The sequence below is a fragment of the Urtica dioica genome, chromosome 7 (assembly GCF_054948205.1).
Source record: "Urtica dioica subsp. dioica isolate 48M chromosome 7, U.dioica_male_clone48M_v1_H2, whole genome shotgun sequence".
NCBI classification, from domain to species: Eukaryota; Viridiplantae; Streptophyta; class Magnoliopsida; order Rosales; family Urticaceae; genus Urtica; species Urtica dioica.
Genome location: NC_142762.1, coordinates 19,377,913 through 19,450,001, shown reverse-complemented (window position 1 = coordinate 19,450,001; position 72,089 = coordinate 19,377,913). Strand labels below are relative to the sequence as shown.

Genomic DNA, 72,089 nt, shown 5'->3' with positions numbered 1-72,089 from the left:
GTCGAGTCGTCCTCCTCGAGTAGAGCTTCGCTTCTCGAGTCGAGTCAGTCTCCTCGAGTTGAGCTTCGCTCCTCGAGTCAGGTCATTCTCCTCGAGTCGAGCTTCGCTCCTCGAGTCGAGTCAGTCTCATCGAGTTGAGCTTCGCTCCACGAGTCAAGTCATCCTCCTCGAGTCGAGCTTCGCTCCTCGAGTCGAGCTTCGCTCCTCGAGTCGAGTCATCCTCCTCGAGTCGAGCTTCGCTTCTCGAGTCGAGTCAGTCTCCTCGAGTTGAGCTTCGCTCCTCGAGTCAAGTCATTCTCCTCGAGTCGAGCCTTGCTCCTCGAGTCGAGTCGTCCTCCTCGAGTCGAGTCAGTCTTCTCGAGTCGAGTCAGTCTCCTCGAGTTGAGCTTCGCTCCTCGAGTCAAGTCATTCTCCTTGAGTCTAGCCTCGCTCCTCGAGTCGAGTCGTCCTCCTCGAGTAGAGCTTCGCTTCTCGAGTCGAGTCAGTCTCCTCGAGTTGAGCTTCGCTCCTCGAGTCAGGTCATTCTCCTCGAGTCGAGCTTCGCTCCTCGAGTCGAGTCAGTCTCATCGAGTTGAGCTTCGCTCCTCGAGTCAAGTCATCCTCCTCGAGTCGAGCTTCGCTCCTCGAGTCGAGTCATCCTCCTCGAGTCGAGCTTCGCTTCTCGAGTCGAGTCAGTCTCCTCGAGTTGAGCTTCGCTCCTCGAGTCAAGTCATTCTCCTCGAGTCGAGCCTTGCTCCTCGAGTCGAGTCGTCCTCCTCGAGTCGAGCTTCGCTTCTCGAGTCGAGTCAGTCTCCTCGAGTTGAGCTTCGCTCCTCGAGTCAAGTCATCCTCCTCGAGTCGAGCTTCGCTCCTCGAGTCGAGTCATCCTCCTCGAGTCGAGCTTCGCTTCTCGAGTCGAGTCAGTCTCCTCGAGTTGAGCTTCGCCCCTCGAGTCCAGTCATTCTCCTCGAGTCGAGCTTCGCTCCTCGAGTCGAGTCATCCTCCTTGAGCCGAGCTTCGCTCCTCGAGTCGAGTCATCCTCCTCGAGTCGAGCTTCACTCCTCGAGTCGAGTCATCCTCCTCGAGTCGAGCTTCGCTTCTCGAGTCGAGTCAGTCTCCTCGAGTTGAGCTTCGCTCCTCGAGTCAAGTCATTCTCCTCGAGTCGAGCCTCGCTCCTCGAGTCGAGTCATCCTCCTCGAGTCGAGCTTCGCTTCTCGAGTCGAGTCAGTCTCCTCGAGTTGAGCTTCGCTCCTCGAGTCAAGTCATTCTCCTCGAGTCGAGCCTCGCTCCTCGAGTCGAGTCGTCCTCCTCGAGTAGAGCTTCGCTTCACGAGTCGAGTCAGTCTCCTCGAGTTGAGCTTCGCTCCTCGAGTCAAGTCATTCTCCTCAAGTCGAGCTTCGCTCCTCGAGTCGAGTCAGTCTCATCGAGTTGAGCTTCGCTCCTCGAGTCAAGTCATCCTCCTCGAGTTGAGCTTCGCTCTTCAAGTCGAGTCATCCTCCTCGAGTCGAGCTTCGCTCCTCGAGTCTAGTCATCCTCCTCGAGTCGAGCTTCGCTTCTCGAGTCGAGTCAGTCTCCTCGAGTTGAGCTTCGTTCCTCGAGTCAAGTCATTCTCCTCGAGTCGAGCCTCGCTCCTCGAGTCGAGTCATCCTCCTCGAGTCGAGCTTCGCTTCTCGAGTCGAGTCAGTCTCCTCGAGTTGAGCTTCGCTCCTCGAGTCAAGTCATTCTCCTCGAGTCGAGCCTCGCTCCTCGAGTCGAGTCGTCCAACTCGAGTAGAGCTTCGCTTCTCGAGTCGAGTCAGTCTCCTCGAGTTGAGCCTCGCTCCTCGAGTCGAGTCATCCTCCTCGAGCCGAGCTTCGCTCCTCGAGTCGAGTCATCCTCCTCGAGTCGAGCTTCGCTCCTCGAGTCGAGTCATCCTCCTCGAGTCGAGCTTCGCTTCTCGAGTCGAGTCAGTCTCCTCGAGTTGAGCTTCGCTCCTCGAGTCAAGTCATGCTCCTCGAGTCGAGCTTCGGTCCTCGAGTCGAGTCATCCTCCTCGAGCCGAGCTTCGCTCCTCGAGTCGAGTCATCCTCCTCGAGTCGAGCTTCACTCCTCGAGTCGAGTCATCCTCCTCGAGTCGAGCTTCGCTTCTCGAGTCGAGTCAGTCTCCTCGAGTTGAGCTTCGCTCCTCGAGTCAAGTCATTCTCCTCGAGTCGAGCCTCGCTCCTCGAGTCGAGTCGTCCTCCTCGAGTCGAGCTTCGCTTCTCGAGTCGAGTCAGTCTCCTCGAGTTGAGCTTCGCTCCTCGAGTCAAGTCATTCTCCTCGAGTCGAGCCTCGCTCCTCGAGTCGAGTCGTCCTCCTCGAGTAGAGCTTCGCTTCTCGAGTCGAGTCAGTCTCCTCGAGTTGAGCTTCGCTCCTCGAGTCAAGTCATTCTCCTCGAGTCGAGCTTCGCTCCTCGAGTCGAGTCAGTCTCATCGAGTTGAGCTTCGCTCCTCGAGTCAAGTCATCCTCCTCGAGTCGAGCTTCGCTCCTCGAGTCGAGCTTCGCTCCTCGAGTCGAGCTTCGCTCCTCGAGTCGAGCTTCGCTTCTCGAGTCGAGTAAGTCTCCTCGAGTTGAGCTTCGCTCCTCGAGTCAAGTCATTCTCCTCGAGTCGAGCCTCGCTCCTCGAGTCGAGTCGTCCTCCTCGAGTCGAGCTTCGCTTCTCGAGTCGAGTCAGTCTCCTCGAGTTGAGCTTCGCTCCTCGAGTCAAGTCATTTTCCTCGAGTCGAGCCTCGCTCCTCAAGTCGAGTCGTCCTCCTCGAGTAGAGCTTTGCTTCTCGAGTCGAGTCAGTCTCCTCGAGTTGAGCTTCGCTCCTCGAGTCAAGTCATTCTACTCGAGTCGAGCTTCGCTCCTCGAGTCGAGTCAGTCTCATCGTGTTGAGCTTCGCTCCTCGAGTCAAGTCATCCTCCTCGAGTCGAGCTTCGCTCCTCGAGTCGAGTCATCCTCCTCGAGTCGGGCTTCGCTTCTCGAGTCAAGTCAGTCTCCTCGAGTTGAGCTTCGCTCCTCGAGTCAAGTCATTCTCCTCGAGTCGAGTCTTGCTCCTGAAATCGAACCATTCTCCTCAAGTCGAGCATCGCTCCTCGAAGTCGAGTCACGCTCCTTGAGTCGAGTCTCGCTCCTTGAGTCAAATCATTCTCGTTGAGTCGAGCACTGCTCCTCGAGTCAAGACGTCCTCCTCAAGTCGAGTCACACCCTCCTCGAGTCGAGCCATGCTCCTCGAGTCGAGTCACTCTCCTCATGTCATCCCTCTCTAGTCGAGCATCACTCATCAAGCCATTCTCCCCGAGTGGAGTCTTGCTCCTCGAATCGAGTCATACTCCTCGAGTCGAGCATCGCTCCTCGAGTAGAGTCATATTCCTTAAAGTCCAGCCAATCTCCTTGAGTCGAGCCTAGCCCCTCGAGTCGAGACTTGAGTCGGCTCCCCGAGTCGAGCCTAGCCTCTCGAGTTGAGACTTGAGTCGGCTCCCCGAGTTGAGCTTCGCTCCTCGAGTTGAGACTTGATTCGGTCTCCTCGAGTCGAGCTTCGCTCCTCGAGTCGAGCCTTGAGTCAGTCTCCTCGAGTCGAGTTTCGCTCCTCGAGTCGAGCCTTGAGTTGTTCTCCTCGAGTCGAGTCCCACTCCTCGAACAAACAGCTGGAGCGACCTGAAGAACAGGTTAGCCAAAGCAGAGACCCGCGCTCGCGCCTGGGGAACAAGGGCCGATCTTCCAAATGCAGACGAAGAAGCGTCACCAAGGCGGGAATGGCGGATGCCCCGTGAGACCGACTTATGCTTGATGCGTGGTCAAACTTTTAGCGTTTATCCCCGAGCAGTCGAAGCCCTCCGGTGCGGCAGAGCCTTCTGCCAGGTGCCACTCCGTCTTGTCGAAGCATCAGCCCGCAGCATCAACCTCCGTCTTCGAGACCTCGGAATGAGCAAGCCTTTGCAAAATGAAAAAGTGCAGTCGCCTTCCAAGCTGGCCGAGACGGAAGCCATGATCTTCCCCTAATAAGTCACGATTACACAATCGTCGCCCTTCTAGTCACCGTCGAGTCCCATGGACTCCGGATTGATGATATTATCAAGCAAAATGCCATCGAAGAAAGACTTGGGCATGACTTCGCCAAAAGATCAACGAGCCGCGACACGCCGGGCCGCCTCTACACAAATGCGTGTCCCGCTTGCCCACGCATGTCCCCTTTGCTCCGGGACTATAGCGATGGACGCAAACGCGTCTGCCTCGCCCACGTCGAGCTACGTCTCCTATCCGCTTGGATCCTCCTCCACGTGTCGATCACACACTCGTGTCGAGAGAAACGGAAAAGCGAGAGAGAGCACTAGCATTCGCAAGAATATTCTCTATGTTCACAAAAGCTTCGCGACAGCGAACCCCTGGGAGATAAATTTTCCTCAAACACCCGGCGAAAACAACTAAAAGTTCATCGCCCGGGGCCTCCCGAGCGATAAACTTGGGGGGCTAATGTTGTCGGTCGTTTTCGGAAAACCTGAGACGCCAAGAAGACACGCCGTTCAAAGGGCCGATGGTCAGGCCGGAGGTCCTGAAGAGCGGCAAGCCGTCTGTCACGAGTCGACTGACAAGTCCTCGTGCCAAATCCTCACGTTCCTCGAGTCGAGCCTCGGGTCGCTCCTCGAGTCGAGCCTTGAGTTGTTCCTCGTGTCGAGCCACTCTCGTCGAGTAGAAACCATCATATTTCGCATGGCAAGAATGGTATTCGAAGACCCCTAAAGGCCCGCGAGAGTCCGGCAAGACGAGCCATTCGCCGCGCGCACAGCAAGCAGCGCCGGCCAGCCGCGCAGCAAGCAGCGCGCCGCGCCATCAAGACAGCGCGCCGCGCCAGGCAGGCGCACGCCGCGCCAAGACGCGCCCGCGCCGCGCGCTCCATGCGCCGCGCACCCGCGCGCCGTGCCAGATGACCCGCGCGCCGCGTGCGCCGTGCGCCTCCGCTTGATGCCACATGCGTTCCTAGTCCCACATGGACGAAAAAGAAGCCTTCTAAGGCCCCCAAACACCTATAAATACCCCCTCTCATTGAGGGGAAATCCATCCCATTCTTTCTCAAGGAACTTGAGACTTCTCTCCGCTTCTCTAGATGCCATCCTTGGCCTGAAGCGGATTCTCCACGATTTCTCGCTCTCGGAGATTCTGAAGCGCTTTCCGGGGACTCCCGAGTGCCGCATCTCTTGATCGAGCGATTAATCTTGAGCCACCGAGTGCTCTAACAGTTTTCTACTGAAAATCGCCTACGCGTCTAGCCCCCTAGACGCGTCCGCCATTTCTGACAAGAAATCGCCTACGCGTCCGGCATTTCCGACTAGGAATCACCTACGCGTCCGAATCTCCGCCACAACAAGGAACTCTTGACTTAGAGTCTCCCACGTCTCCAAAAGAGAGAAAACACACATTCTCTCTCGCATACGCGATCTCCGAAGTCCTGAGACGCCGCCGAGGTTTTAAATAGTTGTTCATTTTCGTGCGACAACACCATGTAGGCGGCTTAAGGTGTTCTAGGTATGGCCAGTTTAGTCTTTGTTCCCGTTTGTGTTCGGGTTGAGATTTTGTTTTGGTGGAGCGTACTTTCTTGAGGATTTCCTTGCCGTTGCCTACATCATTAGCCCCCCAAGTTTTTGCGTTTACAAGATTATTTGATGACCGAATAACTTTAATAAAGTGGATTTTGAAAGAAAAAACCTCGAACTTTATTGATATTGCAAAAATTTGGAATCCTAAAACATTGGCTCGCAGGCCTTATTGAATTTGGGAAAGCAAAGCAAATAAAAAGGGGAAAGCGTGGCTATCAGTAGTATCGTCTCAAGTGTTCCGCGTTCCACGGGTGAGGGATCGGGGTCCCGACCGTGTATCCGGTTGTATGTGTTGTCACGTATGACTTGGCGGACTCTGTAGGGTCCTTCCTAGTTTGGAACGAGGACGTCGGGACCTTGCACTTAGGTGTCATACAGATGTCTTTGGGGATTTCACGGATTGTGTTAACCACATTTCCGATAGGTTTTCCATCATAGCATATTCTGGCTTGGTATTGATCTCCAGCCATGATGTCGATTCTCTCTTCGACAGGGAACCTCACCAATATGTGGTATGTAGATGTAATAGCCCTTAGTCGGTTCAGCGTGGGTCGCCCAATTATGACATTGTAGGGCGATTCCTGATCAACTAATAGGAATGGGACCATGTGAACGACTTCAATGCCTCCGAGAGTTTTGAAGGTGACCTGCAGATCGATGATGCTTTCGGTCATGACTTTCTCCCAAGTGAACCTGAATAGGGGCGTCTGGGTCGGAGTTGGGTGTAGCCCCACGAGCTTCATGCGCTCTAGGGTGGTCTTGAAGATGATGTCGACAGCACTATCATTGTCGATGAAGACTCTTTTCACCAGGTTGTTGGCCACCTGGGCCTTGAGAACTATAGCGTCATTGTGCGGATGCACAACTCACTTGGCCTCTTCGTTGGTGAAGTACATCATCTCGTGAGGCACGGACGGAGGCTCCTCATAGGTGAGGTTGATAAAGGATTCTTCTTGAGACGCGGCCCTCGGGAATTTCTTCCGTTGTCGGGCTGAATCTCTACCTTGTGGGCCACCTAGTATGGTGGTCCCAACGTGGAGTTGTGGATCGGTGGCAACAATAACGACTATTCCTCCTCCCTTACTAGACTCTGGTCTGCTTGAGATGGGGCCCGCAGCGCTAATCATGCGTAACACGAACTCTTTCAGCTCACCCCGTTGGATCAGAGCCTCGATTTACTTTTGAAGTTGTAGCATTCAAAGGTCAGGTGACCATATTCCTGATGGAACTTGCAATATCTAGACCGGTCGCGAGTTGTGGGATCTTTTTTCATTGGAGTCGGGGCGGTGAACTTGTCACGCGCCAAAGCCAGGATTCGATCTGGCGTAGTGTTCAACGGTGTGAACGACGAGTAGCCCCTAAAGTCTTCCGTAAGTCGCGGCTTCTGGGGCTGCGAAGGTTGACTGTTAGAAGCTTGACTCCCCTTGTTTCACCTTTTACGAGAGTCACCTGGCTCTTCGCTAGGTTCGTCTCGACAGCGGGAGCTTTGATTGTTGCTCTTACGGCCGTCCAGATATTCTTTGACTTCCATGAAGGTCTTGGCTGGAGTCATTAGCTCGGCCGTGGTAGAAGGGACACGACTAACGATGGACTTAAGGAAGTCATTCGTGCGCAAGCCCTCGATGATGGCAGCAATTGCATCATTGTCGTCAAAGCGGTCGACCTTGTTTGATTCTTCAGTGAATCGAGCGAGGTATCGTCTAAGATATTCGCCACTCTCTTGCCTGATTGACCATAGGTACATCTTAGTTTTCTTTTGGACCATAGATGTAGCGAACCGTGCCAGGAACATTTTCTTCAGGTCTTTGAACGATGGGATGCTTTCCGGCCTTAAGTTCTTGAACCATTTGAAGCCGGGTCCGACGAGGGTAAGACTAAAAGCTTGGCACATGACACCGAGAGCGACACCTTGCATCGTCATCCTCTTTCCCATCGTACGGGGTGAGGTTCGTGAGTTTGAAATTTCCCGTGCATACCTCGGCCAATATCTGAGCCGTGAAAGGCAAAGAATTCTCCTCGACGACCCCATAGGCGCTTCTGCCAACTCCGTATTTACAGAGATCTCGTACTTCGTTACGAAGATTGTGGATCATAGTGACCACATCGAGGCTAGTAGTCGGAGTAACTCCCTATTCGGGAGGAGTTATCTGTCATCTTTCATTGGACCCTTGACTCGTGCGGCGGTTCCTGTTAGTTGGGGCTTCCGGGAGGATGTTTAGCCGAGAGCTTAGTCGCTCTCTAAGATCATCGCCACGCTCGTTGCGTTAGGCGGTTCCACCCAAGGCCGGACAAAGTGGCCGCACCCCTGCCAAAGTGTGAACTCGAAGGTGTCGAGTTGGGTTTTCTCTAGTCAGAGGGTTTCTTAGAGGAGAGAAGGGGTGAATATGGGGAGTGACCGTGCCTTTTGTGTAGGCTGCCTACGTACCCTTGTGAATAGGGATCAGGTCAGAACGTAGTTCAAGGCGTTTGTAACGTTGATTGAGGCGCGGAGCCTGAGGAGTGTGCTCATCAGAGGAGACGCAGCGACGAGTTTTCCCCGAGCGATGTCTCAACTCTAGGATCGAGTTACCCGAGAGAAAATTTGTGTTTTCCTCTCTTTTGGAAATGTGGGAGACTCTCAGTCGAGAGTTTCTTGTTGTGGCGAGCGTGCAGGAAGCGTAGGCGATTTTCTTTCAAAAATAGTGGACGCGTCTAGTGTGCTAGACGCGTAGGGAATTTTCAGTGGAAAATCCTGGGACCACGCTTGGAATCTAGATTTAGCGCTTGATTAGAAGAAGCGACGCTCGGGTGTCCCCGGGAGCGTTTTAGAATCTCTGATAGCGAGAAATCTTACAGAGGGTGCTTCAGGCCAAAGATAGCATCCAGAGAAGCAAAGAGGAGTCTGAGAGTGACTTGGAATGAATTGGATTCAATACCCCTCATTGGGGGATGGGGTATTTATAGTAGTTGGAGAGGTCTAAGAGGCCCTTAGTTCGTCCATGAAGGAGAGTGCGCTCTCCTCGAGGAGGAGCGTGCTCCACCAAGAAGAGGAGCACAGCGCGTGCGCGCGGCACAAGCGCATCTTGGTTCCAGCGTGTGCACGCAGTCCTTGCTTCCAGGACCGTGAGCGCACTCGCGCGGCTTGCTTGCGAGGCGCGCGCCTGCCTGGCGCGCATCCTTTTTGAAGAGCGTGCGTGTGCTTTCCTTGAGGGGCGCATGGTGCGCGGCCTGTCAAGTCGGCCGTTTGTCAGCCTTAGTGACCTTCGATGACCCGGCCCGTTGGGCCTTCGGGGCTTGGGATTTCATGCAAGTCGCGTGAAATATAAAAGTCTCTACTCAAGAAATTAAGGTCGACATGAGAACTCGTCAATCGACTAGTGGATACGTAATTCTACTCGAGGAGTTATCTCGACTCGAGGAGGACGGCTCGACTCGAGGAGAAAGGCTTGACTCGAGGTGGAAGACTTGACTCGAGGAGCAAGTATTTACTCGAGGTGGACGTCTCGACTCGAGGAGCAAGGCTCGACTTGAGTAGGACAATTCGACTCGAGGAGCTGAAAGTTTGACACGAGGACTTATTTGTCAACTCGTGGCGGAAGGCTTGCCGCTCTTCAGGACCTCTGGCCTGTCCATCGACCCCTTGAACGGCGTGCCCTCTCGACGTTTTGGGTTTTTCGAAAATGATCGACAACATTTAACAAATCCGATGAAAAGACGAAATAATTAATACTACTATAAATAATTATTTAATTATGCAAATACCTATATTTCAGAATTGAAGGTGTCAATCACAATTACAGCTAGTAAGATTATAATAATGAAAACATTATTATTCGAAAGTTCTTATCCGCCTTTATTAGAACCGAATCGGGGACTATAGACCTAGTATTAGAAGCTTAACAAATCCGTTGAAAAGATGAAAAAGTCCTTTCTATTTTCTACATCGATTTGTCTAATCTTGTTCAGACTCTACCTTGCAAGCCAAGACTGAATCCTCCTTGGTACTAGAATTATATTTACTCATCGTGACGAATGTCTACTGGTATAGTCAGTTCGTGATCAAGATCATCGGGTTCAACCTGTGTCGAGAAAAGTCAATTATTCCGTTATAATCTTCTTGACACCTATAAGCCCTAAGCATTGTTGCTTCTCCAACATTGCAGTCTATTGACTTTCAGGAATTCCAAACAGAGCAAATGAGGGTAGGTCGAGTCCGCCATCTCTAGACAACAGCAATGTCGGGATCTTGGTCTATGTTGTTCAATTAATAGCTCTTATCATGCCATCTCGATTGAAAGAGCCGAACCGAATACGAATACAAACGTCAGAAGTAAGTGCAATCTATCGGTTATGAAATCAACTCTTAGGTGAGAGAACTTTTACCTTCTTTCAGGAAGGCTGGATTCCATATCTGTAAATCACTTACCACTCGAACCATGTTCCGCATCTCCTAAGACATAAGCTATTATTAGCATGATAGTGGCCTTTTAGCGAATGAGTCAAAGAGTGGGGTAACATGATCCAATGTCCATGATCACTTCAAGATGTAGATCAAGTCTCACTGTGGCCATCATTTGTGACCTCGGTTAATGTGTCGTAACGATCTTTAAACGGCACATCTACAACCAAGACCTGTCCGGGTCATACACTTACCACAAGTGTAGAATGCTCCCACTAAGTGATCAAACTTCACTTGTGTTCCACATATATGATTTCAGATTTAGCTACCCATGCATGAACCAATCATCGACCAGATTTAGTTCACCGCCCAAGCTCAGATGCCGTGCATGTGACTTAGTTCGATACAGAGACTATGGGTTGATGAATGTTTGATAAATCTTAATATATAAGAAATAACGCTTTCAATTGGAATAATTTATAAATGTCAAAACTTTATTTTATTAATATTTCAGTGAGAATTTACAAAAGCATGTTCTCGTGGGAAAGAACGACTAACAATCTCCCACTTTGACCTAGAGAAGATGCGGCATATATCTAAGACCCATCCCTTCTATGTGTTTCAAGAACAAACGTTCAGGCAGCCCCTTAGTCATCGGATGCACGATGTTATCCAGCGTCGATATCTTCATGACAACCACGTCATCCCTCCGAACTATCTCCCTTATGGCTGTGAGGTTCCTTCGAGTTTGCAATTGCTCCAGTGTTATCATAGTGGAGTTGCATAGGCTCGTTCATATCAGGAACTACCTCTAGTTCGGCTAAAAGTTCTTAAGCCAAACAACCTCTTTGGCTACCTCGGATGCTGCAATATATTCAGCTTCCATCGTAGAGTCCGCGATACTAGATTGCTTAATGCTTCTCAAAACAATCGCCCCTCCATTGAGAGTGAACACTGATCCAAACGTTGACTTCAACATGTCACGGTCTGCTTGAAAATCAGAGTTAGTGTATCCTTGTACCACTAAGTCATTACTTGTGTACACAAGCATCATGTCCCTAGTTCTCATAAGATATTTGAGGATATGCTTAACAGCTATCCAATGATCAAGACCAGGATTTGACTGGTATCTACTAAAAACTCCCATTGCATAGCATATGTCAGGCTAGTACATAACATGGCATACATTAGACTCCCAACTGCTGAGGCATATGGAACTCGACTCATATCCTCCAATTCTTGAGGTGTATTAGGACACTGCTCTTTAGACAGGGCTAACCCTGAGCGCATCGATAACAATGCGCCATGACCATTTTTCATCTAGAAGCGGGCAAGTACCTTATCTACCTTGAGCGGAAATAGCCAGAAGAACTCTGATGGATTTAAACATGGCCACATGAGAGAAGGTTTCGTCGTAGTCGATTCCTTCTCTTTGGGTGAAACCCTTAGCCAAAAGTCTAGCCTCATAGGTTTCGACTTGTCCATCAACACCTTTCTTTCTCTTATAGATCTACTTGCACCCAATCGATCTAATTTATTCGGGTGCATCTACAAGAGTCCAAACTGAGTTGGAGTGCATAGACTTTATCTCTTCATTCATGACTAGCCATTTATCTTTGTCCAAGTCGACCATTGCATCATTAAATGATGGGGGTCGTCGTCGCTCGCATCTAATGCAACGAAATTTGCTTCAAAGCCAAGATAGGCTCTCTAGAGACACTCCTACTGCGACGAGGCAATGTAGCACTTGGATAAAATTTGTGTTTTCTTCTTCATCTTCGACTCTCACATTAGTTGTAGGTGGAGATGGTTCCCCTTGGACGTTAGTCTTTGAGGTTGGTCTAATCGTTTCCTCGAGTACTATTGTACTACGAGGCTTATGTGTTTTTAACATAATCATCTTCAAGAAAAGTAGCATGAGTAGAAACGAAGGTTTTCTTATCTATAGGATCATAGAATATACCTCATCTAGTCCCTTATGGATATCCAACAAAGAAATCATAAGTTCGTTTTTTGTTCCAGTTTACTCGCCTTCTTTTTCAAAACGTGAGCGGGACAACCCCATATACGGAAGTGACGCAAGCTAGGATTAGCTCTGTTCCATAATTCCAATGGGGTTTTGGATATCGATTTAGAAGGAACATGGTTCAACACGAATGCAGTAGTTTGCAAAGCATAACCCCATAAAGATGTTGAGAGGGAAGAATAGCTAATCATGGATCTTACCATGTCTAATAGAGTTCGGTTTCTCCTTTCAACAACTCCATTTTGTTGTGGGTTACCAGGAGCCGATAATTACGACACAATTCCGTGTTCAAGCAAATAATCGGTGAACTAAATATACAAGAACTCCCCTTCCCGATCATATCGAAAGGTCTTAATAGTTTTACCTCATTGGTTTTCAACACAAGCACGAAATTCTTTGAACTTGCCAAAAGTTTCAGATTTTCGGTCCATTAGGTAAATGAAACGATATCTAGAATACTTGTAAGTGAAAGTGAGGAAGTATTCATAACCGCCTCTCGCAGCTTCACTCATCGATCCGCAGACGTCAGAGTGAACTAGTTGCAGAGGTTCAGTGGCTCTTAGTCTTTTGCCAAAGAAACATCTCTTGGTCATCTTTCCTTTAATACACGATTCACAAACAGATAGAGTTCCCACTTTAAGGTGTTTCAATGGCCCAAGCCTTGAAAGCCTCTCTAGTTTGTTTATATTAATGTGACCAAGTTTTAAGCGCCATATATATCACTACTACAAATTTGGTTTTATGATGCGCATGACTATCAGATGCGACTAGTCGCACCTAAAAGTCACATCTAAATGACTTTCAGGTGCGACTAGTCGCACCAGAATGTCAACCAGAAGTCCAAAAAATTTCGCTTAAATTGTTTTTTCTTTGAGTAACAGGTGCGACTTTTCGCACCAGATAGTTTAAACAACTTTTAGGTGCGACTTTGATTGTTTAAAATTTTAAGCGGGCCAATTCTCCCCCTTCTTTTTTCATTCAGTTATGACGTGGCTTTCTGATTTAATTTTTTTTTAATATCATCTGATGTGACTAGTCGAACCTGATAAGTTATCGGCTGCAACTAATCGCACCGGAAAGAGCCATCGGATGCGCCAAAGTCGCACATGTAATTTAGGTTTTTATATAAAATCAAATCTTCTGCACTTCGTCTTCTCCAGTGTATTCGGCCGTATTTAAAAAAAAGCTCTCTCTCGCGATTCTACTGTTCTCCGGCCTCTCCACCACTACAACGACCTCCACAACCACCAACGCCTCTCCACAACCATTAAAGCCACCCCAAAACCTCTCCTACAGCTCTCTCTCTCTCTCTCTCTCTCTCTCTCTCTCTCTCTCTCTCTCTCTCTCTCTCTCTCTGCCTCACTGAGTCCACGACCTCCGCCACGCGACCTCTCCACCGATATTTCTCCGTCGTCGGCCCTTCTGCGACCTCTCCACCGGTATTTCTCTCTCTCTCTCACTCACTAAAATTGCTGTTGCTTAAACTCAGGATGTCTCTCTCTCTCTCTCTCTACCTCACAGCCTCATCCCGAGGCCCTCCGAACCTCGCCGTGTGCTCAGCCCCTGCTCCCTCTCTGTCGTGCGCTCGCCTCGTCCCGAGTCTCTGCAGCGCCGCAGTCCCTGTATCCGACGTGGCTGTTAATATTAGAATTTATATTAAATGATCTATATAATTATTATATGAATCAACATATATATAATTATTATTATTAAAATTATTTAATTAATTTTATAAAAAAAAATTATAAGCTGATTCTATTAGAATCATCATTTAATAAATAAAAAAAGCTATAGAGTTTCAGATGCGACTAGTCGCATCTAAAACTTTAGCGCCAAATGTATCAGATGTGACTAGTCGCATCTGATACTCTTGTATCCCGCCAAAATATTAGGCAGGAAGGAGTATCAGATGCGATTAGCGTTGGAGATGATTCTCCCATATAACCATATTAATGCGGAAAAGTAATTAATTATGCTAATCATGAGCTAATTAATTCATTGATTATATGACAAGATCTAGATTTACGTTTATTAATTTTATACGAGAGCATATATGTCAAGCAACCGATTTAAGAGTAAACGAATACTTACATTGATTTTCGGTTCAGCTGCAGAACGCTCCTAAACCAATCGCGTACTCCTTGCGTCGTCTTGATGAAGGACTCGAGGATGACACCTTAGTCTTTCAAAACGTAATCTCCGAGACGAATAAGAAAGATGAGTGGGCACAGTCTTTATCTCACTAGATCACGAAACTAGGTGATTCGAGATCTCTCTCTTATTTTACTAAGAATGGAAACGAATTTCCGAGGGAAATGAGAGGCAGAAGTGCACGGCCAAGGGAGGCTAGAATGCACGAATTTTTTCACAAATTAATTGCTTAATTTTGTCTTCCCATGAACCCCTATTTATAGTAGTAAAAGGAGATATTCACGGAACCTTCCAGAATATATTATTTCCTTTTATTGTGTTCACACTAAAGGATTTAATCTAGGCTCTTGGATCTCAACAAGTGAATCCTACTTTTTCTCTCATCCATCAGATCAATATTATGGGATATATTCTCTATTTAAATAGAGAATATTTTATTTAGTGAGATAATAAATGAGAATATATTATTTCCCTTTAAATATATTCTCATATATTCTCCTAAATACTTTCATTTAAATAAGGAGAGAATAAAAGACAATATCTTATATTATTCTCTCTCCTTTATTTAAACAACTAAAGAGAAAATATTGGTAAATACCAATTTGAAATTTTCGAACTTGATGGCACACGGCCAAGATGATTTGCGCAACTCCCTAGTGCCAAACCCTAATTCGACTTTTCCATGTGTGCAAGGCCCAATTGCTTAAACCCCAATTAATCATTTATTTACTTGGTCCAACAATAAACAAATAATTAATAATTGTTTATTTACTTGATCAAACAATAAATAAACAATTCTACCATAAATATTTATTTAATTCTGCGAATACCCGTTTTCCAGAATTAATGCTGTCAATCATAATTACAGCAAGTGAGATGAATAATGATAAACATTATTATACGAAAGTTCTTATCCGCCTTTATCAGAGCCGAATCGGGGACTATGGACCTAGTAATAGAAGCTTAACAAATCCGATGAAAAAGACGAAATTGTCCTTTCCCTTTTTCATCGATTCGTCTAACCTTGGTCAAATAATCCACCTTGTAAGCCAAGACTGAACTCTCCTTTATACTAGAATTATATTTAGTCATTGTGACGAGTGTCCACTGATATAGTCAGTTCGTGATCAAGATCCTGTTGGAATCGATCTAGGGTTTAAGAAAAAGTTTAACGCTTCGGTAAGCGGCGGAATTTTAAAAATTTTCTTTTTCAAGTAAAACGTTTTTACTAACCTAGACAAAGAGCAAGCACATATAAATAAAAACTAATATGAGCATTAAAGATTACTAACCTTCTTAGAAGCTTGAACGTTGAGAAGCTTTTGGAAAAGGTTGCAACGTTCGTCTCCCCTCACAGCACGTCTCTCTTCCTTTCTCGGCAACTCGAGCAACCACAAAAGTTTCTATCACTAAATCACTCGAGAGAAAAATGAATTAGTGTGTGGGCACTTTTAAACACTACGACTTAAAAACGAGTCTTGAAGTCGAAGAGCTAAACACTAGGTCAAATGAGGACCTAGGTGCCAAAACCAAAAAACGAAATTGAACAGAGAGAGAGAGCGAGAGGAGTCTGCCATGTCTAGAGAGAGAGTCTCTCAAATCTCTAAAACTTGGATGAATGAAATGTGTGGAATGCGGATCCTATTTATAGGAGAGGTCTCACCTTCAATAAGGTAGTTTCCTCTTCTATAGAATATCACATATTCATTAGCCAATTTCCCTTTTCCTTCATAGAGTCACACGGCCAAGACTTGCCAAGCAAGTCCTTGGATTTGTTTCCTCTTTTATTTGCTTCTCCCTTGAACCTTATGGCCGAATTTCCCTTATGCCATGCATAGGAAATTTGTTTCCTCTTTTCTTTTGGCAAATATCTTGATACATTTATGCACAAAATATTCTCTCTTTCCCTTGGGTAGTTGGCGCCCATATTCACTCTAGAAGGGGCTTCTAGAAGCTCTTTCATTTGTTCATGACAACATGAAAAATGCCCATTAAGAATTTTCAATAAAATTCTTATGAAATGAAATTAATCTACAAGGCCCAATAAAACTAATATTGGCCGAGTGATGTATGTCATCAAATGACCATGTCAAAAAATTTATTGACATTCATTTCATCCTATGTCTCAAAAGACAAAAATATCCTTTTGACAATTTTCGTAAAACTTGTCTCGTTTTGGTTTTGACTTAGCTTCTAGTTTAACTATTCCTACTCGATGTGATTCGTGACAGTGACCTCATGGACCCAAATGAACAAAGCTTGAGCTAAACACTTGGACTCAAAAGTTCACAAACCTTTTCCAAGTTTAGCTTAATGTCAACTGACTCCACTAAAGAGTTGACACTGAAAATCTCTCGGTTCAAATGAATTTATTTTCTACTCAAGAATTCAACCTAATTGTAATGAGCGGATCCACTGAATATTATCTATGTTTACCCTTCATGAATATCATCAGCTAGTTGGGACTTACGAAATTACCATTTTACCCTTCTAGTTGTTATTTCCTCAACTCCTTTGTCGCTTGTGAATAAATTATAGACAATGTATTGACGAGGAGCTAACAAGTCACATTGTTTCATCCAAAAGAGTCAGGACTCAATTTGGACACTGGCCAGTTCATTTATTCACATTCTAAGGAACAAAGCATGATGTGATATACATTGCATTTCAGCAATCTTGTACATGAATTCCATATCTATGAGAACTTCACAAGTTACTCATGACATTCTCACAACTTAGTACTTCACCAATAGGCCCTGTTCGGAATCACATAGTGAGTCCGAACTCTGACTTTCTCAAATGAGAATACGTAAGTTGTGAAATGGCATGTCTCATTTCAGGATTAAGGTAAGCACGATGCAATTCATACGTAGTGACTTCGAGACATAAGAGGTTAAATGGTTTGTTCTTATTTTGTCTCTAGAAGTGCACTGGTCAATTCAGTACCTTCAGAAGATACCTAGAAGAACTATAGAGTCTCCAACTCTCAATGCCCCATAACCAGACATCGTAGATTCTCCTAACAATCGTACTGAGGTCAATAGTCCTTTGACCCTTAGATTGCGAATATATCGTTTTAAGCAAACTACGAAGAGTTTGTTCATGCAAATCTACATTTGTCTCTTTGTAAGTTGTTAAGTTTGTTTATGGACTAAAGACTAATGTTTTATCATAAAGCTTCAAACAGACAAGGAGGAATGAATGAACGTTTCAACTTTTTATTATTGGATAAGCAATTACAAACAAGAGTCTTCGTGAGACTTTATTACATCAAATGTATAAAATAATGACTACAACTCTTCTTGTGGGCACCATTGACAACAGATCCTCTAGGTTCAACCCGTATCGAGAGAAGTCAATTTATTCCGTTATACTTCCCTTGATACATATCAGCGCACTTTCGAAGAAAGTAACGTTCGAAAGAATCTTTCGCTAGGGAAGCAACAATGCTTAGGGCGAGAGAACATTAACCTTCTTTCAGGAAGGCTGGATTCCGTATCTGTAAATCATTTTCCACTCAAATTATGCTCTGAGAAGACTCCCAAGACATAAGCTGTGATTAGCATGAATAGCCTTTTAGTGAGTCAAAGAGCTTAGTAACATAACCCAGTGTCCATTATCACTTCAAGATTTAGATCAAGTCTCACTGTGACCATCATACTGGTCTCGGTTAGTGTGTCGTAGCGGTCCTTAAACGGCACATCTACACCAAGACCTGTCCAAGTCGTACATTTACCACAAGTGTAGAATGCTCCCACATAGTGATCAGCCTTCACCTATGTGTTCTACATATATGACTTTAGATATAGTTTTCCAGGCGTATATCAATCATCGACCATGTTTTAGCACACCGCCCGAACTCAGGTGCCCAGCACGTGACTCAGTTAGATATGGAGGCTATGGAATAATGAATGTTTAATAAATCTCAATAAATAAGACATAACGCTTTCAATTCAAATAGATAATAAATGTCAAATTTTTATTTTATTAATAATATCAACGAGAATTTACATAAGTATCTTCTCGTGGGCGAGAATTCCTAACAATCTCCCACTTTGACCTAGAGAAGATATGGCAGGTATCTAAGGCCCATTTCTCCCACGTGTTTCATGAACACATGTTCAGGTAGTCCCTTTGTCATCGGATCCGCGATATTGTCCAACGTCGAGATCTTCATGACTGCCACGTCTCCTCTTCGAACTATTTCTCTTATAAGGTGGTATTTTCGCTCTATATGCTTTCCTCTCTTATGGCTGCGAGGTTCTTTCGAGTTTGCGATGGCTCCAGCATTATCAAAGTGGAGTTGCACATGCTCGTTCATGTTGGGAACTACCTCCAGTTCGGCTAAGAAATTCTTAAGCCAAACAGCCTCTCTGGCTGCCTCGGAAGCTGCAATATATTCAGCTTCCATAGTAGAGTCTGCGATACTAGATTGCTTAACGCTTCTCCAAACAATCACTCCTCCATTGAGAGTGAACACTGACCCAGACGTTGACTTCAACATGTCACGGTCTGCCTGAAAATCAGAGTCAGTGTATCCTTGTATCACTAAGTCATTACTTGTGTATACACGCATCATGTCTCTAGTTCTCTTAAGATATTTTAGGATATGCTTAACAGCTACCCAATGTTCTTGACCAGGGTTTGACTGGTATCTACTAACAACTCCCACTGCATAGCATATGTCGGGTCTAGTTCATAACATGGCATACATCAGACTCCCAACTACTGAGGCATATGGAACTCGACTCATATCCTCCACTTCTTGCGGTGTCTTAGGACACTTCTCTTTCGACAAGAACTTTCCTGAACGAATTGGCAACAACACCCCATGGGCATTTTGCATCGAGAAGCGAGAAAGTACCTTATCTATATAAGTACCTTGAGACAGAACTAGTAGTTTGTTCTTCCTATCACGAATGATTTGGATTCCTAGAACAAAGGCAGCATTCCCCAAATCCTTCATTTGGAATTGCTTTGCCAACCACTCCTTTATGTTAGTCATGACTTTAATATCGCTTCCTATAAGGAGGATATCGTCTACATAAAGGACTAAGAAAACAACTACTTTCTTCAAGTACTTGTAAACACAAGGCTCAGAAAGGTTTTGTTCGAAACCGTAGGTCTTGATCACCTCATCAAACCTTTAGTTCCAGGATCTAGACGCTTGCTTGAGTCCATAAATGGACTTCAATAATTTGCAAACCTTATGCTCTTGACCCTTTTCTATGAATCCGTCTGGTTGAGCCATGTAGATTTCTTCTTCCAGATAGCCATTCAAGAATGTCGTCTTTACGTCCATTTGCCAAATCTCATAATCATAATGAGCGGCAATGGCCAGAAGAAATCTGATGGATTTAAACATGGCTACATGAGAGAAGGTTTCGTCGTAGTCGATTCCTTCTCTTTGGGTAAAACCCTTAGCCACAAGTCTAGCCTTAAAGGTTTCGACTTGTCCATCAGCTCCTTTCTTCCTCTTATAGATCCACTTGCACACAATCGGTCTAATTTGTTCGGATGCATCTACAAGAGTCCAGACTAAGTTCGAGTGCATAGACTCTATTTCTAGATCCATCGCTTCTAGCCATTTTTCTTTGTCCAAGTCGACCATGGTGTCATTAAATGACACGGGGTCGTCGTCGTTCGCATCCAAGGCAACAAAGTTTGCTTCAAAACCAAGATATCGGTCGGGCTCTCTAGAGACCCTCCCACTACGACGAGGCAATGTAGCACTTGGACCAACGTGTGTGTTTTCTTCTTCATCTCCCACTCTCACAACAATTGTAGGTGGAGATGGATTCCCTTGGACGTTAGTCTTCGGGGTTGGTCTAACAGTTTCCTCGAGTATAATTGTATTTCGAGGTTTATGACTTTTAACATAATCATCTTCAAGAAAAGTAGCATGAGTTGAAACGAATGATTTCCTATCGATAGGATCATAAAAAATACCTCCTTTTGTCCCTTCTGGATAACCAACAAAGAAACAAACGTTTGTTCTTGGTTCCAGTTTGCTCGATTTCTTTTTCAAGACATGAGCGGGACAACCCCAAATATGGAAGTGACGCAAACCTTCAGGTGCTCCATTCCATAGTACTTTGGGTGTTTCGGATACAGATTTTAAAGGAACTTGATTTACGATATACATGGAAGTCTTCCATGCATAACCCCAGAAAGATGTTGAAAGTGAAGAGTAGCTAATCATGGATCTTACCATGTCTAATAGAGTTCTATTTCTCCTTTCAGCAACCCCATTTTGTTGAGGGTTACCAGGAGCCGATAATTGCGACTCTATCCCATGCTCAAGCAAGTAATCAGTGAACTCAGTGTCTAAGAACTCGCCTCCCCGATCCGATCGAAAGGTCTTAATAGTCTTACCTAATTGGTTTTCAACACAAGCATGAAATTCTTTGAACTTACTAAAAGTTTCAGATTTTCGTTGCATTAGGTAAATGAAACCATATATAGAATAGTCGTCAGTAAATTTGACGAAGTATTCATAACCGCCTCTCGTAGCTTCACTCATTGGTCCAGAGACGTCAGAGTGAACAAGTTGCAGAGGTTCGGTGGCTCTTAATCCTTTTCCAGCAAAAGATCGCTTGGTCATATTTTTCCTTCAATACAGGATACACAAACAGGCAGAGTTCCCACTTGAAGGTGTTTCAACGGCCCAAGCCTTGAAAGCCTCTCTAGCCTCTTTATATTTATATGACCAAGTCTTAAGTGCCATAAATAGGTTTGTTCATCACTAGACAGTTTAATTTTCTTATTAGATGTGGGTTTAGCTACTTTAAAGATTTCAGCATTAAATGAACATTTAATTTCAGGAGTTAATACATATAAATCATTATATAATAAGGCATCACATATTAATCTTCCATCTAAAGAAACACTCATAGTTTTCTCATTCACAGATAAAGAAAATTTTTGTTTAAGTAATTCAGAAACTGAAATTAGGTTTCTACAGAACCCAGGAATAAAATAAACTGAATCTAATATCAAATATTTATCTCCAAATCGGAGTTGAACTATTCCTAAAGCTTTAGCCGTGGCAGACTCTCCGTTCCCCACTCTAAGCTGTAGTTCGTCTCCCCTCAGTTCCTCCCACGAGTCAAACACTTGTAAGGTTGTACAAACATGATTAGTTGTCCCTGAATCAATTATCCAGGACGAGAGAGAATCTCCAGCATATAATGCTTCTAATACATGTAGGTGAGTGAACGGTACATTACCTTCACACGACTCAGGGCTGATGTCATCATCAGGAGGAATCACTATAAGTGATGGCTTTTCCATTACGAGAACATTCTCTAATGGTAAATCTTCTTGTGAAGGTGGACGAGCCTGTGGTGCCAAACTCGGTTGCACCTGATGGTAAGCATACTCTATCAAACTATCACGCCAAGAAAGAAGTTTGCTTTGTAACTTCATCATCTTATAATCCGGGCCAAAACCACGAAAGTAAATGACAAAGTCGGCATATTCCTCGGCGAGTGAACTCAGAATGATTTCAACCCGAGTTGCCTCATCAATCTTTGTGCCCCTGAAGGCGGCTTGATTCATCCAATCCGACATGTTTCTCATATAGAGAACTACGCATTCACCAGACTTCATTTTGTTATCCATAATATACTTCAAGAGATTATAATTCGAAGTCATGCTGATATTAATAAAATACAAGTACATAAATTACTATTGAAAAGGAAAAACATTCATCATATAAATTTAGGAAATAAAAAACATAATGCATATGCACGGGGAAAAATACTAAAGATTTAAAAGACCCAGTTTTTTATATTCCAAGATAATTCGACTAATAGTCACAGTCTGTTTCACTCTGGTGACGTAACGGAGTGCACCTAGTGAAAATGAGATCCATCTCAGATTAGTGAACAATCATAGTACATGTACCTTCATAACTATGCTCACTAACTACCATTTTAATAGGAATCGTTGGCCACATGAGCAACCACCGGTTGGTTCATGCATGAGTCGACCCAACATTTCAGTGAAAAAAATCTAGCCCATACACACTAGCGTAACTAGTACACGCAGAGATCAACCCTCCCACCTATCGTCAGAGACACAACCTTGGTATTGGAATCAGAAAAGCCCTTCCGAATGGAACTGACCACCATGTTTAGAAAACCGCCGGTCACGAGGGGATCTTTCATCCTCACGGTGTTGTGTCTGTTGTCAATGGTGCCCACAAGAAGAGTAGTAGTGTCTATTTGTTTACATTTGATGTAATTTAGTCTCATGAAGACTCTTGCTTGTAATTGCTTATTCATTAATAAAAGTTGAAACGTTCATTCAATCTTCCTTGTCTGAAGCTTTATGATAAAACCTTAGTCTTTTAGTCCATAAACAAACTAAACAACTTACGAAGAGACAAATGTAGATTTGCATGAACAAACTCTTCGTAGTTTGCTTAAAACGATATATTCGCAATCTAAGGGTCAAAGGACTATTGACCTCAGTACGATTGTTAGAAGAATCTATGATGTCTGGTTATGATGCATTGAGAGTTGGAGACTCTATAGTTCTTCTAGGTATCTTCCGAAGGTACTGAATTGACCAGTGCACTTCTAGAGACAAGATAAGAACAAACCATTTAACCTCTTATGTCTCGAAGTCACTATGTATGAATTGCATCATGCTTACCTTAATCCTGAAATGAGACATGCCATTTCACACCTTAGTATTCTCATTTGAGAAAGTCAGAGTTCGGACTCACTATGTGATTCCGAACAGGGCCTATTGGTGAAGTACTAAGTTGTGAGTATGTCATGAGTAACTTTGTGAAGTTCTCATAGATATGGAATTCATGTACAAGATTGCTGAAATGCAATGCATGTCACCTCATGCTTTGTTCCTTGGAGTGTGAATAAATGAACTGGCCAGTGTCCAAATTGAGTCCTGACTCTTTTGGATGAAACAATGTGACTTGTTAGCTCCTCGTCAATACATTGTTTCTAACTTATTCACAAGCGACAAAGGAGTTGAGGAAATAACAGCTAGAAGGGTAAAATGGTAATTTAGTAAATCCCGACTAGCTGATGACATTCATGAAGGGTAAACATAGATAATATTCAGTGGATCCGTTCATCTTAATTAGGTCGAATTCTTGAGTAGAAAATAAATTCATTTGAACCGAGAGATTTTCAGTGTCAGCTCTTTAGTGGAGTCAGTTGGCATTAAGCTAAACTTGGAAAAGGTTTGTGAACTTTTGAGTCCAAGTGTTTAGCTCAAGCTTTGTTCATTTGGGTCCATGAGGTCACTGTCACGAATCACATTGATAGGAATAGTTAAACTGGAAGCTAAGTCAAAACAAGAACGAAAATAGTCAAAAGGGTATTTTTGTCTTTTGAGACAAAGGATGAAATGAATGTCAATAAATTTTGACAAGTTCATTTGATGACTTAATGTCACTCGGCCATGACTTGATCATTGGGCCTCGTGAATTAATTTCAGTTCATAAGAGTTTATTGAAAATTCTTAATGGGCCTTTTTCATGTTCTCATGAATAAATAAAGAAGCTTCTAGAAGCTCTTTCTAGAGACATGTTGGGCGCCCAACATACCTAAGGAAAGAGAGTTTATTTTGTGCATAAATGTATTTAGATACTTGCCAAAAGAAAAAGAGGAAACAAATTTTGCATATGGGATGCATAAGGAATCGGCCATGTTGAGAGAAAAGGCAAGCCTTGAACAAAATAGGAAACAAATCAAGGCTTCTAGAAGACTTGTTTTGGCCGTGTGTCTCAAGTAGGAAATAGGGAAATTAGCTCATGAATATGTGATATTCTATAGAAGAGGAAACTACCTTATTGAATGTGAGACCTCTCCTATAAATAGGAGCCTCATTTCCTCACATTTCATTCATCCAAGTTTAAGAGATTTGAGAGACTCTCTCTGTAGAACTTGTTGCCGAAAATCCTCTCTCTCTCTCTAGTTTATTTTCGATTTTTTCTTGTCTTGGCACCTAGGTCCTCACTCGACCTAGTGTTTAGCTCTGCGACTTCAAGACTTGTTCTTAAGTCGTAGTGTTTAAAAGTGCCCACTCGCTAATTCCTTTATTTCGAGTGATTTAGTGATAGAAACTTTCGTGGTTGCTCGAGGTGCCGAGGAAAGAAAGAGAGACGTGCTGCGAGGGGAGACGAGCGTTGCAAACTTTCCAAAAGCTTCTTCAAAGTTCAAGCTTCAAGAAAGGTTAGTAAACTCTTAGCTCATATTGATTTTTAATTACATGTACTTGCTTCTTTGTCTAGGTTAGTAAAAACTGTTTTTACTTGAAAAGAAATTTTTTAAAATTCCGCCGCTACCCGAAGCGTTTAATCTTTTTCTTAAACCCTAGATCAATTCCAACAAATGGTATCAGAGCTATGGTCAAAGAGATGATTGTACATGTTTTTAAAATTATGAGCTTGAAAATCATTTTCGAAAGTTTACTAATTTTGTGACAAGTTAGAATTGTTATCTTAGATTTTTTTTAATTTATTGCTCTTGCCTCTAAATTAAAAACCATGTTGATTTTCTATGAGTTTGGGATGTTTTTAAAACACATTAGAATCAGTTCTAAAAGTTTTTAATTTTTTATATTAAAAAACGTGTTTTAAAGGTTTGAGAAATTTCGAGTAAAATTTTGTGACTAGTTTTGATATCTTGCTAGTTTCTTATTTTTACTTGAATCGTTTTATGCTTGTTGTTATTTCTTTTATGCCTTGTTATTACCTTGCTAATAAAACACAAATAAAAGTTTTAACAACCTTCATAAAACGTTCTGTTACACTCGATTCTTTTTCGCACCTAAAAAGGACCAAGCTTTAATTATTTCTTTTTCTTCGAGCTGGAGTAAACCCGCATTAAAAGTGGCATAACTCTCTGCTCAGAAATCGAAATTTAATGATTCTTGAATCAAATTAAATCTCTGTCTGTCCTCTGTCCAATGCCACCAGTTTCGGCTCAATAGGACATCGGAGCCGCCAGATATGGCGATTTTACTCCGAGGTGCGCGGCTGTCTGAAACTCCTGTTTTTTAGAAATCCGGATTTTCAAACCACACTACCATGAGTTATAGAACTATAATGAGAAAATTTTCTTGAGCAAAAATGTTTTTCATATGATCATAAACATGATGTGTGAGATTAAAATATTTTGATTTTTGAAAGTTTAATTGAAATTGAGTTTTTACAAAACTAGTTTGAATTTTGAAAAACCGTTTTCACTTTCAAACTTGAAAATATTTTGTCATCCAAATCAAATAAGTTTTCAAAATGTTTTCAAAACTATATCTATATCACATATGTTCAAAATCTATATGCTCTTGAAAATTTGAGTGGGAGGTCTCTTTGTAGACAAGCCGAAAAATAAAAAGATGTGTAATCTCAAACTTTCAAGTGTTCGAGTGAGTTGAAGTTCACACTTCCCTCATGCACTTTCCCGAAATAGAGAATAGGAAAAGATCGAGTATGTACCTTGTGCCTTTATGCACTAATACTACTCTAAACATGTCGATCTAGGATTCTCTTCTAGTTGTCCGCTATGTCGCTCTCTAACTAGGAAATCTGTTTCCGAACTTATAAGAGTCGATGAACCAACTCCAAAAACTAAGTGGGAGGGTTATACTTGTTGTTTGTAACCCACGATCTCCAACACTAATAAAAAGTGCAAATGTCGCCAGACTAAGAGTCACCCTCGTGGCCCTCTCTTAAATGAGAGTACTCAAGGGCGCTTTGCACTGATCATTGCTCAATGAGCTAAATCCGAAAGTGAGACAATGAGACAAGACCTCCCCTCGGCGGATTGTTTTTCAAAGTCAATCTGTTGGACTAAGTGGTTGGTTACACACTTAGACTCAATCCCTAGTAATCCTCCCTCGAGGCCCTGCGAAAGGATGTGAGTGATCAAACCAATTTACAAGGTGGCTAGTCAAAATTGATGTATTGACATCTTGGCTATGCATTAATGATGAGTCATTTACTTATGAAAGGAGACTCGTTGCGGCCTTCCCTCGAAGGAGTAAAGTGTCATTTCGTTCATAACACCTTTGGATTTTATAAAGTCTTAAACAAACTTAAATCCTTAACCAAAGACTAATCATAAACTTGTTTCAACTTTTATAGGCAATATGTCTCCCAACTCTCTCTCTTTCATTCTTTCCTCGAACAAACTCGAAAACGAAAACTACATAGACTCGAAACGTAACCTCAACATAATACCTACCGTTAATAAGCACAAATGGGTACTCACCACCCCGTGTCCTCCCCTGACGAATGATGATTCAACTCAAGAGGACAATGACGCCTTAGCGGCCTGACTTCGATCCGATGAGATTGTGAGGTGCTATATCTTGGCATCTATGAACAATATGCTGAAAGAGCAACATCGTGACATCGAGACTGCCGCCGAAATGCTCTAAAATCTCCTTGAGATGTTTGGAGGGCAAGGACGTCAAACAAGGCAACAAGCAGTCCAACAGTTTATGAACAGTCACATGAAGGCTAGGACTCCTGTTGGAGACTTTATGATACTGATCATTAGTTTTCTGAATAAAATGGAAATCCTAGGATCTGAGATTGATGGGAAGAATGTCATAGATATGATCTTAGAAACTCTCCCCGCATGTCTTGATACCTCCAAGATGAACTACTCCATAAACAAGCTAGAGTACACTGTTACCAAGCTTATAAAGGAGTTTCACACTGCTGAAGGTCTCACTAAGAGAAAGAGGAATCAAGGAGAGGCACATGCTACTGAGCAAAGAGCCTCCACCTCTGGAACTAAGAAGAGACCTCACAAGGCCGATAAAAAGAACTGTCTTGCCAATCTCAAAGCAAAGGAACATAGTATTGTACTAGTTACCGAAGCATGCTTAGTAGCTGATAATGTATCAACGTAGATTCTTGACTCCGCTGCTTCTAACCATATTTGTTGTTCCTTGAATGGCTTCAAGAAAACCAAAAGCTTAGAGGAAGGCGAGTTCTGTTTCAAATGGGGTGATGGGAGCCTGGTGTCTGCAAAGGCTGTGGGATCCGTGACGCTGTCTTTTGAAGACCGCACTTTAAACTAGAATAATGTTTATTTTGTTCCTACCTTTGGGAAGAACTTAATATCCGTTGCTCGTCTTCGTGAGCAAGATTATTGTTTAAAGTTCATTAAGAATGGAATTCGTATTTCGTTTCCTGATAATTCTTTTGTCACTGATGCATGTATGAAGAATGCTCTTTTCTACATCTATCCCACTCAACCTTCTCTTTTAGACACCGAAATAGATAATGATCTAATTAGGGAGCCAAAGAGGATCAAACTTTCTGAATCCTCCGATCTAACAAAATCAACATACCTCTGGCACTTGAGACTTGGTCATATCAGTCTAGATAGGATTAAGAGACATGTGAGGGACGGCCACTCCAAGCCTCTGCAATAGGTTCACTGTTGTCAATGGTGCCCACAAGAAGAGTTGTAATCTTTATTTTGAACATTTGATGTAATAAAGTCTCATGAAGACTCTTGCTTGTAATTGCCTATTCATTCATTAATAAAGTTGAAACGTTCATTCAATCTTCCTTGTCTGAAGCTTTATGATAAAACCATAGTCTTTTAGTCCATAAACAAACTAAATAACTTACGAAGAGACAAATGTAGATTTGCTTGAACAAACTCTTCGTAGTTTGCTTAAAACGATATATTCGCAATCTTAGGGTCAAAGGACTATTGACCTCAGTATGATTGTTAGAAGAATCTATGATGTCTGGTTATGAGGCATTGAGAGTTGGGGACTCTATAGTTCTTCTAGGTATCTTCCGAAGGTACTGAATTGACCAGTGCACTTCTAGAGACAATATAAGAACAAACCATTTAACCTCTTATGTCTCGAAGTCACTATGTATGAATTGCGTCATGCTTACCTTAATCCTGAAATGAGACATGGCATTTCACACCTTAGTATTCTCATTTGAGAAAGTCAAAGTTCGGACTCACTATGTGATTCCGAACAAGGCCTATTGGTGAAGTACTAAGTTGTGAGTCTGTCATGAGTAACTTTGTGAAGTTCTCATAGATATGGAATTCATGTACAAGATTGCTGAAATGCAATGTATGTCACCTCATGCTTTGTTCCTTGGAGTGTGAATAAATGAACTGGCCAGTGTCCAAATTGAGTCCTGACTCTTTTGGATGAAACAATGTGACTTGTTAGCTCCTCGTCAATACATTGTTTCTAACTTATTCACAAGCGACAAAGGAGTTGAGGAAATAACAGCTAGAAGGGTAAAATGGTAATTTAGCAAATCCCGACTAGCTGATGACATTCATGAAGGGTAAACATAGATAATATTCAGTGGATCCGCTCATCATAATTAGGTCGAATTCTTGAGTAGAAAATAAATTCATTTGAACCGAGAGATTTTCAGTGTCAGCTCTTTAGTGGAGTCAGTTGGCATTAAGCTAAACTTGGAAAAGGTTTGTGAACTTTTGAGTCCAAGTGTTTAGCTCAAGCTTTGTTCATTTGGGTCCATGAGGTCACTGTCACGAATCACATCGATAGGAATAGTTAAACTGGAAGCTAAGTCAAAACAAGAACGAAAATAGTTAAAAGGGTATTTTTGTCTTTTGAGACATATGATGAAATGAATGTCAATAAATTTTTTGACAAGTTCATTTGATGACTTAATGTCACTCGGCCATAACTTGATTATTGGGTCTTGTGAATTAATTTCATTTCATAAGAATTTTATTGAAAATTCTTAATGGGCCTTTTTCATGTTGTCATGAACAAATGGAAAAGCTTCTAGAAGCCTTTTCTAGAAGGCCTTGGGCGCCCAACCCTAAGAAAGAAAGGGAGTTTATTTTGTGCATAAATGTATTTAGATACTTGCCAAAATAAAAAGAGGAAACAAATTTGCATGTAGATGCACTAGGGTAATCAGCCATGTTGAGAGAAAAGGCAAGCCATGAACAAAATTGGAAACAAATCAAGGCTTCTAGAAGCCTTGTTTGGCCGAGTTTCTCAAGTGGGAAAGAGGCAATATTTGCTCATGAATATGTGATATTCTATAGAAGAGGAAACTACCTTATTGAAGGTAAAGCCTCTCCTATAAATAGGAGCCTCATTTCCTCACAATTCATTCATCCAAGTTTAGAGATTTGAGAGACTCTCTCTCTAGAACTTTGGCCGAAAATCCTCTCTCTCTCTCTCTCTCTAGTTTATTTTCGATTATTTCTTGTCTTGGCACCTAGGTCCTCACTCGACCTAGTGTTTAGCTCTGCGACTTCGAGACTTGTTCTCAAGTCGTAGTGTTTAAAAGTGCCCACTCACTGATTCCTTCTTTTCGAGTGATTTAGTGATAGAAACTTTCGTGGTTGCTCGAGGTGCCGAGGAAAGAAAGAGAGACGTGCTGCGAGGGGAGACGAGCGTTGCAAACTTTCCACAAGCTTCTTCAAAGTTCAAGCTTCGAGAAAGGTTAGTAAACTTCTAGCTCATATTGGTTTTTTAATTACATGTACTTGCACTTGTCTAGGTTAGTAAAAACTGTTTTACTTGTAAAAGAAAATTTTTAAAATTCCGCCGCTTACCGAAGCGTTAATTATTTTCTCAAACCCTAGATCGATTCCAACATTCACTACCTACTTGTGAATCCTGCATAGAAGGAAAAATGACTAAGCGACCTTTCTCCGATAAGGGTCGAAGAGCCACTGAGTTGCTGGAACTAATACATTCTGATGTATGTGGTCCGCTCAGCCAACAGGCACGTGGAGGATATGAATACTTCGTTACCTTCACCGATGATTACTCGCGATATGGTTTTGTCTATTTGCTCAAACACAAATCCGAGACCTTTAACGTATTTAAGGTCTTTAGGGCTTTAGTGGAAAAGCAAACTGGCAAAGTGATCAAAACCCTTCGATCTGATCGAGGTGGTGAGTATATGTCTGGAGAGTTCGATGACTTTCTTAAAGAAGAAGGTATCGCTTCTCAGCTTACCGCACCTGGCACACCTCAACAAAACGGAGTGTCAGAGAGAAGGAACCGAACTCTAATGGAGATGGTTAGATCAATGATGAGTTACTCATCACTCCCTCCTTCCTTTTGGGGATATGCCCTCGAAACAGCCGCCTACATTCTGAACCAAGTTCCGTCCAAAACGGTTCCTGGTACTCCTTATGAACGATGGACTGGCCGTAAAGTGAATCTTGGCCGCATCCGAATTTGGGGTTGCCCTGCACACGTGCTAAGGCAAAAGACTAGCAAGTTGGCTAGTAGATCAGAATTGTGCTTGTTTGTGGGATATCCAAAGGAAACCAAGGGTTTCATCTTCTATAGTCCCGGGGACGATAAGACTTTCGTTAGCACGAATGCTCGTTTCCTTGAGGAGGACTTTATGAAGGATACAAAACCTAGAAGCAAAATTGTGCTTGAAGAAAAGTTGGGTGAGGAAGCTTCTACCTCATCTGTAAGAACTGTTCTTACCCCAACTGAAACATAACCTAACTCATCAGAATCTCGTCAAGTAGTACTTTGACGTAGTGGGAGGGCTACTCAAAAGCCTGACAGGTACATGTCTTATGGAGACTCTCTAATAGCCGTCTCTGACATGGATGATCTTGTCTCCTATAGCCAAGCGATGGCTTGTTCTGAATCAAACCTTTGGCTTGACGCCATGAAAGTTGAAATGCACTCGATGTATGTCAACAATGTTTGGAAACTTGTAGACCTTCCTGAAGGGATTAAACCCGTAGGGTGTAAGTGGATATACAAGAAGAAAAGGAGTCCTGATGGGAACGTCGAGACGTTCAAAGCATGACTTGTGGCGAAGGGTTATACCCAACAAGAAGGGATTGACTATAAAGAAACCTTCTCGCCAGTCGCGATGCTTAAATCCATCCGCATACTCCTATCCATAGCTGCAGCTCTCGACTATGAGATCTGGCAAATGGATGTCAAGACAGCCTTTCTGAATGGCAATCTTGACGAGCGTATTTACATGGCTCAACCAGACGGTTTCGTGGAAGAAGGTCAAGATACCAAGGTTTGTGAGTTGCTTAAGTCCATTTATGGATTAAAGCAAGCATCTAGGTCATGGAATATTAGATTCGATGAAACTGTAAAGAGCTTTGGCTTTGAACAGTCAATAGATGAACCTTGTGTTTACAAGTTAATACACGAAGGTAAAGTTGTGTTTCTGGTACTATATGTCAATGATATACTACTCATTGGTAATGACGTGGGTAAGTTATCTGAGGTTAAGGTCTGGATGGCCAAGCAATTTGATATGAAGTATCTAGGAGAAGCCGCGTACATTCTAGGGATCCAAATCTTTCGAGATAGGAAAAACCGGACCCTGTCGCTCTCTCAAGCATCTTATATTGATAAGGTGATGGATCGCTTCTCGATGCAAGACTCCAAGAAGGGCCAAACACCCTTTAGGCATGGAGTTTCACTCTCTAAGGACCAGTCTCCCAAGACTGCACAAGAGATTGAAGACATGAGGAAAATTCCTTACGCCTCTGCCGTAGGAAGCCTCATGTATGCTATGCTTTGCACTAGACCTGATATATGTTTCGCCGTTGGCGTAGTTAGCCGTTTCCAATCCAACCCTGGACCCAAGCACTGGATTCCTGTTAAGCATGTTCTTAAGTATCTTCGAAGAACTAGGAACTTGATGCTTACATACTCAAGTACTGACCTGACTATGACGGGATATACCAACTCCGATTTTCAAGCGGATAAGGATTCCAGGAAATCCACTTCGGGATCTGTGTTCATCCTTAATGGTGGAGCTGTTGTGTGGAGGAGCATTAAGCAATCTAGCGTTGCTAACTCCACAATGAAAGCAAAATATGTGGTTTCTTGTGAAGCATCCAAAGAGGCTGTATGGCTTAGAAAATTCCTTAAGTATTTGGAAGTTGTTCCAAACGTCGACGAGCCCATGACCCTTTATTGTGATAATAGTGGGGCTGTCGCTAACTCAAAGGAACCTCGAAGCCATAAGCGCTCTAAGCATATTGAGAGGAAATACCATTTGATTCGAGAGATCGCGCCGCGCGGAGACGTGGAAGTGAAGTAGATCTCTGGCAGATCCATTCACCAAGGCCCTAGCGAACATGGTCTTCGACCAACTTCGAGAGGGATTAGGCATGTAGGACTACTCACATCTTCTTTGAGTCAAGTGGGAGTTTGTTGTCAATGGTGCCCACAAGAAGAGTAGTAGTGTCTATTTGTTTACATTTGATGTAATTTAGTCTCATGAAGACTCTTGCTTGTAATTGCTTATTCATTAATAAAAGTTGAAACGTTCATTCAATCTTCCTTGTCTGAAGCTTTATGATAAAACCTTAGTCTTTTAGTCCATAAACAAACTAAACAACTTACGAAAAGACAAATGTAGATTTGCATGAACAAACTCTTCGTAGTTTGCTTAAAACGATATATTCGCAATCTAAGGGTCAAAGGACTATTGACCTCAGTACGATTGTTAGAAGAATCTATGATGTCTGGTTATAAGGCATTGAGAGTTGGAGACTCTATAGTTCTTCTAGGTATCTTCTGAAGGTACTGAATTGACCAGTGCACTTCTAGAGACAAGATAAGAACAAACCATTTAACCTGTTATGTCTCGAAGTCACTATGTATGAATTGCATCATGCTTACCTTAATCCTGAAATGAGACATGCCATTTCACAGCTTAGTATTCTCATTTGAGAAAGTCAGAGTTCGGACTCACTATGTGATTCCGAACAGGGCCTATTGGTGAAGTACTAAGTTGTGAGAATGTCATGAGTAACTTTGTGAAGTTCTCATAGATATGGAATTCATGTACAAGATTGCTGAAATGCAATGCATGTCACCTCATGCTTTGTTCCTTGGAGTGTGAATAAATGAACTGGCCAGTGTCCAAATTGAGTCCTGACTCTTTTGGATGAAACAATATGACTTGTTAGCTCCTCGTCAATACATTGTTTCTAACTTATTCACAAGCGACAAAGGAGTTGAGGAAATAACAGCTAGAAGGGTAAAATGGTAATTTAGTAAATCCCGACTAGCTGATGACATTCATGAAGGGTAAACATAGATAATATTCAGTGGATCCGCTCATCTTAATTAGGTCGAATTCTTGAGTAGAAAATAAATTCATTTGAACCGAGAGATTTTCAGTGTCAGCTCTTTAGTGGAGTCAGTTGGCATTAAGCTAAACTTGGAAAAGGTTTGTGAACTTTTGAGTCCAAGTGTTTAGCTCAAGCTTTGTTCATTTGGGTCCATGAGGTCACTGTCACGAATCACATCGATAGGAATAGTTAAACTGGAAGCTAAGTCAAAACAAGAACGAAAATAATCAAAAGGGTATTTTTGTCTTTTGAGACAAAGGATGAAATGAATGTCAATAAATTTTGACAAGTTCATTTGATGACTTAATGTCACTCGGCCATGACTTGATCATTGGGCCTCGTGAATTAATTTCATTTCATAAGAGTTTTATTGAAAATTCTTAATGGGCATTTTTCATGTTATCATGAATAAATAAAGAAGCTTCTAGAAGCTCCTTCTAGAGACATGTTGGGCGCCCAACATACCTAAGGAAAGAGAGTTTATTTTGTGCATAAATGTATTTAGATACTTGCCAAAAGAAAAAGAGGAAACAAATTTTGCATATGGGATGCATAAGGAATCGGCCATGTTGAGAGAAAAGGCAAGCCTTGAACAAAATAGGAAACAAATCAAGGCTTCTAGAAGACTTGTTTGGCCGTGTGTCTCAAGTAGGAAATAGGGAAATTAGCTCATGAATATGTGATATTCTATAGAAGAGGAAACTACCTTATTGAAGGTGAGACCTCTCCTATAAATAGGAGCCTCATTTCCTCACATTTCATTCATCCAAGTTTAAGAGATTTGAGAGACTCTCTCTCTAGAACTTGTGGCCGAAAATCCTCTCTCTCTCTCTCTAGTTTATTTTCAATTTTTTCTGTCTTGGCACCTAGGTCCTCACTCGACCTAGTGTTTAGCTCTGCGACTTCAAGACTTGTTCTTAAGTCGTAGTGTTTAAAAGTGCCCACTCGCTAATTCCTTTATTTCGAGTGATTTAGTGATAGAAACTTTCGTGGTTGCTCGAGGTGCCGAGGAAAGAAAGAGAGACGTGCTGCGAGGGGAGACGGGCGTTGCAAACTTTCCAAAAGCTTCTTCAAAGTTCAAGCTTCAAGAAAGGTTAGTAAACTCTTAGCTCATATTGATTTTTAATTACATGTACTTGCTTCTTTGTCTAGGTTAGTAAAAACTGTTTTTACTTGAAAAGAAATTTTTTAAAATTCCGCCGCTTCCCGAAGCGTTTAATCTTTTTCTTAAACCCTAGATCAATTCCAACAGTGTCAATGTTGGAGGCCTAAGACTCAATATATTTTTAGTATTTAAATTTCCTAGCATTTACTTTAATCTAGGTGATACACTCGTGTTTACTAAATCACATTAAAAGCTCGAGTGATTCTAAGCTACCCTTAAAAACGATAAGTTTCGATATAGTTTAGTGATTAGGAATTTTGTGACATTCTAGTCTTGATTATCCTAATAGTATTCCTTCACGGAAAAGCTCCTTGTAGAGAAGGTGAGACACTAGGTCTTCTTAAGTACCCTCTCAGCTTAGCCTCTTATCGGCTTGGTGACAAAGCTCTCTGATTCGTTCAACTTATTTATTAATTAACTATCCTAATCCAATTAGACAATTTTAATGAATGAAAGCCCATGCCAACCATTAACATACGATACATTATCTAAGTTATAGCATACAAGCATGGCAAAGCAATTAAATAAACAAGCAAGAGCATGCAAGAATGGTTTGATTCGTATTGATCGTTTCCTATTTGATTCTAAAAACTAATCAAGATGAGCCCAATCATATTGGCCCATGGATTCAATTCGGCCCATTCTTATGTCCTTTAGAAAAATAAATCAATATCAAATTATTTAATTTTTCTATTTTTTTTAATGAGTGGGCCCGTGGGCCCACTAGGGTTTCCGGGCTGAGGCCTGGACAAATCCTCTAATCTTGACCTAGGTCAAGATTAGACTTGAGGCTGTACCGGACCGCCGCCGCCACGAGGGCGTGGCCCGGCACAAAGAGGACGGCCGAGACTTGTCACAAAATTTTGTGACAAGTTTTCTTCTGACGTAGTCGTTGAGGCTTTCTTCGTCCGTCATGCTTCTTCGTTGTGTGTCCGTCTCGTCTATCGCCGATCGTCGTGATCAAGAACCTCGCTCGTCGGATTACAACAATAATAATAATAATAAAAGATTTACAAAAAATCCTATACCCTTTGAATTTCGGGTGTACAAAAAACTAGAAAAGCGAGAATCAAAAAATTCTACGATCAACCCCAAATCACAAATCACAATTCACATAATCATATATTGAATTGCATGAACTTCATATCAAAATATAAATTCATTCAAACCATATTAAATTTAATCACATGAACGAATCAATTAATTAAGTAAATCGACTAGCTCTGATACGACTTGTTGGAGATGATTCTCCCATATAACCATATTAATGCGGAAAAGTAATTAATTACACTAATCATGAGCTAATTAATTCATTGATTATATGACAAGATCTAGATTTACGTTTATTAATTTTATATGAGAGCATATATGTCAAGCAACCGATTTAAGAGTAAACGAATACTTACATTGATTTTCGGTTCAGCTACAGAACGCTCCTAAACCAATCGCGTACTCCTTGCGTCGTCTTGATGAAGGACTCGAGGATGACACCTTAGTCTTCCAAAACGTAATCTCCGAGAAGAATAAGAAAGATGACTGGGCACAGTCTTTATCTCACTAGATCACGAAACTAGGTGATTCGAGATCTCTATCTTATTTTACTAAAAATGGAAACGAATTTCCAAGGGAAAGGAGAGGCAGAAGTGCACGGCCAAGGGAGGCTAGAATGCACGAATTTTTTCACAAATTAATTGCTTAATTTTGCCTTCCCATGAACCCCTATTTATAGTAGTAAAATGAGATATTCATGGAACCTTCCAGAATATATTATTTCCTTTTATTGTGTTCACACTAGATGATTTAATCTAGGCCCTTGGATCTCAACAATTGAATCCTAACTTTTCTCTCATCCATCAGATCACTATTATGGGATATTATTCTCTATTTAAATAGAGAATATTTTATTTAGTGATATAATAAAGAAGAATATATTATTTCCCTTTAAATATATTCTCATATATTCTCCTAAATACTTTCCTTTAAATAAGGAGAGAATAAAAGACAATATCTTATATTATTCTCTCTCCTTTATTTAAACAACTAAAGAGAAAATATTGGTAAATACCAATTTGAAATTTTTGAACTTGATGGCACACGGCCAAGATGATTTGCGCAACTCCCTAGTGCCAAAACCCTAATTCGACTTTTCTATGTGTGCAAGGCCCAATTGCTTAAACCCCAATTAATCATTTATTTACTTGGTCCAACAATAAACAAATAATTAATAATTGTTTATTTACTTGATCAAACAATAAATAAACAATTCTACCATAAATATTTATTTAATTCTGCGAATACCCGTTTTCCAGAATTAATGCTGTCAATCATAATTACAGCAAGTGAGATGAATAATGATAAACATTATTATACGAAAGTTCTTATCCGCCTTTATCAGAGCCGAATCGGGGACTATGGACCTAGTAATAGAAGATTAACAAATCCGATAAAAAAGACGAAATAGTCCTTTCTCTTTTTCATCGATTCGTCTAATCTTGGTCAAATACTCCACTTTGTAAGCCAAGACTGAACTCTCCTTTATACTGGAATTATTTTTACTCATCGTGACGAGTGTCCACTGATATAGTCAGTTCGTGATCAAGACCCTCCAAGTTCAACCCGTATCGAGAGAAGTCAATTTATTCTGTTATACTTCCCTTGATACATATAAGCCCTAAGCATTGTTGCTTCCCTAGCGAAAGATTCTTTCGAACGTTACTTACTTCGAAAGTGCGCGCAATCTATCGGTTCTGGAATCAACCCTTAGGTGAGCGAACATTAACCTTCTTTCAGGAAGGTTGGATTCCGTATCTGTAAATCATTTCCCACTCGAATTATGCTCTGAGAAGACTCCCAAGACATAAGCTATGATTAGCATGAATAGCCTTTTAGCGAATGAGTCAAAGAGCTCAGTAACATAATCCAGTGTCCATGATCACTTCAGGATTTAGATCAAGTCTCACTGTGACCATCATAGTGGCCTCGGTTAGTGTGTCGTAACGGTCCTTAAACGACACATCTACACCAAGACCTGTCCAAGTCGTACACTTACCACAAGTGTAGAATGCTCCAACATAGTGATCAGCCTTCACCTATGTGTTCCACATATATCACTTTAGATATAGTTTTCCAGGCGTATATCAGTCATCTACCATGTTTTAGTACACCGCCCGAACTCAGGTGCCCAGCACGTGACTCAGTTAGATACGGAGGCTATGGAATAATGAATGTTTAATAAATCTCAATAAATAAGAAATAACGCTTTCAATTCAAATAGATAATAAATGTCAAATTTATTATTAATAATTTCAACGAGAATTTACATAAGTATCTTCGCGTGGGCAAGAATTCCTAACAATTAGTCACATCTGATACATTTGGCGCTAAAGTTTCAGATGAGACTAGTCGCATCTGAAACTCTATATCCTGCCTAAATATATTGTTTTGGAGTAAATTTAGGTGCGACTTTTTGTGCGAAAAGTCGCACCTAAATTTGTCGCACCTGATAGTAATGACTTTCAGGTTCGGACTTTCGCACCTAAGAGCATCAGGTGCGGACTTTCGGGTGCGACTTTGTCGCACCTAAAGTCGCACCTGAAAGTGTCATCAGGTACGACTTTTGCACTTTCAGGTGCGAAAAAAGTCGCACCTGATGCTATATTTTGTAATAGTGTATGTTTCATCATCATTAGATACCTTTATTCTTTTATTAGATGTGGGTTTAGCTACCTTAAACATCTCAACATTAGACACAAATTTATTATCAGGGGATATCACATATAAACCATTGTATAAAAGAGCATCACATAGAATTCTTCCATCATAAGAAATAAAATAGCATTTTCATTCATTGACAAAGAATATTTATGTTTTAGTAACTCAGAAACGGAAATAAGGTTTCTACAAAAATCAGGAATAAAATAAACTGAATCAAGTATCAAATATTTATTTCCAAATTGGAATCGAACTACTCCTAAAGCTTTAGCTGTGAAGGACTCTCTGTTCCCCACTCTAAGCTGTAGTTCATTTCCATTCAGTCCTTCCCAGGAATCAAACACATGTAATGATGTACAAACATGATTAGTAGTCCCCGAATCAATTATCCAAGACGAGAATGAATCTCCAGCATAAAATGCCTCTAATACATGTATGTGTGTCGATGAGACAATACATCCACAAGACTCTGGGTACACGTCTACTACTTCGTCATCATCATCAGAGACGTAGATAACCGAAGGCTCTCCCACTGCGAGAACATTCTCTATGGGTTGTCTTATAGGAGAGTAATAATGAGATTGGATTGCCACACTAGCAGAGTGCAATCTATAAAGGCACTCGTCCTTTACTAAACCATCATGCCAGGTTATAAGTTCAACTTGGAACTTCTTCATGACATACTTTGGGCCGAAACCACGAAAGTATTCTTTGAACCATGCGAACTCCTCGGTGAGGGATTCAAGAACAATCTCCACTTGAGTAGCTTCATTTATCTCAGTGCCAAAGTAGCAAATCATATTCAATCTATCATTCATCGACTTCATGTGGTCGATGACACACTCTCCATTCTTCATCTTAATATCCATAATTTCTTTTAACAAGGAATAGTTTGAAGCCAAGCCGAAATTTAATAAAATACAAGTACAAAAAAAATTATTCGAAAAGAAACACATTCATCACAATAGTTTAGGAAATAGAAACATGATTCAATAAGCACAGTGAAAAATACTAATCTCTAAAAAGATCCAGTTTTTATATTCCATGGTAATTCACCAATAGCTACAGTCTGTTTCACTAAGGTGACGTAACGGAGTGCACCTAGCGAAAACGAGGACCATCTTAGATTAGTAAAGCAATCGTGGTTCATGTACATTCATAACTATGCTTACTAACTGCCAGTTTTATAGGAATTGTTGGCCATATGAGACAATCACCGGTTATCTCATACTTATGTCGACCCAACATTTCAGCAGACAAAGCTTAGCCCCTGTGTGCTAGAGAAGCCTAGGTCAGGCACGAGATCCACTTCTCCACCTATCATCAGAAACACTACCTTGGTATTGGAATGCGCTTACATCTTCTGAAGGGAATGGACCACCATGTCTAAAAGACCGTTGGTCACGAGGTGAGCAAGACCATCATCACGGTGTTGTGTTAATGTTGGAGGCCTTACAGACTCAATATACTTTTAGTAATTTAATTTTCCTAGCATTAACATTAATCTAGGTGATCCACTTGAGTTAACTAAATCGTATTAAAAACTCGAGTGTTTCTAAGCTACCCTTAAAAGCATAAGTTTCGATATAGCTTAGTTATTAGGAATTTCGTGACATCTAGTCTTGATTATCCTAATAGTATTCTTTCACGGAAAAGCTTCCAGTTGGGAGGGAAGACATCGTCTTGTATTAACCCCTCAACATAGCCTCTTATCGGCTTGGTGACATAGCTTTCCGATCTGTTCAACTCATTCATTAATTAACTATCCTAATCCAATGAAATAATTTCAAAATAACAAATGAAAGCTCATGATAACCCACGTCACATGTTCCAAGTTATATCAACCATGGAAAAAGAATTAAATAAACAAGCAAAGCAGGCATGGTTTGATTTGGTTTGATCGTATCCTATTTGACTCTTCATAAATAAAACGAGATGAACCCAATATCAAATTGGTTCATGGATAAGTTATGGGTCCATTTCAATGTCCCAATGGAAAATAAATCAATATCAAATTACTTATTTTTCCAATTTTTTTATTAAGTGGGCCCGTACGCCCACTTGGCATTCGGGCTCAAGCCCGAACTTTCCTTGAGTGCACCCGCCACGGTGGGACTCGACCCGAGTGGCCGGGCCATGTGCCAGGTGGGCCACACAGCCACAGAGGCGCGGCAGCAGAGGGGCGGCGGACATGTTGTAATCAATAAAAGAAAGGTTCCGAGATTTAGTAATACTTACATGAGTCGGATCAGCTACCGAATCTTCAAGTTTTGACTCATATATCTTTAGTCTTAAAAGACTATCTTCAAGCTTTAGCACTTCGACGCTCTGAACTAGTCAGTGATGACATCGTAATCATCCGAGACGTAATCTCCGAGACGAATAAGAAAGATGAGTAGACACAATCTTTATCTCATTACGATCTACAATGATGTGTTTAGATCGCACCGTGTTTATGGGATTAGAATCGCGGAGTTCCAAGAGGGGAAGAGGGGCGTCGGCCAAGAGAGAGAGGGAGAGCTCTTGGTCGAAATTTCTGAAGCACAAAGTGTGTATGATGCCTTCTCATGAACCCTATTTATAGTAGTGGAAATGATATATTCTTGGTAGTTTCCCAAATATATTACTTTCTTTTATTGTTTCACACTAGTGAACAAAGCTTGGCCCTTGGATCTCATCTCATGAATCCTACTTTCTCTCTTAGCCATCAGATCAATATCTATGAGATTTTATTTTCTTTTTAAATAGAGAATATTTAATTACGAGAGAATAAAAGAGATATCTTATTTCCTTTTAAATATTAGTCTCTCCTAATATTCACGAGAGAGAATAAAGGACAATATCTTATTTCTTTTTAAATATTATTCTCTCCTAATATTCATGAAAGAGAATAAATTACAATATCTTATTTCCTTTTAAATATTATTCTCTCTAAATATTCATGAGAGACAATAAATGACACTATCTTATTTTATTTTAAATATTTTTTCTCTCCTTTATTTAAACAACTAAAGATGAAATATTAGTAAGTACCGATATAGCATCGATGAATTTTGGCACACGGCCAAGGGGGGGATTGGCATAAATCCCAATGCCCGAAACCCTAAAAAAATTTCCAGCTCATTATGTGCAAGACTCAATTGCTTAAAACCCAATTAATTATTTATTTACTTAGTCCAACAATAAACAAATAAGTAATTGATTAATTATTTACTTGATCAAACAATAAAGAATTAATACTACTATAAATAATTATTTAATTATGCAAATACCTATATTTTAGAATTGATGTTGTCAATCACAATTACAGTTAGTGAGATTATAATAATGAAAGCATTATTATTTGAAAGTTCTTATCCGCCTTTATCAGAACCGAATCGGGGACTATGGACCTAGTATTAGAAGCTTAACAAATCCGATGAAAAGACGAAAAAATCCTTTCTCTTTTCTACATCAATTTATCTAATCTTAGTCAGACTCAACCTTACAAGCCAAGACTGAATCCTCCTTGGTACTAGAGTTATATTTACTCATCGTGACGAATGTCCACTGATATAGTCAGTTTGTGATCAAGATCCTCCAGGTTCAACCCGTGTCGAGAAAAGTCAATTATTCCATTATACTTTTCTTGACACCTATAAGCCTTAAGCATTGTTGCTTCCCCAGCGAAAGATTCTTCCGAACGTACAAACTTCGGAAGTGCGCGCAATCTATCGGTTATGGAATCAACCCTTAGGTGAGAGAACATTTACCTTCTTTCAGGAAGGCTGGATTCCATATATGTAAATCACTTCCCACTTGAACCATGTTCCGCAACTCCCAACACATAAGCTGTGATTAGCATGATAGTGACCTTTTAGCCAATGAGTCAAAGAGTGCGGTAACATGATCCAGTGTCCATTATGACTTTAGGATTTAGATCAAGTCTCACTGTGATAATCATTTATGATCTCGATTAGTGTGTCGTAACAGTCCTTAAGCGACACATCTACAACCAAGACCTGTCCGGGTCGTACACTTACCACAAGTGTAGAATGCTCCCATTAAGTGATCAACCTCCACTTGTGTTCCACATATATGATTTCAGATTCAGCTACCCAAGCATGAACCAATCATCAACCAGATTTAGTTCACTGTCTAAGCTCAGATGTCGTGCATGTGACTCAGTTCGTTACGAAGACTATGAGTTTATGAATGTTTGATAGATCTTAATATATAAGAAATAACGCTTACGATTTGAATAACTTATAAATGTCAAAACTTTATTTTATTAATATTTCAGCGAGAATTTACAAAAAAGATATTCTCGTGGGCAAGAATTTCTAACAGTTTTTACTTCCGATGTGGATTCCTAGGCCACAGACAAGGATATTGCAATCGAGCGGATGATATATTGGTTGAGAAGAAGGGGTTTTCTTCTATTTCCATGTTTGGTGAGTGGATGATCCCAAACTCCCATGTCCCGAATTGCTTGAATTGCTTTTAGGGGGTAGCAGATGGAGGACCCTAGAGAACAAACCGACGTGTTGTGGTCCGGGAGATGGCCCTATGAAAACCCGTACAGTTGATGGGTCTAGGAATGTGGTGGCCACAAGAGGAGATTCAAAGAGTGGCAGTGTCTCGGGTACTATTGATGCAGCAATCGAGACAACTAATCCGTCTTACAATCCTATGCCTGAGGTTTTCATTTTTTACGCTCAAAATAGTCAGAGTACTTTGGGTAAAAGAAAGGGTTCCACTGATGTTGAGGGTGAAGTATAAAAATCCTTAATGCTTAGGGTTTCAGAAAGGGTAGGAAAGCCTAATGGATCACATGTTCCAGTGCCTTTTAACGAAGTTTGGCGTTAAAATCTCCTCTTCGTATAAAATAATATTTGAGTTTACATTGAAAATTTGTAGCATTTGAATTTTAAATAATATTTTATGTTTTGTAGTGTGTGTGTTTTGAATTTATTTGTTATCATTTGGATTGGGAGACTTATATATATTTTAGAATTTTTATAAGATTTTTTTTTTCGATGTATCCGTCGATAGTTGATATATAATCGATATTTCATGGATAGTCAATATTAAAATTGTTATATGATATTCGTCGGTAACCGATATATCAAAAAATTCGGAACCTCAATATCAGTATCGATATTAGTATTTTAATACATTCAATCCGAAACGATTGTTTATTGGAGCCCGTATCGTTTTCCTAAAAAAAAATATCAAATAATAATAATAATAATAATGAAAAAACGGGGCACATTTTGTCGTTTCGTGAATAATAGAGGCATAGCGTAGTTGGTTAACATGGTAATTTTGAGTGTGATCGCGTCATATATTAGAGTAATTTGTTTTGAACAGAAGATCCAAGATAGTGATTTATCACGAGGAAGGAGAAGAACAGAGGCATTGATAGATAATAGGTGTGAAAGTGAAGGAGATTTGGGATTAGACGTTTCAGAAGAATGGATTTCAGTGAAGAGGAATTCCTGGCATGCTGTGGAAGCGCCAGATTTGCCCAAGAAATGGTAAAGGCCTCTTCTTCATTCTCGTCTCTTCTCGAAGCCATCGATGTCGCTACTCATATCTGGTTCAACATCGTCGACGTCCATGGATTCCTCCAAGCTTTCTCTGCTCATCCTTCCATAGGAAACTCCCATTCTCTCTCTTCCTCGAACCCTACCAGTGCCCAGTTGAGTCCCCCTCTCTCTAAAGATATATATATATATATATATATATATATATATATATATATATATCACTCTCATAGCTAATGGAGTAACATTAAAAAATGACAAGTTAGTTCTTATATTCTACTAATTGGTTTTCTGCAGGTGGAGCAAGGGAGAGCAATCAACTGCTCTATCAACTGCCACAAGTTCTAGCTTTCAGGTCAATCAACGACAACAACAAAATAGCTCTTTTGCTTTCCAATTTAGGTTCTGATTTTGGGGTTACTCACTCACTTGGTGTTTCAGGAGCTTTCGGAATGGAATGCTCGGTATAAGGACAAGTTCGGGTTCGTGTTTCTTATATGTGCTTCTGGGAAAAGCACTGATGAGATTCTTGCTGAACTCAAGGTCAACCCTTTCTTTTCAGTCAGATTCGTCTAATGTTTACAATTTCGTGATTTTTGTACGTGCTTTATGCCTCTTGTGCTGATTTGATATCGTGGGAAAGAAAATGATTTTATTTATTTATTTTGTTTTTGTTGGAGAATGACACAAATTGCTGTTGAGTAGGTTATCTTTAACTTTACAATATTAGATTAGTTTAGTTGAAACATGAAACCTCGACTAGCTATCTTGCAAAAATCGAGGGTTTAGAATGGCTAGTTAATTATAGAGAAAATCATTATTTTACATAATTAGACTCCATATAAGCAGTTTAACACCATTTAGTAAACCTTCCACAGGTAGTTGGTTATTACTGAAACATCCCTGTGTCGTAAACTGAATGTCTGTTATTGGTGAATTTTGGAGAAGATATCAATGAGACTTTGAAAAGGAAAAAAAATTAAAAAACTAGTGGGGCCACTAAAATCTGAATCTTGGCATTCTGGTGGCAGAGACGGTACACAAATAGGCCGTTGGTTGAGCTTGAAATCGCAGCTCACGAGCAGATGAAGATAACAGAGCTTCGTCTTGGGAAGCTCTTCTTAAGTAAAGGGTTTTCTGAACCGAGGAATCAGCATCTCGGAGCTTCTGCAAAGAAGGCAGAAGGTAAGTCACACTTTTTTTTTTTGGTAGTTTATGAAATATCAATGTTTGTTTCGTAAACTTAATCGAGTCAGACTTTCTTGCTCTTTTATTGCAATTATCTTTCCTGTGAAAACTACAAGGTTAAGCTTGAAAACCAGTTGAGTAGTTTATCCTCCACATTTTTATTTAGGCACAGAATATTTGTCCGAATTGCTGTGTATACATTTGACCCCTTTATACGTTTTCATTCAGTTGAATAAGAATCTCATTTCAACCTGAAAATTATCCCTTGTTTTTATGTGCGATTCTCAATTATAAGATGTCATAACTTTGTAGGTGAAAGTGTTTACAACTGAGCTAACTTGTCCCGTCATGTTCTTTTTTTTGGAATCATAATATCTCGTAAATCTGTTACAGAAAGCACCGTTGTTTGAATTTTTTTTTTCTTTTCAAAATGCTTTTTGACCCATAGAAGATCGTGTGAGCATCATTGGAAGGCACATTATTGGATCTCCTGGACTTCTCGTCGAGAAAAAAACCCAAAGCTTGAATCACACACGTCCGCCGATTACAACCCATGTGTTGGATGTTTCTCGGGGATCCCCAGCGACAGGTATCGAGGTGCGATTAGAGACTTGGAAGGGTCCCAATCGTCACCCGATCTTCGGGGACTCCGATCTGAGTAGTTGGGCACTGATTGGCTCTTCAACCACTGACAAAGATGGACGGAGCGGTCATTTAATGAACTTAGTTGAGGCCGTGGACCCGGGAACGTACAGGCTGAGCTTCAACACAGGTAAGTATTTCCCAGAAGGCTTCTTTCCATTTGTTTCACTCGTCTTTGAGATCAGAGAGTCGCAGAAATTTCAACATTTTCACGTCCCGCTTTTGCTTTCTCCGTTTTCGTTCACTACTTACCGCGGTAGTTAGAATTCGCCTTTACTTCATTACTTGATTGCTTTGTAAGTTCACAATAAATCGTGTTTTGTTACGAAAACTTTCATTTAGGCTGGAAGTCAAATTTGTTTCTTTTGGAAATTCTGTAAGTTTGCATAGACAATTTCATTTGGAAATGGAAGACCACTTTAGCTAGTGCATTTGCTAGATTATTAATAGAGATGTACTAAACAAACTACTAATTTATTATTTTCCTTCACGGAATGTGGATTAAGTTTCAATTGTAGCAACCGAATAATCTCATAAAACCCGGTTTTTAAACGTGTGGAGTTACAAAATTATAGGTAGAAAAACGGAGGATGGGTTATGATATCATTTTGGTTCAAAACTGCTTTTATAATGGGTTAGAAAAGTTAAGTTGAACCCATTAAAATTGTGGATAAGCATATAGCTGTAATTATCCAAAAATAAGTTTAAAAGTATGTATCCAAAAAAAAAAAAAAAAAAATTAAACGTTTTTAGTTTAGTTTTATAAGGAAAAAAGGTTAAGTAATCTAACATTTTCGATTGAAAATGAACGTAAGTTAACCAAATGCACAAGGAACATCAAATCATATTCAAATTCCAAACCCAGAGTCAAAAAGCAGTAAACAAGCTTCATTCTATACTCATAATTGGGCTGTAAATAGTGGTTGAAGCGAAATCTACCACCAATTCTATCCTCCATTCTATACTCATCGGCGATGACAATGATTTTATGTTCTTAATTCTTGTCGTTGTTTTTCAGTTAGAGAATATTTGCACAATTGAGATTCGACCTCAAAACTTACGCTTTGGGTGCAGAAGTGTTTACCACCAGAGCAAGTTATAATCTTATTGTATTATATACAATTTTAATATAAAATATGTAAATCGATAATTTTAATATATAAAGAAAAATAAAATAATAAATTTATAATTATTATAAATTAAATTAATAAATATGTGTTTCTTATAAATTATAAATATATAAAGAGGAAATGTCGACATAAATACTCCATGTTTTCAGAAACATACACTTAAATACCTATTCTTTTTTCTTTCGCGGGAAAAATACCTAATGTTAGGTTTCAGTTCTACCGTTAAATCTAACGAAAATCCACATGAAAGCCTCAAATTAAACATGGTTTAATGTTTTTTTTTTCATGAAAATAACTAAAAATTATTAGGGCAGTGTAGCAAAATAGCAAGTTTGAAACTATAGAATTTGTTTTTAGCCTATGTTTCATAACTTTTAGGGAAATAGCCAACGTGCTTAGGTGTCAATAATTAATAGACTAATTTGTCCTTTTACTTAATCAAATGGAAATAATGAATATAATTATATTAAATAATAGACAATAACGATATAAAATAATTGACAATTTCAAAATTGTTATACGTAGCCTTAAACCTCTAATAAATCTCAACAAAATATTTTATCAAAGATATCATTAATCACGCGGCGCGCTAATCTAGAAAGGCTTCACCAAGACTGACGTTACTGTGTAAGAACCTGTCAACACAGATAATAGACGTAAATTACTGGAAGTTATCTCATTCTCCACATTTAAGTAATCTGAATGGAAATAAATGGAAATAACTGTAAATAAATAATATGTACCTCTACATTTTTCCTAAGACTGACATTCGAAAATTTTCACTGTAAAAAATAAAACAAATTAACAGTGAGAGTCGGGCCACCTCTAACCAAGCTCCGATCGTTTCTCCCGCCAACCACTGTCGTGAGGCTCGTCGCGACCCCGGCTCCAAGCTCCGATCGTCTCTCCCGCCAACCATTGTCGTGAGGCTCGTCGCGACCCCTTTCCGGAGCGCTGACCACGGCCTCCCTCCGGACTTCGAGAACACCGACTCCCTCCCCTACGCTCTCGTCAACCGCCTCCTGTGGGCGTCGATCTGGCTCCGACGAGCCTTCGCCGACCTCCTCCGCCGCCTCCGGTTGATCTGCGGCATCGGCGGCAACTTCTTCGGCTGGATTGCCTCCTTGGCCCGCGACCTCGGCGTCTTCCTCGTCATCTTGGCATGTTGAGGGTAAAAAAAAACCCCAGATCTGGTTTTGTAGAGAGAGAGAGAGAGAGAGAGAGAGAGAGAGAGAGAGAACGTGGATTCTAAAATCTGGTAACTACCTTCTACAAAATAGGAATTTAACATGCACAAAAAAAGGAAAAAAAAAATAACGTGATTCTAAAAAACTACCTTAATTATTGAAGGACATAAAAGTAAAAAATATTTTGCCACCTAATACGTTTGACTATTTCCCTAAAAATCTCCAAACATAGGCTAGATTCCAAATCAAACGTTTTAGGTGGACTAGTTAGTTACAAATCTTAAATTAATATATCATTTTAAGAATAATTTTTTTTAATTATAAACGACTTCTATATTATAATTAGACACTAATAGTATTATTAAAACGATTTTATATTTATTTATTTATATTAATCAAGTATGAAAATATTCTTTTTTATTGAAAAATGTTTAATTGATTTTTTTAATATAAAAAACGTTTTTAGTAATATTATTTATTGGTGGATGACTTTGGGCCCGAGTCAGAAGATCCCGGAGGTGACTCAGAGACATGTTCGGGGGCTGAGGGCCTCGCACCGGAGTGTCTTGATGAGCCACTGGCGACTACCACAACCGTATTGGAGGGTGGAGGCCCTTCCTTGGAGCCAGGAGGTGCTCAGCTCGAGACCCCTGACGTAGAAACGATAGTGTCGGCGTGGTCACTTGCCAGGACGGAGTGGTATCCCGAGGAAGGCTTTGCTGCTCTCGAGGGCTTCGATTGTTCGAGGGTCGATGCTTCGAGCTCGCTCACCTACCGAACATTCATCAGTCTCAGGGAGGCATTCTCCATTCCGTCGTCCGTGGCGCTCCTCCGTCCCTTGCCGGACGATCGTCCTTTTTGTCCACGTCGTGGATTTGCCGCAATTTCGGTCGCGAGTCTCAACTGCGGGTTACGGTTGCCGTTCCAACCCATCGTTCAGCAGCTCCTCGCACGATTGGGGGTGCATGCTTGTCAGATGAGCCCGGCGTTTTACCGCATGGTGGCGATGTGTCACATGGAGTGGCATTGCCAAACTAAGCGGACGATGACCGTGAGCGACTTTCGCAACCTTGTCGCGGTCTTCCCTGCGCCCAAGCAACCCAGTTTCTTCATGGCTCGTGATCGCCGGAACACTAAGCTGATCACGGATTCGGAAGCACAACCGGAGAGCGTGAGTGTGGGTTTCTACCGAGGCCTTTGGAGATGCACCACTCCGGTTTGGTCCCTTGACCGAGTTCTTCGCCGACGCCGGGGCCGATGATCTCGACTTTGTGAAGGAGATCCAGGGAATGTCGGAGGCTCGGAAAGCTGGTGAGCGATTCCGTTCGTATGAGCTGATGGCTTCTACCGGGTGGTTCCCGCCTTTTCCTCTTGGCCGCGACGACAGTCAACGGGCGGAGAGTGCCCCCAGCGTCGTGTCATCCCTCGAGCAGCAATCTTCTAGGTATTTCGACTTTTGCTCTCTCTATTTTTGTTTTAGTCTAGGGTTCTGACTTTGTAGTTTTTGTAGCTTCCTCGGCTAGGGCGAGGGCTCGGGTACGTCTGGCGAAGGCTTCTCGAGACCCGAAGTCATTGGCGGCAATCCGCTCTCGGATCGCGGCACGGAACGTTCGGGAGAAATCCGACGCTGGTCATTTGGTGGAGAGCGGTCCCTGCGCTTCCTTGAAGCGATCCTCTTCCTCAGCTCTTCCGGATACGTCTTCAGACTCGAAGCGCGCGAACTCAATGATCGAGGTGGAGGCTGTGGAGGTCAGAGGGGAATGTTCCCAGGGGCTTGGGCAATCTTCGATGAAGATGTGGAAGAGTGTCGTGGCCAGCAGCGACGTGGAGTTCTTCCGCCATGGCGTCTTCGACGCACAGAGAGTAAGTTCCCTCTGCTTTATCCTTTCGCTTTGTTTTGCTAGGATCTTGTCTTTTGCCGACTTGTCCTTTCGTCTTTTCAAGTGCTTGTCCGCGCGACCCGGGGAGAGAAGATCCTTCACGACCTTATTCGACGCATGGGCATTGCCCAAGAGGAGCTTGCTCAAGCGAAGTCTCAGCAGGCCCGTGCCGAGCGAGGTTCTCACTCAAAGGAAGAGTTTGCGAGTCTCTGCGAGCATCTTCAAGAGGCTCGTGTGGAGCTGGGAGTCACCCGAGGCAAGTGCGATCGTGCTCAGTCAGCGGTGGCGAAGATAGCCGAGGAGTTAGCGACGGAACGTCAAGCTCTCGAAGTGGCGACTCGATCGACAGAAGTTTTCCAGAGCGAGGTGCGGGACCTTCAACGCTAGTTGGAGTCGCGTACATAAGAAATAGGCATTCTTCAAGGTTAGCTTTCATCGAGCGAAGCTACCCGTGTTCGAGCGGAGCGCGAGCGTGACTCCTTGGCGGAGGAAGTGACTCGGGTCACCGCGGAGAAGACTGCGGCGGAACAGCTCGCGTCCGACTTTCAAGACGACTTCGATGTCGGGGTCGAAGAGGCGAGGCATACGGCGGTGGTGGAGTGTCGGGATGCTACAGCTACCGAGAATGTTTCTCGGGGGGTCACCTTCCACTTTTTTGACTCGTTGTTCCCACCGCTCGGCGGGGCCAAACCCTTTGGTGACGATCCCGCCGAATGAATTTTTTTTTTATTCTTTTATTATTTATTTTTTTTTACGCGCAAGTGTTTAGCGCATGCTTTCTTTTAGGACTTTCCTATTAGCGCACTTGCTTTAGCGCTCGCTTTCTAGGATTTTTGGGGCAGTTTCCTTATTTTTTATGAAACACTATTTTCCTTTATGAACGTGTTTGCTCATTTTTTGTTATGGCATGCTTTGATAGACATGCATCTTATACTAACGGTATTGGCAGTTCTTTTGTCTCAGTAGGATTTCGCCTCAGACACACCGACCGTCTGAATGGTTTGCGTTCTGTAAGTTTTTCAACTGCGGGTTAGTCATGCCATGTAGGCGTTTTAATTGCGCCATGTAGGCGTCTTAAGTGCGCCATGTAGTCGTCTTTGTTGCTCGCGTCTCGAGGGACTGCTTAGTTGCGCCATGTAGGCATCTTAGTTGCGCCATGTAGGCGTCTTAGGTGCGTCCCTAAGGACGGCTTGCGTGCGCCATGTAGGCGTCTTAGGTGCATCTCGAGGGATGACTTGGTTACGCCATGTAGGCGTCTTAGTTGCGCCATGTAGGCATCATAGGTGCGTCCCTAAGGACGGCTTGCGTGCGCCATATAGGCGTCTTAGTTGCGTCATGTAGGCGTCTTAGGTGCGTCTCGAGGGACGACTTGGTTGCGCCATGTAAGCGTCTTACGTGCGCCATGTAGGCGTCTTAGTTGCGCCATGTAGGCATCTTACGTGCGCCATGTAGGCGTCTTAGTTGCGCCATGTAGGCGCCTTAGGTGCGTCTCGAGGTACGACTTGGTTGCGCCATGTAGGCGTCTTACGTGCGCCATGTAGGCCTCTTAGTTGCGCCATGTAGGCGTCTTAGGTGCGTCTCAAGGGACGACATGGTTGCGCCATGTACGCGTCTTACGTGCATCATTTAGGCGTCTTAGTTGCGCCATGTAGGCATCTTAGGTGCGTCTCGAGAGACGACTTAGTTGCGCCATGTAGGCGTTTTACGTGCGCCATGTAGGCATCTTAGTTGCGCCGTGCAGGCGTCTTAGGTGCATCTCGAGGGACGACTTGGTTGGCCATGTAGGCGTCTTACGTGCGCCATGTAGGCATCTTAGTTGCGCCATGTAGGCGTCTTAGGTGCGTCTCAAGGGACGACTTGGATGCGCCATGTAGGCGTCTTACGTGTGCCATGTAGGCGTCTTAGTTGCGCCTTGTAGGCGTCTTACGTGCGTCTCAAGGGACGACATGGTTGCGCCATGTACGCGTCTTACGTGCATCATTTAGGCGTCTTAGTTGCGCCATGTAGGCATCTTAGGTGCGTCTCGAGGGACGACTTAGTTGCGCCATGTAGGCGTCTTACGTGCGCCATGTAGGCGTCTTAGTTGCGCCATGTAGGCGTCTTAGGTGCGTCTCGAGGGACGATTTGGTTGCGCCATGTAGGCATCTTAGTTGCGCCATGTAGGCGTCTTAGGTGCGTCTCGAGGGACGACTTGGTTGCTCCATGTAGGCATCTTACGTGCGCCATATAGGCGTCTTAGTTGCGCCATGTAGGCATCTTAGGTGCGTCTCAAGGGACGACTTGGTTGCTCCATGTAGGCATCTTACGTGCGACATGTAGGCGTCTTAGGTGCGTCTCGAGGAACGACTTGGTTGCGCCATGTAGGCGTCTTACGTGCGCCATGTAGGCGTCTTAGTTACGCCATGTAGGCGTCTTAGGTGCGTCTCGAGGGACGACTTGGTTGCGTCATGTAGGCGTCTTACGTGCGCCATGTAGGCGTCTTAGTTACGCCATGTAGGCATCTTAGGGGCGTCATGTTCCCGTTCGTGTTTGGGTTGAGACTTAAATTTTTTTGGTGGAGCGTGTTTTAGTTGCGCCATGTAGGCGTCTTAGTTGCGCCATGTAGGCGTCTTAGGTGCGTCTCGAGGTACGACTTGGTTGCGCCATGTAGGCGTCTTACGTGCGCCATGTAGGCGTCTTAGTTGCGCCATGTAGGCATCTTAGGTGCGTCTCAAGGGACGACATGGTTGCGCCATGTACGCGTCTTACGTGCATCATTTAGGCGTCTTATTTGCGCCATGTAGGCATCTTAGGTGCGTCTCGAGGGACGACTTAGTTGCGCCATGTAGGCGTCTTAGTTGCGCCATGTAGGCGTCTTAGGTGCGTCTCGAGGGACGACTTGGTTGCGCCATGTAGGCGTCTTACGTGCGCTATGTAGGCATCTTAGTTACGCCATGTAGGCGTCTTAGGTGCGTCTCGAGGGACGACTTGGTTGCTCCATGTAGGCATCTTACGTGCGCCATATAGGCGTCTTAGTTGCGCCATGTAGGCATCTTAGGTGCGTCTCGAGGGACGACATGGTTGCGCCATGTACGCGTCTTACGTGCATCATTTAGGCATCTTAGTTGTGCCATGTAGGCATCTTAGGTGCGTGTCGAGGGACGACTTAGTTGCGCCATGTAGGCGTCTTACGTGCGCCATGTAGGCGTCTTAGTTGCACCATGTAGGCGTCTTAGGTGCGTCTCGAGGGACGACTTGGTTGTGTCATGTAGGCGTCTTAGTTACGCCATGTAGGCATCTTAGGGGCATCATGTTCCCGTTCGTGTTCGGGTTGAGACTTAAATTTTTTTGGTGGAGTGTGTTTTCTTGAGGGTTTCCTTACTGCTACTAGCCTCCCGAGTTTTTAGGTTATAAATTTTAGTTATGATTACCGAAAAACTTTTATAAAAATGGATTTTGGAAATGAAATCTTTAACTTTATTATGCTTGCGAAAAAAGTTAAAATCTTAAAACATTGGCTCATAGGTATTATTGAAAAATGGAAACTAAAACAATTAAAACGGGGGAGGTTGCTAGCTACTGGTAGTACTGCCTGAAGTGTTCCGCATTCCACGGGTGGCGGATCGGAGTTCCGTCCGTGTGCTCGATGTAGTATGTTCCGCCATGAATGACTTTGCGAACTCTATAAGGGCCTTCCCAGTTTGGGCCTAGGACGCCGGCGCCTTGTACTTGTGTATTCTGAAACACCCGTCTGAGTACGAGGCTTCCGACGGCAAAGGTTCGCCTTTTGATCTTGGAGTTGTAGTATTTTTCAACCTTGTGTTTCTAGCGGTTGAGCGCTTTTGACCTATTTTCGTCGATTAAATTCCAACTCCAAGCGCATGGCATCGTCATTGTTTGCTTCGTTGAATCTATCGACTCGGAATGTGGGGTTCTCGGTTTCGATCGGAACCACGGCTTCGATCCCATATGCGAGGGAGAATGGCTTTTCGCCGGTTGCGTTTCGCGCAGTCGTCCGGTAAACCCACAGGACGAATGGTAGCTCTTCGGCCCAAGCGCCTTTTTTGTCTTCGAGCTTCTTTTTAAGATTGCTCTTGATAGTCTTGTTGACTGCTTCGACCTGGCCGTTGGCCTGAAGATGACGCGGCGAGGAGAATGTCTTGCTGATCTTTAGTTGATCGCGGATATCTCTTACTTGCGCGTTATCGAATTGTGCGCCATTGTCGGTCACAATCGAGGCGAGGATACCATGCCTGCATATGATGCTTTTTCCAGATGAAGTTCGTTGTATTCGCTTCATTTATTTGGCGAGCGGCTCGGCCTCTACCCACTTAGTGAACTAGTCTATGGCAACTATGGCGTACTCGTATTGTCTTGGTGCTCTAGGGAGCTTGCCAATGATGTCCACGCCCCACTTAGAAAAGGGACGTGGGACGACGATGCTGCTTAACGGGGTCGGCGGCTGTCACGGGATTTCGGAGAAGCGTTGGCACTTGTCGCAGCGCCTTGCCCAATCACAAGCTTCTTTCTTCATGGTAGGCCAGAAATAGCCTTGCTTAAGCGCTTTGAGGGCGAGGGAAATTCCAGCGGCATGGTTCCCACAGATACCCTCGTGTATTTCACGGAGGACCTTGGTCGACTCGACGCTATTGAGACATCGGAGCAGCGACGTTGAGCAATCGCGCTTATAGAGTATGTCATCTCGGAGCGTGTACTTGGACGCTAAGACTCTCAGCTTATCGGCTTCTTTGCAGTCTTCGGAGAGTTCCCCTCTTCGCAGAAACTCGATAATTAGGTCCATCCAAGTAGGCTGAGACGCAACCTCTACGGTCCTGATTTCGTCTCGGGAGACGGATGGCCGTGGGAGGAATTCGATGGGTACGGTCCCCAATCCGTCTTCGTCGATGCCAGATCCAAGGCGAGCAAGTGCGTCAGCCTCTGAATTTTGTTCTCTCGGGATTTGGTGAATCTCGAACCAAGAAAAGGCATCGAGTTTGGAGCTTGTCGTAGTCAGATATGCAACCATATTAGGTTCCTTGGCAGTATAATCTCCTTTAACCTGGTTTACGATCAACTGCAAGTCGCAGTGTATCCGCAGGTTTTGTGAGCCGAGCTTTTGCGCTAGCTCTATTCCTACAATGAGAGCTTCATATTGGGCCTCATTATTGGAGGCTTGGAAGCCGTAGTGGAGGGCGTATCGCAACTTTTCCCCGTCGGGGTTAATCAAGATTATTCCGGTGCCAGCCCCCCAGGCATTAGATGCTCCGTCTACGTATAACTCCCAAATGGGACCCGTTGGGTCAACCTTTCTTTTTCGAGTTCTCGCGTTATCGGTTAAATCATTTTCTGCTATTCCCATATCGGGAATATAGGAGAATTATGCCACAAAGTCAGCTAAGGCCTGACCCTTTATAGCCGCTCTTGGGTGGAACTCAATCCATACTCGCTCAATTCTTGGGACCAGATCGCCATGCGAGTCGATGTTCCCTTTTGAAGAGCCTTACCGATCAGATGCTCAGTTTGTACCGCGATTGGGTGAACTTGGAAATACGGATGTAGCTTTTTGGTTGCCGTTACCAGAGCCAGAGAAAGTTTCTCTATCTCGGTGTAGCGTGTTTCTGCGTCGAGTAAGGCTTTGCTCACGTAGTAGACTGGCCATTGGACCTTGTCTTCTTCGCGGACAAGAACAGCGCTTACGGGTCTTTCAGAGATGGCGAGATATACGTATAGCATCTCGCCCTCTTTTGTTTTGGAGAAGAATGAAGGGGACCCGAAGTAAGCCTTCATTTCTTGAAAGGCTTCTTCGCATTCCTTGGTCCATTCAAAGCCATCTGCCTTCTTTAGAGCTTTGAAGAACGGTTCACACTTATCAGTGGCTTTTGACACGAAGCGTGTCAGAGCAGCAATCCGACCGGTCAGGCTCTGTACCTCTTTAACTCGCCTTGGAGACTTCATTTCAAGGAGTGCCTTGATTTTTTCAGGATTCGCCTCTATCCCTCGTCGACTGACGATGTATCCAAGGAATTTTCCAGATTCAACCCCAAACACGAACTTGTTAGGGTTGAGTTTCATTTTATATCGGCGGAGGATTGTGAACATCTCCCTTAGGTCGTGTACGTGATTAGCTGCCAGTAGGCTTTTAACGAGCATGCCGTCCACGTATACTTCCATGGTCTTGCCGATTTGATTGGCGAAGATCCGATTAACCAGGCGCTGGTACGTTGCTCCCGCGTTCTTAAGACCGAAAGGCATGACCTTATAACAATAGAGACCTCGATCGGTGACAAAGGTCGTCTTAATTTGATCGGGCTCGTGCATTCGAATTTGGTTGTAGCCCGAATAGGCGTCCATGAAGCTGAGAAGTTCATGGCCACCCGTGGCGTCGACCAGCTGTTCGATGCGCGGGAGTGGAAAGCAGTCCTTAGGGAAGGCTTTGTTAAGGTCTTTGTAATCTATACAAATACGTCACTTCCCATTAGGTTTTTTCACCATTACCACGTTGGCGACCCACTTGGGGTACTTAGCCTCTCGGATGAAGTTTGCGGTGAGAAGTTTCTCGACCTCTTCATTTATGGCCAGGTATCGTTCTGGATTGAACGTCCGTCTACCTTGCACCTTTTCGGCAACCCTTGGGTCGTCGTTTAATCGGTTTACTACTATCTCATGATCAATTCCGGGCATGTCCGCATGAGTCCACGCAAAAATATCCTTGAATTCCTTGAGGAAGGCAATGAGCTGAGTTTTTATGGCTAGTGGAAGTCGGGTGCCGATCTTTACAACCTGATCAGGCTTACATTCGTCTAGCACGACCGGCACAAGTTCATCAGAGGTTTCCACTTTGAGTCTTTCGACTTCATCCCGAGGGTCAAGTTCTCCGAACTTCCTTGCGTCCCTTAGGTCGCATGGGTAATTGTCTTCCAGTTGGAAGATTGTGTTGACCATGTTTCCCACGGATTTGCCATAGACTCCTTGCACGTAGCATATTCTGGCCTAGGATTTGTCCCCGGCAATGATGCCAATTCCCTCCTCGGTGGGGAATTTCACCAGTAGGTGGTACGTGGAAGTAATAGCTCTTAGCTGGTTCAGCGTGGGTCGCCCGATGATTAAGTTATAGGGCGACTCCTGATCAACCACTAAGAATAGGACCATGTGAACGACTTCGATGCCCCAGGGGGTCCCGAAGGGGACCGGTAGATCGATGATGCCTTTGGTCATGACCTTCTCCCCAGTGAACCCAAACAAGGGCGTTTGGGTCGGAGTCGGGTGTAGCCCCCCGAGCTTCATGCGCTCTAGGGTGGACTTGAAAATTATGTCGGCATCACTACCATTGTTGATGAGAACCCTTTTCACCAAGTTATTGGCCACTTGGGCTTTGAGCACAATCGCGTCATTGTGTGGATGCACAACTCGCTTGTCTTCTTCGTTGGTGAAATACATCGTCTCGTGAGGCACGGACAGAGGTTCTTCATACGTAAAGTTGACGTGCATGGCAGCGTCTTCCTGAGCCACCGGCCTAAGGAATTTCTTCCGTTGTCGGGCTGAATCTCCATCCTGCGGACGTCCCAGTATCGTGGTCACAACGTGAAGTTGCGGATTGGCGTTGGCAGTAGCCGCGGTTCGGTCGGCAGAAACGGCTGTTCCTCCTCCCTTGCCAGACTGTGGTTTGTTCGTGGTGGGGCCCACAACACTGATCATACGTAACACGAACTCTTTCAGCTCACCCCGTTGGATCAAAGCCTCGATCTGCCTTTTAAGATTATAGCATTCAGAGGTCAAGTGACCGTATTCCTGATGGAACTCACAATATCTAGATCGATCGCGAGTCGCGGGATCTTTTTTCATTGGAGCCGGGGTGGTGAACTTGTCACGTGCCAAAGCCAGGATCCGTTCTAGCGTCGTGTTCAACGGTGTGAACGACGAATACCCTTTAAAGTCTTTCGCAAGCCGCGGCTTCTGGGGTGCAGGGGGTTGGCTATTGGAAACCTGATTCCCCTTATTTCGTCTTTTACGAGAGTCGCCTTGCTCGTGGCTAGGTTCTTCTCGACGACGAGAGCTTTGATTGTTGCTCTAGTAGTCGTCGAGGTAATCTTCGACTCCCATGAAGGTCTTAGCTCGAGTCATCCACTCGGCCATGGTAGAAGGGACACGGCCAACGACTGACTTGAGGAAGTCACTTGTGCGTAAGCCCTCAATGATAGCGGCAATTGCATCACCATCGTCAAAGTGGTCGACCATGTTTGACTCTTCGGTGAATCGGGCGAGGTATCGCCTAAGAGACTCGCCATTCTCTTGCCTGATTGACCACAGGTACATCTTGGTCTTCTTTTGGACCATAGATGTGGCGAACCGTGCTAGGAACATGTCCTTCAGGTCTTTGAACGAGTGGACGCTTCCCGGCCTTAAGTTCTTGAACCACTCAAAACCGGGTCCGGCGAGGGTAAGACTAAAGGCTTGGCACATGGCACCGGGATAGACACCCTGCATCGTCATCCAGGTTTCATAGTGCTGGATGCGGTAAGCAGGATCTTCTTTTCCATCATAGGGAGCGAGGTTCGGGAGTTTGAAATTTCCCGTACAAACCTCAGCCAATATCTGAGCCGTGAAGGGCGAGGAGTTCTCCTCAACGACTCCATAGGCGCTTCCGCCTATTCCGTATTCCCGGAGATCTCGTACTTCATTCCGAAGATTATGGATCATAGTGAAAACATCGAGACCGGTTGTCGGAGTAACTCCCTGTTCTGGAGGAGTCACCTGCCGCCTTTCATTGGACCCTTGACCCGTCTGGCGGTTCCCGTTAGTTGGGGCTACCGGCGGGATGTTGGGTCTGGATCTTAGTCGCTCCCTCAGATCATTGCCACGTCCGATGTGTTGGGCAGTGAGATGGTCCCTGAGATCAGGGCTTGTCGTACGGAGGCGCAGGCTTCGTCTACGATGGCGCGCTCTCCTTGTGCCCTGACTTTCCGCAACATTCTCCCTGTGACCAAGTCGGTCAAGGGCTGAACGTCGGGAGTTCCCTTCTTGGGAAGCCACATGTGCGTCACCTGTCCTGGGTAAGGGATTCGAAGGACCGGCTTCAAACACGGTGGGGAGTCCCCCGTCCTTTGTGAGAGAAGTCTCGATATCCCCCGAATCGCCAGTACCCTCGTAATCAGGGTCGCGGTCGCGACTTTCCTCGTTGAGGTTCTCAGGATCCCCGTTGGGGGTCACCGTGTCATGCGTAGATCGCTTTGCAGCCAGTCCGCCTGCGGTACCTCGCGCTCTTCGCCTTCAGTTGGCGAATATTCTTCTCCAACTCCATGATGATGTTGTCCCTGCTATCTGGAGATGGAGATGGTGAACGGGTCGAACTCTCTTCGTGGAGTGACTCTTCGTCACCATGCGCGTGGGAACGCAAGAAATATTTTTTGGCCCCAGTGTCGTTATCGGGGTTGTTAACACCCTCAGAATGTACGGGTGGCTGACTACTCATCTTTTATCGAGTCCGAGAAAGCCGAGTCTTTAAGAGAAAAGAAGAAGATGGATAGAAGGGATTTCGGGCTGAACAGGTCGGGAAGTCCCCTCATTCTAGCACCAAAATGTTGACGCACGAAAATGAACAACTATTATATACCTCGGGCGGTTCGATCCAAGGCCGGACCAAGTGATCGCACCCGGGCCAGAAGTGTGAACTCGAAAGTCTCGAGCAAGGGTTTCTCCGATCAACCCACCTCTCAGAAGAGGGAAGAGGTGAGGAGGAGGAGTGACCGTGCCTTTTTCGTATAGGCTACCTACATGCTCGTGTATGGGATCAAGTCAGAACATAGTTCAGGGTGTGTGTGACGCAGTATGAGGCGCGGAACCTGGAGGAGAGGCGTATTCGACAAAGGAGACGGAGCGCGGAGGAGTCCTCGGCGACGTCTCAGAACGTCGGAGATCGCGGACGCTGTTGGAATCGATCTAGGGTTTAAGAAAATAATTAACGCTTCGGTAAGCGGCGGAATTTTAAACATTTTCTTTTACAAGTAAAACCAGTTTTTACTAACCTAGACAAAAGAGCAAGTACACGTAATTAAAAACTATTATGAGCTAAGAAGTTTACTAACCTTTCTTGAAGCTTGATCTTTGAGAAGCTCTTAGAAAGTTGCAACGCTCGTCTCCCCTCGCAGCACGTCCCTCTTTCTTTCCTCGGCACCTCGAGCAACCACGAAAGTTTCTATCACTAAATCACTCGAGAGAAAAGGAATTAATGAGTGGGCACTTTTAAACACTACGACTTAAGAACGAGTCTTGAAGTCGCAGAGCTAAACTCTAGGTCAAATGAGGACCTATGTGCCAAAACAAAAAATCGAAAATAAACTAGAGAGAGAGAGGAAGGGGCGGCCAAGTGAGTCTCTCAAATCTCTTAAACTTGGATGAATGAATTGTGAAGAAAAGGGGCTCCTATTTATAGGAGAGGTCTCACCTTCTATAAGGTAGTTTCCTCTTCTATAGAATAGCACATATTCATGAGCCAATTACCTCTTTTCCCACTTGAGATGCTCGGCCAAGGATGCCTTCTAGAAGGCTTGGATTTGTTTCCATTTTTGTTCCTTGCCTTGCCCTGTCTTTCTCTTGGCCGATTACCCTAAAGCATCCTCATGCAAATTTGTTTCCTCTTTTTCTTTTGGCAAGTATCTTGATACATTTATGCACAAAATATTCTCTCTATCTCTTGGGTAGTAGGCGCCCAACATGTCCTCTAGAAGGAGCTTCTAGAAGCTTCTTTATTTGTTCATGAGAACATGAAAAAAGCCCATTAAGAATTTTCAATAAAATTCTTATGAAATGAAATTAATCCACATGGCCCAATAAGACTAGTATTGGCCGAGTGATGCATGTCATCAAATGACCTTGTCAAAAAATTTATTGACATTCATTTCGTCATATGTCTCAAAAGACAAATATACCCTTTTGATAATTTTCGTTCTTGTTTTGACTTAGCTTCCAGTTTAACTATTCCTACTCGATGTGATTCGTGACAGTGACCTCATGGACCCAAATGAACAAAGCTTGAGCTAAACACTTGGACTCAAAAGTTCATAAACCTTTTCCAAGTTTAGCTTAATGCCAACTGACTCCACTAAAGAGTTGACACTGAAAATCTCTCGGTTCAAATGAATTTATTTTCTACTCAAGAATTCAACCTAATTATGATGAGCGGATCCACTGAATATTATCTATGTTTACCCTTCATGAATGTCATCAGCTAGTCGGGATTTACTAAATTACCATTTTACCCTTCTAGCTGTTATTTCCTCAACTCCTTTGTCGCTTGTGAATAAGTTAGAAACAATGTATTGACGAGGAGCTAACAAGTCACATTGTTTCATCCAAAAGAGTCAGGACTCAATTTGGACACTGGCCAGTTCATTTATTCACACTCCAAGGAACAAAGCATGAGGTGACATACGTTGCATTTCAGCAATCTTGTACATGAATTCCATATCTATGAGAACTTCACAAAGTTACTCATGACATTCTCACAACTTAGTACTTCAGCAATAGGCCCTGTTCGGAATCACATAGTGAGTCCGAACTGTGACTTTCTCAAATGAGAATTAAGGTGTGAAATGACATGTCTCATTTCAGGATTAAGGTAAGCATGATGCAATTCATACGTAGTGACTTCGAGACATAAGAGGTTAAATGGTTTGTTCTTATATTGTCTCTAGAAGTGCACTGGTCAATTCAGTACCTTCGGAAGATACCTAGAAGAACTATAGAGTCTCCAACTCTCAATGCCTCATAACCAGACATCATAGATTCTTCTAACAATCGTACTGAGGTCAATAGTCCTTTGACCCTAAGATTGCGAATATATCGTTTTAAGCAAACTACGAAGAGTTTGTTCATGCAAATCTACATTTGTCTCTTCGTAAGTTGTTTAGTTTGTTTATGGACTAAAGACCAATGTTTTATCATAAAGCTTCAAACAAGGAAGATTGAATGAACGTTTCAACTTTTTATTAACGAATAAGCAATTACAAGCAAGAGTCTTCATGAGACTTTATTACATCGAATGTACAATATAAAGATTACAACTCTTCTTGTGGGCACCATTGACAACAGACGCGTCTAGCGTGTTTGACGCGTAGGGGATTCTCAGGGGAGAACCCTAGGAGCGTGCCTGGGCACTAGGAGGCGTTCGATCAGTGGGAGCGATGTCCTGGAGTCCCCGAGAGTGCTCCAGAACCTCTGAGAACGAGAGAAACTTGTAGAAGCGCTTTAGGCCAAAGATGGCATCAAGAGAAGGAGAGGAGAGCGAGAATTCGAGCGTATCAATAGGAAATTATTGGATGGCTTCTCCCTCAGTGAGAGTAGGTATTTATAGGTGTTTGAGGGCCTTAAGAGGGTCCTTTATCGCCCATGTGGAACTAGGGGCGCGCGCACCGTCAAGCGGAGGTGCGCAGCCTGTGCGCGGCGCGCAACATGCGGCGCACGGCGCATGGCACGCGTGCGCGCGGCGCGCGGGATGTGCCGCTCTGCGTGCGGCACGACCTTAGCCAGGCGCAGCGCGCGGCGCACTGGGTGTGGCGCGCGCCTGGCTACTTTTTCGTGGGCCTTCGCGGCCTTTGTTCTATCGGGCCCGTTGGACCGTTTTGGGCTTCGAATACTGTGCTTGTTCCGCGAAATACGAAAGTATCTATTCGGTGAGCGAGATTTGATTTGAGGAGCATGAGTCGAGGCTCGACTCGAGGAGCGATGCTCAATCTTGAGGAGACCGACCCGAGGCTCGACTCGAAAAGAATATCACGTGGTTCCGTCCGAGGAACGAAACTCGACTCGAGGAGAACGACTCGACTCAAGGAGAGCTACTCGACTCGAGGAGGGAAGCTCGACTCGAAGGGTCGAGAGTCTTGGTGTGATGGCTTGCCGGCGACACGGGAGGGAAGGCTTGCCACTCTTCAGGACCTCCGGCCTGACCATCGGCCCCTTAAGCGGCGCGTCTTCTCGGCGTTCCGGGTTTTCCGAAAACGACCGACAACAAAAACTCACAGGGTTGTTTTGAAGTTTAGGAAATTTGAAAGGTGATCATTGAGAGTTGTCCGTTTTGTATGTATTCTACTAGATAATGGAGTTCTCTTTCCATCGAGAGTATTATATCCCTTCATAATTAGACACGATTTGCCGAATTGGGTTAATTTATAGCTTTAACTGTCTTATTAATTTAATAATTTGTCTAGTGTTACATAACTTATTAAAATGTCATTAAGAGACACCACAAAAACAGTAAATACACTTTTTTTAATTCGTATTAGAGTGGGGACCTTGCATACCTTGGGTGTGTTCTTTAGTATTCGATTGTTTTCGTTTAGATGGACGCTTTCAGGGAATGCAAATCTGTGAGTCGTGCACCTTTGCTTGATGGCTCAAACTACGCCTACTGGAAAGCAAGAATGAATGCTTTCATAAAGTCTATTGATTATATGACTCGGAAGTCAATCACTAATGATTGGAATCCTCTTATGAATCTTCTTGCGGATAAAGTTACCTATGTTTCAAAGGTTGAGAAAGATTGGGGTCCTGCTGAAGATGAAGCTGCTCTTGTAAACTCCAAACTGAATGCTATCTATAAAGGAGTTCATAAAAATTTGTTTAGGCTGATAAACACCTGTTTGAGTGCTAAAGATGCATGGAAAATTCTGGAGACATCCTATGAAGGCACATCCAAAGTGAAGAATTCACGTCGTGAACTGTTGACTACCAAATTTAAGAATCTCAAGATGTCAAATGAGGAGACCATCAACGAATTCTATGTTCGAGTGCATTATGTATCTCACTCCCTTGGTGAACCAATGTCTGATGAGAAGTTGGTAAAGAAGATTCTTCGTTCTTTGCCTCAACGGTTCAGGATCAAGGTCACTGCCATTAATAAAATTCATGATCCTCAAAGATGAAACTGGATGAGATGATTCGATCTCTTTTCACATATGAGATGTCCTTGGGAGATGATCACACATACAAGAAGTCAAATGGAGTTTCCCTCAAAGCCTCAAATTCATATTCTAAATTCCAATATACTGATGTTACTTGGGATTCTGTCAATGACACTTTAGCAATGCTTGCTAAGAATTTTGGCAGGATCATGAGAAAGCTTGATAAATGTCAATGCAACAATATTGTTCAATTTGGTTCTCCTTTCAACAGAGAAAAAGCTCCTCAGGGTTACAAACATGGGAATACCTTCAGAAAATGAAGCAATGATCGTGGTTATGGTCAACATAACAAAGGCAAAGGGATTCAGTGCAGAGAGTGTGAAGGCTTTGACCATATATCGGGTGAATGCCCCAATTATCTAAGAAAGCAACATAAGAACTATAGTTTCACTCTTAGTGATGAAGAAACTAACTCTAACAGTTTAAAGAAAAAGCTCGTGTCAACAACTTTGTTGCTTTTACTGTGAAACTTTCAGAGACTCTTGAATCTGTCACTAATGACTCTGAAGTTTATCACACTACTAAATCTATGTATAGCCCTTCAAATACTTCTCATTTGGCCACCTTGACGGTGATGAAGTTCTTCAAGATGTCTACAGAATTCTCTATGTCAAATGGACAGAGGAGTCCAATATTTCCATGAATCTAAAGAAGAGGGTTGAAGAACTTGAAGATGCTAGTGAGGGTTATCTGTTAGAAAGTAGTGTTGACATGAAGAGAGATACTCTTGACACTTTGAAAGACAAAGAATACCAATCTCTTAGAAATTAACACTAATTTGAAGAAACATCTTGCAAAACTCACTTCTGATCTTGCTGCTATGACTAAATCTGTTCATATGTTAAATTCAGGTACCATGAATCTAAATAATATTATGAAGGTGGGATAATCCCCATCTAGCCACAAAGGACGTGAATTTGTCTCTTCATCCAAGGGTCCTTAGAAAATTGTATTTGTTCCACCAACCAAACCTAAATAATAGATGTTTCAGCAGATGCCTCAGATGCGTTAGCCGGCATCAGCGAGTCATAATGACCATCATGAGTTCAGTACCAAGTAGAGATGTCATTATTTTGGAAAAGGACGACGTCTTCATTCTTATTGCTGCAAACTCTATGGAAGGTAGCTTGAGATGAAGCCACAAGCACCAAGGCATGTTCAACATCAACCTTTTGCCCAGAAACGCACTCATGTGTGAAGATTGTTCTACTCGAGAAGACTATCAATAATACTCAAATGGTGGATAATAAGGAGTGGATAATTCATTCGGATCACCATGCCAATGTTGCCTATACTTCATTAAAGGTAACAAGTAGGCCCATGATGGGTGACATATCTTTTATGTCCAACTTGAAGTTGTGCACTGCAGAGTATCTTTTGACAACTCATGCATAGGATAAATGCTTCTCCTAACAACAAACTCTCATGTACTGGCATCTTGGATGGTGTGGAAGGAAACTCCATCCAGAGGAACATGAGGAACGTCGTTCCTGGATTTTTTCTTTTTCTTCTCAGCTCTTCTTCTTCTTCTTTAATAATGTTGGCAGCCATGACAGACACATCTTCAAGAGCATCGTGTTCCTCTTCTTCTTCAACCACAACTTTTTTTTCTTCTTTATCTTCTTCTTCTTCTCTTCAACTTTCTTTTTCTTCATGACCTCGAAGCCCTTTGGCACATCTTCATTTCTCTTTCTTTTCTTTACTTCATTCTTCTTTCTAGCAATATGTTTCTTCTTCTTCTCAACAGGCTTTGCCTTCTCAGTCTTCTTTTTCCCTTTCTTAAAGGACACATGAGCCTTCACTAGACATGGAGATGATCTCTGAAACTCATTCTCACTAATAGTTTTCTGCACACTAGGATCAGTAACCTTGTCTTGTTTGATCCCTTCAACAATCTCTGCAGAATCATAACCCTTTTCTCTCAAATCAGCAGCCATCTCTGCCAGGGTTGGATTATCATGATCAACTTCTTCTTCAAAATGTCTTCTAGGATCCTGACCACATTCATATGTCCCGGGAGATGTCCTAACATTAGGAAAAAGGGTAACCTGTGTAGGTTTCTGAGGTACAAGCTGAGTTAGGCCTGCACCCAAGCCTTCAACAACTTCACTTGATGGACTGTTGTTCTTGGTCTTTTCGGATCTATCACCGAACCTCATCATGGCTTTTACAACAGGTTGATAGTCATCACTAGTCAGTTCCTCAAACACGTTACTCTTAGGAGCTCATGGCTCAACTACATTCTCTGTAACCCTAACATCATAATCAGCATATGGGTTAAGTTGGTCTTTATGTTTAGGTCTCCCCAAAGTAGTTGCATGCGGGTCGAACTCAGTAGAAGAGCTATATGAAACATTACAGACCAAATCATCCATAGACACAGGATTCTTGAGAATGGGAAGAGGTATGTTGCTATTCTTTAGGACAATTCCACGCATGATAGGATGAAGAGGATGGGCATCTATTATATCACTGGGTTTATCCTTTGAAGAAGAATCTCCATCGTAACCATCAAATTTCTTCAAGGATTTCCCCATAAATGTCGTCACACCATGTTTGCCGATGACAATCTTCTAAGACCCATCTTTAACAACAACCTTCTTGTATGAATTTTTTTTTTCTGAGCACCGGAAGTGGTGGTTCTTCATCGTGTATATACGTAGCGAACACAAAATCTCTGAGAAAGGTTAGGGCAAAAGCACATGAACACAGATGAAAGAGAAATAGAAATTTGAATCAAGTGTGATATTAGTATGAATAAAATAGACAATTTTAATCAAGTAACTTCCTCTAGATAAATAAACCGTCTCACAAGTGGGTGTGTCAGAACACGTGTAAGCACCATGAAGAATTGATAAGATACCACTTTGGAATACAGTAGGCCACAAAAGTATGTTGGCCCATACAACCTTTGGTCCAACAAGTAATAGCTTTGGATCATGAACACAAAAACCCAAAGCTGATCTCAATTTCTCGAATTTACGTGCCTCAAGATCCTTTGTGGAAATTTTCGCCAACTAATTTTCTGTACTCACATGCTCAAGAGATTTAATCTTATATTCAACAACATCTTTGATAAAGTGATGTTGTATATCAATGTGTTTACTGTATTGCACTTGATTTTTTGATATGCTGATGGCGCTCATGTTGTCACAATATAGTGTCACGACATCCCGTGGGACATCATATTCTTTCAACATATGCTTCATCCAAATAATTTTAGTACAATTGCTTCCTGCAATGTATTCATCTTCTGCAGTAGACTGAAAAACAATAGTATGCTTCTGACTGAAACAAGAGATGAGGTTGTTTCCAAGAAAGAAGCAACCACCAGAAGTAATCTTTCAATCATGGGACCCAATCAGCATCACAATAACCCACCAATGAGGAATTCGTGTCATGGGAGTAGAGAATCCCATAATCCTAAGTGCCACTAATGTATCTACTAATGTATCTGATAATTCTTTTCAAAAAGCTCATGTGACTAGCCTTTGGATCGGCTTGATACCTAGCATACACACCAACAAAAAAGGCAATATAATGTCTACTAGTAGAAAGATAGGGAAGGATACCTATCGTACATATATAGAGACTAGGATCAACAAATTCTCCACTTTAATCTTTAATTAGCTCGCCATGAATAGCAGTAAGGGTTCTCTTATGTTTGCCATTATCCAACCCAATTTTCTTCACAATATTCTTAAAATAATTGCTCTGAGAAATAAATATAATATCTTCCATCTGGTTGATTTGAAAGCCCAAGAAATAAGTGAGCTCTTTAACCATGCTCATCTCAAATTCGGATTGCTTTTGTTCCAATAGTGTACCATGGTCCGTGACATCTCACAAAATACAATGTCGTTCACATAAATTTGAGCAATCATTAGCTCATGGTGAACTTCTTGATGAACAAGATTTTAACAATACCCCTTATAAAGTAGCCATTACGAATATGAAACTATGTGAGATATTCATACTAAGCACAAGCATCCTGTTTCAGACCATACGAGGCTTTATGCAACCTTACACGTGATTAGGGAGATTAGGATCAATGAAACCTTTAGGTTGTTTAACATATACCTCCTCATTGATGTCCACATTCAGAAAGACACTATTTACATCCATTTTATAGAGATTAAGTTCGGATGATAAGATATTCCAAAGGAGAAGTCTGATAGCTTCAAGTATGGCAACTAGAGAAAAAGTCTCATAAAAACCAACTCCTTCAATCTGTGTGTACCCCTGAACAACAAGTCTGGATTTTCCTAGTAACCTTTCTATTTTCATCTGACTTGTTCTTATATATCCATGCTGGTGATTATTGCACCTCAAACAACCATTTAAATACGGAAATTATTAATTACACTATCATAAGCTAATTAAAAGATGGTTATTAATTAAATAAGATCTAGATATACGTAATTTAATGAGAGCAAACACAATATGTCAAGCAACCGATAAATTTAATGACAAGTTCATAAGACTTACAAACTTGGGCTCACAAACCGAACCTTCAAGCTTTCACAATCCGTCTTTAGCCTATAAAAGACTCATCACGATCAGACCTTCGGGATGACTCTGAAACTCTCGGATTCCTTCTCGTCGTGTTGATGACACCGTAGTCTTCCGAAACGTAATCTTCGAGGAAGATAAGACTAATGAGTGGGCAATGATTCTTGATCTCACTTAGATTTGTAACGAGGTGTTTCAGATCTTTCTCTCTTATTTCTAAGAATGGAATTGATGCAATTCCGAGGGGAAGAGGAAGGAAGAGGGGGCCACACCAAGAGGGGAGGGTTGGCCGATTCTTTCTGTAGCAAAATTAGGTCAAAAAACCTATTATTTTTCCTTCTCATCAACCCCCTATATATAGCGGTTAAAAGGAGATATTCTAGAATATATTATTTCCTTTTTTTTCAAACAAGTTGATTTAATCTCAGCCATTGGATTTCATCTAATGAATCTTACTTTTTCTCTCATCCATCAGATCAGTATCTAGGATTTTATTTTATATGATAATATAAAATATTTTATTTTTTGAGAGAATATAGGAAAATATTTCTTCTAAATATTCTTCTAAATATAAGGAGAGAATATAGGACAATAACTAATTTCTTATATTTTTCTCTCCTTTATTTTAGGAATAAATAAAGAGAATAAAATTGCATAAAACCAGTATAAAAAATAACGCCCACCTCCTGGCAGGGAGGTGGCGAATTTTTTCTTCAGCACAAGGCCCAGCCTAAAAATAAAAAATTATTTATTTACTTCATCCAACAATAAATAAATAACTTATTAAGTGATTATTTATTTGATCCAAGAATAAATAAACAATTCTCCTAGAAATAGTTATTTAATTCCGCAAATACCCATTTTTTCAGAATTAATGTTGTCAATCACAATTACAGAATGTGATATTATACCAATGAAACTATTATTATATGAACGTTCTTATCCGCCTTTATAGAAGCCGAATCGGGGAACATGGACCTAGTATTTGAAGCTTAAAAAGCTTGATCAAAAGATGAAACAATCCTTTCTCTTTTACGTATCGTTTTGTCTAATCTTGGTCAGTCCTCCACCGTGTACGCTAAGACTGAACTCTCCCATAATACTATAATTATATTTACTCATCGTGAAGAGTGTCCACTGATTTAGTCAGTACGTGATCATGATCCTCCAGGTTCAACCTGTATCGAGATAGGTTAATTTGTTCCGTTATACCTTTCTCGTTACATATATACCATAAACACAGTTGCTTTTCCAATGAAAGATTCTTCCAAACATAAGCCAACTTTGGAAGTGCTAGCAGTCTATCTGTTCTAGAATCAACCCTTAGGTGAGAGAACATTTACCTTCTTTCAGGAAGGCTGGATTCTGTATCTTTAAATCACTTTCTTCTACGATCAAGTCCTGACTTCCCGAAACACCTATTTACTCATCGTTTCATTAGTCTTTAGCATGGTGAATCAAAAACCCGATAACATGACCTAGAAGTCCATGATTACTTCAGGATTTTGATCAAGCGTCACTGTGACCATAAGCGGCCTCGGCTAGTGCGTCGTAATTGTCCTTAAACAACACATCTATCCAAACCAAAGTCTGTATGGGTCGTACAATTACCAAAAGTGTAGAATTCACCCACTGAGTGATCAACCTTCACTCATGTTCTACATATATGACTTTAGATAAGGCTTTCCAGGCGCATATCAATCATCGACCTTGTTTTAGTTCACCGGCCGAACTCGGATGCCCAGCATGCGACTCAGTTTGATACGGAGACTACGGATGATAGTTGTTATTGATTCTGTATTTTATAACTCAACCCACTAATCGTGTTATACTAATAAAGTAACTTCTTATCTTGTTTAGTAATCATCATCTTCTAGTGGGCAATATTTCTAACAATCTTCCACTTTGACCAGAGAAGATAAGTTACCATGAGCCATTTAACTCTTAGCCATCGTAGAGATCGTTTTAGAAGTTTGACCCAGGATTGAGATTCCCATAATATGGATTCTTAATTTATCATTCTCCACAAATTATGTCGATTCGACTTACATCCCTTATATATCCAGAGTCAAAGCATTCATGCAAGTGTTCTCTGACTTACCTTTCAAGGTCACGTCAACTTGTTCATAGTAAATCAATTTACTTTAGAACATGTTAACACTTTGCATGTTTCAGACTATACACTAGACTTTATATCTAAAGATATGAAGTCACCTATTTGTTGGTGTACATCTCTTGGTGCCATTTCAGTTTTCACGTGTGCATGCTCAAGTCTCATCACCACTAACCATAGTGTTCTTAAATATGTTTCAATAAGAAATTTGTTGACTTTCTTCCATTACTTGGTTATTTATTGTGTATCATTGTTATTCAATGCATATTCAATACACATGACTTTAAGGATTACAATTAACTAAAATAACTAAGTATCTCACTATTTCCACAAATTTACAGTGTTCACGACACTCGTTAGTATTCTCGGAAATTTGTCATTGTCAAAGTTCTAGTATTTAGTCCTTTTAATGACAATGTCTTTTAGCCTCAATATTGAACTCATACCTTATCATAATAAGTACGTTTGAGACATCATGGAACGGTAATAACTATCTTAATGACACGTGTTTAAGAACAACACTTATTGATCATTCAAAGAATATCGATCACAACAAAATCCATGAACCATCATGATTAGTTGTTCGTTTTTAAGGATCTACCTTTTGTTGTTTCAAAAAAAAGTTTAGTAGTTATAACTACTCTGATCCAATGTCAACAAGTCAACGAAACATGCTCCTAAAAAGACAGTTCATCTTATTTTATATAAGATCCCAAATGAACTGGTTTGTGGTATCAGAGAGAAGAGCAACATCATTGCCAATGTCTCTTCTCAAGGGTTCAATCCTTTAAGTCCCAAACATCTTCTACAAAGCTTGAACACATTCATTGTTCAATTTATAGATCTCTCTATTCCTTGAAGCTAATTGCTTGACACGCTGATCTACTAAAACTGAGTTTTATGACTTAAGACAAGTTAGGTTGATTTTTATTACTAAAGATCAAATCTTTCATTTAATGATAGACATCGTTGATGATAACGACAAGGATCCATTAATGGGTGCTTTCTTTGTAATGGTAAGTCAATCATACTTCCATTTATCGTTCGATTTAATAGCTTATTATATTCAATTGAGAATCCCATCCTAAATTATGTATTTAAATCCTATAAAGGATTAAACTATCTTTAATTTCGTACAATAGCGGCAAGATTCTAATTAAAGATGCTCCCATTTATTAATTGATTACTTATGGCAAGTCAATAATTAATTACACTTCCATTGATATTATTGTCAAAAATGATGGTGGCAGTCCTGTGAAGGACATTGCTATCATTGCATTGTTCAATAATGGCGAGATTCTTATCAGATTTTCCCATTTAATGCCTTAAACAATCGTAGCTAGAATCCTTTAAAGGACGCTCCAACTCAATAATATGATTGCAGTGACTAGGGTCCAACCAAGGATGCTCCCACTCAAATAATTCTTGTGACCAGGTTCCATTCAAGGAAGCTCCCACTAAGTTATTGAACCTGAGTGTCTAGGTTCTCTTAAAAGATCCTTCCACTCAGTCAATGTATCATCAACACTAACTATAAAGTTGTGCTTATTATCTCTTAATCACACTAATTATTAAGACACAATTAGAGTTCTAAATAGTTCTTATTATATAAAAAACAAATTTATTATAGCAATTTTAATAAAGCAATAAAGGCTAATTAAAATTCTAACAGAGATTATTAACTCGGATAATATATTATTGTGCATCTATATAGTTAATGATCATAAACATGTGTCTCTCATTTTCTATATTCAAATTTAAGGCTTAATAAGCATTCATGCATATATCAATATCATAAAAGTAATTTAAGGCATTCATATAACGAGTAGAGAAATATTTAATGACACAACATTTGTTCATAAATAATG

At 42.2% G+C, this 72,089-nt stretch overlaps 1 protein-coding gene across 2 annotated transcripts; it reads left to right on the top strand.

Moving 5' to 3' along the window:
* Nucleotides 1-43,412: 43,412 nt before the first annotated feature.
* On the top strand, nt 43,413-45,912 carry LOC149390327 (transthyretin-like protein). Of its 2 annotated transcripts, none has more exons than XM_089621204.1 (5): nt 43,413-43,790; nt 43,933-43,990; nt 44,077-44,178; nt 44,667-44,820; nt 45,275-45,912. In XM_089621204.1, exons 1-5 carry the CDS (start codon nt 43,564-43,566, stop codon nt 45,727-45,729), a joined length of 996 nt encoding a protein of 331 aa, XP_089477330.1. In that variant the 5' UTR covers nt 43,413-43,563; the 3' UTR covers nt 45,730-45,912. The 2 variants fall into 2 exon arrangements, with proteins under 2 accessions (XP_089477330.1, XP_089477329.1); XM_089621203.1 differs by having other exon boundaries at nt 43,416-43,790; nt 45,272-45,912.
* Nucleotides 45,913-72,089: the final 26,177 nt, after the last annotated feature.

Bases quoted from the DNA above. Each gene is read 5' to 3' on its own strand.
- LOC149390327 (XM_089621203.1), top strand. From the start codon at position 43,564: ATGGATTTCAGTGAAGAGGAATTCCTGGCATGCTGTGGAAGCGCCAGA. The intron at 43,791-43,932 runs GTTGAGTCCCCC...GGTTTTCTGCAG, and splicing joins TCGAACCCTACCAGTGCCCA to GTGGAGCAAGGGAGAGCAAT. The intron at 44,821-45,271 runs GTAAGTCACACT...TTTGACCCATAG, and splicing joins TTCTGCAAAGAAGGCAGAAG to AAGATCGTGTGAGCATCATT.